Source organism: Ursus maritimus, unplaced genomic scaffold (genome assembly GCF_017311325.1).
Source record: "Ursus maritimus isolate PB19 unplaced genomic scaffold, ASM1731132v1 scaffold_11, whole genome shotgun sequence".
Classification (NCBI taxonomy): domain Eukaryota; kingdom Metazoa; phylum Chordata; class Mammalia; order Carnivora; family Ursidae; genus Ursus; species Ursus maritimus.
Genome location: NW_024423453.1, coordinates 54,963,033 through 55,035,121, shown reverse-complemented (window position 1 = coordinate 55,035,121; position 72,089 = coordinate 54,963,033). Strand labels below are relative to the sequence as shown.

The window sequence follows — 72,089 nt, the reverse complement described above, 5'->3', positions numbered from 1 at the left end:
TCCCCTCTCCTTCCTCTCTGCCCCCCACCCCACTTCTGTGCATACACACTCTCTTTCTCTAAAATAAATAAATAAATAAATATAATCTTTGAAAAAATATTAGGATTTTTTTTTGTGGCCCAGTATAACATGTTTTGGTGAATGTACCATCTTTTTTTTTTTTTTTTAAAGTATGCTCCATTCCAAGTGTGGTGCCCAATGTGGGGCTTGAACTCGTGACCCTGAGGTTAAGACTTGAGCTGAGATCAAGAGTCTGACTGAGCCATCCAGGTGCCCCACGTACCATGTATTCTTGAAAAGAGTATATATATTCTCCAGTTCTTGGATTATGTGTTCTGGAAGTGTCATTAAGTCAAATGGTTGATAGCTAACATTTTTTTTAAAGAATATGCTAATATTTGGTTTCATCATAAAGATTTAGAATGTAATATTTTGGGGCACCTAGTTAGCTCAGTCAGTAGAGCATGTGACTCTTGATCTTGTGGTTGTAAGTTCAAGCCTCATGTTGGGTGTAAAGATTATTTAAAAAAAATAAAAATCTTAAAAAAAAGAATGTAGTATTTTAGTTTTGTTATTTTAGAAATAATAGGTATGCATCAGCGTTTTTATATATATTGTATATAACACATGTATGTTATATACATTAACATATACAATTTTATTTGTTATGATGGATGTTTAAGGGCTCCCAGGAATAAGAGAAGGGAGGGGAAGTTTTATCAGTAGCCTTTTTGCTCTCTAGCCACCTATCCTTAAATTCTAGGAAGCAGTTTAGACTTTAAAACTCAATAGGAGTTTCATTTACAGCTCAGCAGAACAGCCAGTTCAACTGAGGTACTAGGCTTCTTGTTATTTGTTTTATGTTAAATATCCCCAATCAGGTAATATATATAGCTTTTTAAAATTACAAATTAAATGGATTCCAGTTTTAGCAAATCTCAATCAAAATACAGAATTTCTCCTATCCTACTCCCCAGAAGCAACTGTTATTTTATTCTTAAGAATTCTGGTGTAGGGGCACTTGGCTGGCTCAGTTGGGAAAGCATGCAAATCTTGATCTCGGGGTTGTGAGTTCAAGCCCCACATTGGGCATAGAGCTTACCTAAAAAAAAAAAAAAAAAAAAAAAAAAAAAAAGAAAAGAAATTCTGGGGTATATTTGTTCAATTTTTATTTATAGGGTTTTTTTTCAGTTGGTTTGTTTTAACAGTGTTTAAAGGTGTAAGCAATGTTCTCATTGATGCAGAAAAGTAAGGCTTCTGTAATTGACAATCTAGATTACTTCACTTAAAAATGGCAATTTTGATCTGCTGATTAAAGACATATTCTTTAAGGATGAGACACATTACCTGCAACATTACGTTTTATTTATTTATTGATAGTAATCCACATTAGCTTCCCAATTGTGATAAAATATATTCATCCCCTTGCTACTTTTATCCTCTTTTGAATTTGGACAGTGAATGAATTGGAAGGTAAGAAGTGAAATTGATGAGTACTCTAAGTAGTATGTCCCTGCTTAAATATAGAAGACACTTGATTTAAGTCCAAGTTTTGACCTCTGACATATACTTGTGAACTGATATTTAAGGATTGAAGCCTAGACCTTATCTAGAATTCAGAGCAAAACAGTTGGGCCTCATTTGGTTTGATCCTATATCCCTTTGTTCTTCAACTAACAAAATTAACAACCACTAAATGATGATTTCAAAATAAAATACTTATTTTCCGCACCATAGGAGACTCTGCATATTTTGATTTTCCTGAACTTTCAGTGAGAACTGCTTTAATTCTCCATCTTCAACACAATACTAACATTGGCGCTCAGAGTTTTTTAGATGCTTACCACTAGATTGGAAATTATTCTTGGGAAAGCATTATCCATGTTTTCTGGTAGTTTCAGAAGAAGGCCTGAATGATCAAAAGTCCTTTTCTAACTTCTTAATCATACATTCCTGGGGAATGGGAGTCTAGGTTGTGCTTTCATTGGGGCAAGAATCTGATATTCTCAGACTTTATGCGTATATTATACAAAGCATGGACAGAAACAAAACGTTTTTTAAGGAGTTAATTAACATTAATGATTCCTATTTTGTCTTTGTATTTAATTTTAATTCTCAAAATGACTTAATTCAATAATTTTCCATTTTTTTTATGGAACCTATTATAGGTAGGCTTAGAAAAGGAAATAAATTTAATAGTAGTAAATGGATTTTCACTCTTCTGCTTTGATATACTGCAACTTAAATACTGTGATACAAATAATTATTAATATAGCATATGTAAACCAATAAGAAAATAAAAATATGTATTTGCTTAATATATATACATATTCATAACAAAATATGGAAGAACTACTCATAACTATGCTTTCTCACTTCTGTAACTGGTTACATGATGATAGCTGGTATTTATGACTACCTTCTTCCACTACCTAATCCATGTTCCCTTTGCCCACAACAGGTGCTTCAGCTGGTCAAGAAATTTTGCCAGGTGGGAAGTATTAGTTTCCTAGGGCTACTATAACAAAATATCACAGACTTAGTGACTTAAATCAAGAGGAGTTTATTCTCTACAGTTCTGGAGGAAAAAGTCTGAAACCAAAGCACCTGCGGGTTTGGTTCCTTCTGAAGGCCCTGCAGTGAAAACCATTCTGTACCTTTCTCTTAGCTTCTAGTATTGCTAGCATTCTTGGCTTTCCTTGGTTTATAGATGCATCACTCCAGTCTTTGCCTCCATATTCACATGGTAGTTTTCCTCTCTCTGTGTGTTTCCTCTGTGTCTGTTTCCAAATTTCTCTCTCCTTAAAAGGACAATACTCATTGGATTAGGACCCACTCTAATCCAGATTGACCTCATCTTAACTTGATTATATGTGCAAAGACCCTATTTCAAAATAACATCATGTTCACAGGTACTGGGGGTTAGGGCTTAGCATGTCTTTTTGAAGAACACAAGTCAGTGTACAACATGGGGTAACCCAAACCTTTATCCGTGAAGGGCTTGGATTATTAGAAACCTGTCTTGAGTTATTACAGTTTTCCGCTGACTTTAATCACATGACATGGTAGCATTAAGAGATACTCTTAAGGGATCTCCTATATTCCAGACATGCTCTTTATTACTTCTGTTGTGTAGTAGCAGTCCAGTTTTTCCTTTGTAATCAGGATCAGTTGCAGCACCCAGCACAATAAATTTCTTCTTTGTCATTTGATTCAGAGGCATTAGGAACCCAAAGTGGCAGAATAGCAGTCTTAATTTCTAGGTCAATGGAATAATTGTGTCTTTCCTGGTAGAAATATTCGTCCCTTTGGATCTAAGACCTCTAGACAAACAGAACACAAGGCTGCCACAATAGGAAGCAGAAGTTTTGCTAGGGGATCACTAGGGGTAATAGTTAGTGGAGCTATTCTCTTTCCACTGCTTCAATTCTGAATTTGTAAATCTTCTTTATGGGAGATATGGGAGAATAGTACCATATATTGGATGCTGATTCAGAGCACATACAGCTTCCTGCAGAACCTTGCCCTAGACTTGCAAGGTATTGTTACCTAGTTGGTGCTGTAGCTGAAGTTTCAAAAGACCATGTAATCATTTTATTGAACCAACTGCCTCAGAATGATGGAGAACAGAGTAAGCCAATGAATTCCATGAGTATGGGTTTATTACTACACTTCATTTGCTTCAGAGTGATTTCCTTGATCAGAAGCAATGCTGTGTCAAATACCAGAATGGTGGATGAGGAATTCTGTAGGTCCAAGGTTGGTAATTTTGGGAAAAGCCTTATATGCAGGGAATGTAAATCTATATCCAGAGTGTCTATTCCAGTGAGTGCAGAGAATTTGCACTTCCATGATGGAAGCAGTGTAATCAGGGAACAGTGCCATATCAGAGACACAGTGTTGGTCTCTCCTCTTGGAAGATAGGGCATTTAGCAGTGTGTATAGCCAAGTGTCTGTGGTTAGTAGAAGTCCATGTTGCTGAGTTTATATATAACCTCCATCTCTGTCAGCATGGCTGCTTTGTTAATGAGCTCATTGGGCCATGACAGAAGTAGCAAAAGAAAGAGGCTGACTGAGATCCACAAAATGGGTCATTCTATCTACTTGATTTTTAAAATCCTCCTCTGCTGAGATCACCTATTGGTGAACATTCACATGAAACACAAATATCTTCATGTTTTTTCATTTGCAGAGGCCTGGCCAGATGCCTTTCCCACAGACCTCCAATTTTCTAATCATAGTCCTTTTAATTCCCTGGCTATTCAGCCAAAACCTTATTATAGATTTGTACCTCTGGCCATTTTTCTTTCTAAGCATAATGAACAACCAGGTGCACTGCTCAGAATTTTGCCAAATGGGAGAATTTCCCTTCACCACTATCCTTCAAGAATGTTTCAGAAAGGGGCTACAGCTGTTCACTTTCAGGTGGTGCCTGCTTATTGTGCAGGACCATTTCTAAACCAAACCTGATTTCTGTCTTCCTCTGCCAACTGGTTGTAGGGAATGTCCCATGTGGTGATTGTTGCAGGCCGGCAGGCAGAAGTAATTGTTACAGGAGTAGGGGCTTTTGTAGTGGCTATTTCAGCCACTTTTTAATGCATTTTACTTGTACCTTCAGGTTCTTTTGTAGCTTAATCTTGTATATACCGCTTCAATTTGATGGAGTGCTGCTGTGCATGCTCAAGTTTGTGGCTTTATGGGTCAGCTAGTTCATGATGGGAAACTCAAGTTGTATGGTAACTTGGTGGCTCATAGTTAAGTACTTAATCTTTAGTAAGATGTAGTAGCAAACCTTTCTTCCAAAATATTAAGGTTCTGTGCTGTGATTTACCGATAGGGACCTGCTGAAGGCTTTAAACGGTGTCTGTATCTCCCACTGACATTTCAAGTGCCATCAGATCTACTGGACCATATGGTCTCAGTGTTAGAGCAGCTTGCACAGCAGCTTGGACATGTTTCAGAGCCTTTTCTTATTCTGGACCCCAGTCAGCAGCTTTTCAGATCACCAGTGTAGCACACATAAATGAAGAGTATGTGACCTCCCAAATCCAAAGAAGCTCAGTAGGCATTGTGCCTCTTTGGGTTGTAGCAGGGGCTAGATGCTACAACTTACCTTTCGTCTTAGAAAGGACCACTTAATAGTCCCTGCATCTCTGGACACACAGAAATTTCACTGAGATGGAAAGTCCCTAGATTTTTGTTGGATTTGTCTTCCACTCTTGACATGCAAATGGCTTATCAATATGTCAAATAGTTTCTGCTTCTTACTCATTAGGTCCAATCTGCGTAATAGCATCAACATAATGGGCCAGTATGAAGTCTTGTAGAAGAGAAAGGTGATCAAATTGCCTAGAGAGTAAATTATGGCATAGACCTGGAGGGTTGATATACCCTGGAGGTAGGACAGTGAAGGAGTATTGCTGGCTTTGCCAGCTGAAAACAAACCGCTTTTGGTGGTCTTTATTAACAGGATTGAGAAAAAAAATCAGTTGCCAGATCAATAGGCTCATATAAGTTTCCAAAGGATGTATTAGTTTGTTTAAGTAGTGAAGCCCCATCTGGAACAGCAGCTACATTCAAAGTCACCATGCAGATAAACTTATAAGGCAATATCAGTCTTCAAAATCCATCTCTTTTCTCTATAGGCAAAAGAGTCAAGCTGAATGGGAATGTGATGAAAATCACCACCCTGTGCCTTTCAAGTCTTTGATGTTGGCACTCATCTCTGCAGTCCCTGTAGGAATGTGGTATTGTTTTTGGTTTACTATTTTTCTAAGTATGGGCATGTTTAGTGACTTCATAATAGCCTTCATTCCACAGGTCAGGGAACCAATGGAGGTTATTCTGCCAGTTGCTGAGTCTGTTCCAAGTTGCATCCTGAAACTGGTGAAACTTACGTAGATCAATTTAGAATGTAGTAGACTGCCCATCTCTTTTAGGAACACCATGATCAACTAGCTATGTCATAGGTTTCTGTGAGTAAGACTATTCAGATTACTGCTTTGACTCCACTGTCTTATTTCGGTACCCATGACTACCTTGTCTGTGGTGATTAGATGCTGCCAGTAAGTCCCTGCCACCCAGGATACAATTCTCCTCATTCCATTTAAGGATTCTAGTTCCAGAAAGCATTTTCCATTGTAATTTCTGACCTACAGAGAAAAATAACAGCAGCTATTCAAAATAGCTGGGGCTCCCCTCATAATTCTGTTTCTCTGGTGGGGTGAAAGTTGTGTCCTCTGCATCCTCATGGGAGGGTGAGCAGATCTTATGTGATAAATCAGCTCTAACATTCTAATATCTCGAAGTCTTTGGTTACCTAGAGTCAGTCATATGTGTGATTGGAGTTTCAGAAGCAGAAGATAGAGGCAGTATTAGGGTAAGCAATATTCAAAAAGATAATGACTGAAAGTTTTTTTGAATTAATGGAAGACATGAATATTTGAATTCAAGATGCTTAGTCTCACATTAAATACACACATACACACACACACACACACACACACACACACACACATAGTAAGACACATGACTGTGCAACTGCAGCAAAACATAAAGTTTTTCAAAGAATCAGAAAACAGTTACCTATAAAGGAATAAAAGTTAGACTGTTAGTTGACCCAACAGCAGCAATAGAAGCAAAAGATAATGAAGTAATGTCTTTTAAGTAATGAAACAAAGTAAAAGTCAGTTATTGGCAGATAGTGTACTCAGAAAAAGTCCAATTTGAGAAGATGAGATAATATAGATATTTTCACACACACACACAGTAACTGAGTTAATGAGCATCACCCCCTCATTAAAGGTATTTGTATAGGTTGTAATTCAGAGGGAAGTAAATGGTCCTAAGGGAATGTCAGAGATGTAGGAGAAAAGCAAATGGAAATTTTAGATGTGTTGATAGAAAGGTATTGTCCTGAATTTTAGGAATGAGGGAGGAGAAAGATTACAATTTTTCTTTATAATTTTGATAAGTATAAAAAATCATTAGTCCATTATCATATTCAGCATGTAAGCCATATAGGAAACATGAAACTAAAAATTCAAGGAGGCCCTGGATATTATTCCGTGATGGATGAAACAATTTGATTATTAATCTTTCCTATTTTGTCATTTTACTTTCTTGGAGGCCTGTGTATGGGTCAGTTTTGAGCAACTCTTTTGAAGTGTTGTTATTTCTTTACTGTGACATAGGAAATAATAAAAACAATAAGCATTTGGAAATGAAAAACCTATGTGTTTTTCTGTCTGTCTGTTGATCCATCTGCAACCATCTACATACCTACCTATCTGTATGGCTTTATTCTATTTCTTTATATTCTGCCTTGCTCCAAAATTTTTGGTGTAAGGAATACATCATTGGGAAGAGCTAATTTGGTGAACATGAATCAAATTCATCTAAAATATTGTGTTTCTGAGATTTGAAAATAACATAAAAAATTCTTGTAGGATAGTTGTGTATTTCCTCCCAATTTAATTTTATATTTGTTTTCAGAAATCTTCTTTGGAAAGATGCCTGATTTGGGTTTTATTCCATTGATGTCTGCTATAGTTAAGTTTATCAGAGACATGATGATTTGCCTTTTCTTAAGAGAGAGAGTTAACAAAGTGCCGAATTCAGTGCTGTAAACTCTAAACTTGTGGGATGAATGTATCATCAGAATGTGTATTATATCATATCTGGATATAGCAAATTAGATACAATAATGTGACTATAATATATAATATATTGAAGTGAATATAATATCTAATCAATATGACTTGAACAGTATCAGGTAAAAGTCTGTATAGTTTTAAACTTATAATAAAAAACTTTATATAAAAATATATTAAAAAACTTATAATAAAAAATAAAATAAAAAAACTATATATAGTTGGTTATACAAAAGGAATGTGGTGGACTTTGAACTGGCTTGCTCTCAGACCCCTTAGTGATGACTATGATAATGACTATGACTGTATTGTTTTCACGGTGAGTTGTGTGACCATATTAAAATTGAGCTTTAATGAATTGCCTTTTCAGCTCTTCAATGGACAGTGAAAAAGTAGTATATTACAAATAAAAATTATATTTTGAATGAGATTAGTATATATATATATATATATATATATATAATATATATAAAACAAGTACTTCAGAAAGTATACAGTCTGAAAAAAATCACACTGTATTGCCTAATGTGTATGTGCAAGTATGTATGCATGAAGATCTATCTATTATTTCAAATAGAGAGGTATTCATCTTATTAGGAAGTACACATACATGGTATTTCTACTAAAAATAACAGATGTTGTTATAAGCAGGAAAGATAATTTATGCTTTTAGGAGTCTGTCTATTCCCAGAAGTAAGTATGTTGATACAACCATAGCTTTCCTAGAGATTTCAGCTCTTTTCATGCTACACAGTTATCTAGTTGATTGGGTGCTGATAAATATCAGCATAGTTCTGCCCACAGAAACTCAGTAATGAGGAGGGACTTACACTGCAAAAAGAGAAGCCCATGAAGCCTTTAAAAATGGGCCTTTAGAAAATAGATTAGGGAATATTTTCTTTTTTGTTTATTCTTTATCTCCAACCCCATATTTATTCCCAACTTTCTCAGGACTGATACAACCTCTTTTCAGAAAAATCTAGAAATATATACAGTAAGTATGCCGATTAAATATATAAATACCTACTTATATAACTAGCTATCAAGATTTTGTAGGATATGTTTCCAAAATGGTTTGATTTGTGGTCATATAGATATAGGTACAGAAAAAAACACAACTCTAGTTCATTTGTTATCTTTTGTTTGTAAAAAGTGTTCATTAGGTCTAGAGTGAGTTTAATCTTGCTTGCTGGGATTTTCTGTGCCATTTGAATTTCTACATGGTGAAAGATAATTGCTAGTAGCTTCTCTTAGCTGTAAGCTCCTAAACCTTTGGCTGTGTCCGGGGTAGTGGTTTTTCTTTTTCGGAATACTGGTAGTCAGAATATTCTAGATCAGGGGTTGACAAACTTTTTCTAAGGGCAAGGTAGTTTTAGTATTTTGGCTTTGGAAGCCAAGAGACAAAATTGAGACCATGATATAAGTACTTACAGAACCATTTAAGATGTAACCATTTAAAAATGTATAAAACATGCTTAGCTGGGAAGCCAAAGAGGGGGAAAAAACTCCCCAAAATAAGTGTTTTTGAAATCTGACCTGTGGGTCTTCGTTTATTGATCTCTGTTCTAAATGGATAAATTATTTTGATTCTGCCCCTACCTGCCTCTTCTCCTGCCAAATGATAGAGGCAATGTCCATATATTATATTTTTTCCCTCATTAAATTTTGTTTTAATGGATCTCAAAATTCTGTGACAGATTTTTGGTCAAGTTGTTGCCATTAAAAAGTGCTGATTTTAAAAACTAATAAAACGGCCACAAACACACACACAAAAACCAAATGGTCCACAAAACATTCTCCTTTCCTTCTGAAAGATTTCACGATGCAGTGTTAACCGTTAACCAGTCTTTTACTATTAAACTTAAACGGCCAATTGACACAAATTGTTCTGAGACTGTTCTTCCACCACTCGTAAGCCTGGGATGGCAGGTATTGGGGATAATATTTAGCCTTCTGAGCTTTCTGGGCAGACTCGGTGACCTTGCCAGTTCTAGCTGCCTTCTTGTCCACTGCTTTGATGACACCCACAGCAACCGTCTGTCTCATATCATGAACAGCAAAACAGCCCAGAGGAAGATTGTCAGAGAAGCTGTCAACACACATAAGCTTGCCAGGAACCATATCAATGATGGCAGCATCACCAGATTTCAAGAACATGGGACCATCTTCCAGCTTTTTTTCAGAATGATGATCTGTCTTTTCCTTCAGCTCAGCAAACTTGCATGTCCTGGTATTCTTGGAGTGGGACTTTAGCAGAGCAGACCTCTCCCTTCCTTAGATTAAGAATTATTTTATAGCATGTTATAATCTGACTTCATTAGCAAAGGTAGACTAGGTTACTATTCTGGAGTTATAATAATAATGATATAATAATAATAAAAATAATAAAAATGCATGGGTGATTTGGTGTGGGGTAGTAAAGACATTATATCCATATATAGTAATGATTTTAAGTACTTTTTATATTTGAAGTCTTCCTAGTTCAGAAAAATCTAGAGACTCGCACATTCATGATTTTGTGAAAAAAATCAGACTTGTGAACAATTTTATAGGAAATTATTAGAATCAGTCTCTTCAAAAATTATTTTAACTCAAACTACCCAGTGAGAAGAGGATTCCAGTAGAGCTAACTGAAATATTACAGGTAGTTTCTATGTATTTTACCTAATTTTTTTACGTTGTTTTGCTTTCCTTAACCTAATGTATGTTTGTCTCCTTGGAGCTTTTTTCCTTGCTTTTCTTTCTTATGTTACTTAGAAATGAATTTTTATTTCACTTATTTGACATTAGAAATTCTAAGAAAATTATATGGAATTTAGTATTTTATCCTCTTTCTGATAATAAAAGATAGATTTATCTGATGAAGAATCTAAGGCATGAGAGCATTAGGAGCATGGATTTAGAAATGTTGAAGGACACCTGGGTGGTCAGTCTGCTAAGCGTCTGCCTTTGGCTCCGGTCATGATCCCAGGGTCCTGGGATACAGTCCCACATTGGGCTCCTTGCTCAGTGGGGAGCCTGCTTCTCCCTCTGCCTGCTGCTCCCCCTGCTTATTCTCTCTCTCTCCCTCTCTCTCTCTCTGACAAATAAATAAATAAAGATCTTTAAATTAAAAAAAAAATTGAAATGCAGAATTTTGGGGCACCTGGGTGGCTCAGTCGGTTAAGTGCCTGCCTTTGGCTCAGGTCATGATCTCAGGGTACTGGGATTGAGCCCCACATCAGGCTCCCTGCTCAGCAGAGAGTCTGCTTTCCCCTCTCCCTCTGCCTGCCACTTCCCTGCTTCTGCTCTGTCTCTTCCTCTGTCAAATAAATAAACAAAAAATCTAAAAAAGTTGATAAGAAATGTTGAATTTAAGTTAAAAGAAACATTTATTAGTTTATTTCAATGAAAGTTTTTTTTACATATAGTTGGTAAAAATTGGTCTAATAAACTCATCAGCTTTGTTATTTTGCATGAATTTTGAAAAGTGTCTAAACATTTATAAATTATGCCATTAATCTATTGGGGATTTGTTTGGATTGAAGATAAGAGCAGTTTCCTTTCTGTAAGGATGGATCTCCTCTATACCAATTTTCTTCCTTTTTAAGGGAATATTTTTTCTATCCTCTACCCAGGGCTATACTTGTGAACATACATAAATCCCTGTAATTAAAAAAATTTTGAAAAATATCATGTAAAAAAGGATCAGGTAATGTAACTATGTTTATAACTGAACAAATCGTTAATTTTGTGACATTGCTTGTGAGGATACCACTTGGCGATCATTCATTGACAGGATTTCATTAGGCTTCAGTACATCTTTCCTGGCCTCATGGTTGGGAATTAAAGAAAGATGTTTGTTTCATTAAAACTCCCTTTTGAGGTCGGCAATGCTAAATATTTTAGAGAGCACATACCAAACTGATGACTAAAAGCATTCATCACAGCTGCCTTACCAAATTTGAGTGGGTATAGAAATATTTTGGGGAATGAAAAATAAAGTCTTCAGAGAAAAATCCCCCAAATATGAAAATATTTTCCCTTCCTACCAATTTCAGGAAATTCTTAATGGAGAATTAGACTTTTCTTTTTCCTTACCAGACCTGAAACTAACAGATTAGACTGAGAGCAAAAAGACTCCAAGGAAATGCATGTCATTCAGAGGATTTTTGCAAAAGGTTTTCCAGATAACATAGGAAAGCCATCCACCAATTACCCTAAAAGGTTCTTGGCACTGCTATGAGGTCTGTCTCCTAGAACTGTTGCAGAGGTCCATCAGCCGTCTCCCCAGAACACCTGATTTTTTGGCTATAGAGGCTCTACCTCATCCCACAGGTCTCACCTCTTCCTGGCTGAGGGTGGCCAGATGGGACACTCTGGGGCAGAGTTCAGGCTTTTCTTTAAGCCCAAGGACCAGAGGGGAAACAATGTCAGAAGTCACCCCCATCTGCAGCCATCTGTAGAGGCCTTGCTTAGCTTTCCCCTACCCCCAAGGCTGGCTCCTGACACATGGTTTGAGGGCCCAGGCCACCACGCGTCCACTCCTTCTCATGTGAGGCACAGTGTGCACTGTGATTCAGGCAAAATGGGAATTAAATGTTAGATCCAACTTTTGGGGAGATGGGTTAAATTAAAACTCCGAGTATGTGGGTCCTCCATTGCCTATTGGGATCTTCTTTCTTTCATTCTTTCTTTCTCTCTCTCTCTCTTTCTTTCTTTCTTTCTCCCCCCCCCTCTGTCTCCTTCTCTTTTTCTTTTGGAATGTTGCGTGAAACCATTTTTTTTTTAAGTATTTAAATTCCAGTTAGTTAACCTACAATGCATTATCAGTTCCAGGTGTACAGTATAGTGATTCAGCATTCCATACATCACTTGGTGCTCATCACAAGTGCACTCCGTAATCCCCACCACCCACCTCCCTTCTAGTAACCATCAGTTTGTTCTCTGTAGTTAAGAGTCTGTTTCTTGTTTTTCCTCTTTCTCTTTTTTCCCCCTTTGCTTGTTTGTTTTGTTTCTTAAATTTCACATCTAGTGAGGGATTTCTGTTTCTTAAATAAGAAATTTTATCCCCCCTCTTTGTCTGGTTTCTGATTAGAGCCGTTGGTATTCAGTCTCCATCACCGGGAGATGAAGGGCTCAAAAAGCTTTCTTGGGGTGGGGGGAAGAGTGAATAAATTAATAAATAAATCCATAAGAAGTTTCCCTATGGTCAAGCTCATTGACATTTCTCTTCTTCATTTTATTATATTTAGTCCTTTGTCAATAATCTATACCACTCAGAAATCTAGAAAAATTTCTGTGAGAGACACTATTTACTTTAATAGTGAAGTTTAAGTAGGTCTGCATAGCACAAAGACTTCAGTTTTAAGAAAAGTGCATTGGAAATATACCAATTCAAGAATAGGGTGTTAGTCAAAATCATCAGTAAATACTTGAGAACTACTATTATCATTAATGAAATATCATCTTGGAATAATTCTACTTCTTTCATGTTATGTTCCTTTTCTTACTGAGCAGGATGCTGAACCTGACAAAATCATCAGAAAGGAAAAGAAAAAGGTCAATTTTCAAAGATCAGAAAGAATAACAATGGTATGATCTGCTATTTTCTGTTGAGAAGGAGTTAAAAGAAAATTTAAACTCTGGAATAAAGAACCTGGAAGATTTTTAAAAAATCATGTAAAAGTAACTCATTAAAATTCCAAGTTGAAATGGTAGGGTTCATTGCCTCCTTTAAAGCATCGGAGGGACATTGCTGAGGTAAAGATGTGATTCTATATTCTATGGGTAAAGAATAATGATAAAAAACATTAATGACTCAGTATAGCTTAGAGAATACAGTCAATACATAATTTTGTATGGTGACAGATGGTAAGTGCACTTTCTGTGGTGAGCATTTTATAATGTATATAAATGTCAAATCACTATATTATACACCTGTAAACCAATATAATATTATAGGTCAACTATGCTTCAGTTAAAAATTAAAAGACTTCTGGGGAAGATGGCGGAGTAGGAGGACCCTAAGCTCATTTTGCTTCATGGATACAACTAGAACACACCCACACCAATGTAAATAACCCAGAAAATGACCTGGAGAACAGCCTTTCCACAGCTAAATTTAGAAAACAGTCCACATCGAAGAGGATAGGGGATGATGGAGGTGTGGTCAGGAGACAAACTGATGTGCAGGACTTTTGGCAGAAGGGAAGGATACTGTGGGCACAGAGAGAAGAGAGGAGCAGATCCCATACCAGGCATCCCAGACATGGGGAACTCACACTGGGAAGACAGATCTCTATTAACATTTGGGTTTAGAACCAAAAGGCCTTGATTTTGTAAGTTCTTACAATCAGCAAGGCTTAACAGCTGAAATTTTAAAATTCAGAGGGCTCAACTATGGGAGAGCTGGAGGGAGAGAGGAAACAGTCTCTATCCTTGAAGAGATAGCACAACAAACAGCCCCACTGAGATACAGCATAGAAGCAGCAGTTTGAAAAACACCTAGGGTGTATGGATAGAGATTTGTTTACTAATCTGAGAGCTGTGCTGGAGAGGCAGGGATCTTTGGGAGACTTTCCTAATAACAAAAGAGCTGGAAGGCACCATTTCCTTTACCTGCCTACCAGCCTACATACGTGGACACCTGCGGGAACCAGTGTAGCAGGAACACTCTCCACCTAGCTTGTCCACAGCATGCTCCACCTCTGCACACTTCTGTGGATCTGCCACCTCCACCCCAGCTGGCCTTGGCAGTTTTCCTGGGCAGCTGCAGCTCCTCTTCTGTAGTGGACCTTGTTGGCTTTTGTGCTTAGCCCCCATATTCTCCTCCAGACTCACCCCATCCATTGGCAGGAGTTTTCTAAAGCTGTTGCAGGTCCCCTCCTGCAGCAGACCAATGCAAACCTTGCTAACAATGCGTGCCTGCCCCTGTGTTCTCTTGCAGACCTGCCTTCGGTGGAAGTCAATCCAAAGTGGCAACATGAGCCTAGCAGTGTATTAGCAGCTCAGCAGGCCAGTACCAGTCCACAGTAACTCCTGTCCTGGGGAGAGGGTAAGATAACCACACATACCAGTCAGCTCCAGCAGTGGGCTGGGGGCAGACATCTGGTCTGACTGCAGGCCCTGTCCACCAATGAAAGCTTCTACGAGGACAACACAGGGAGAGCACCCTGCAGTTCACTGCTCCTGCAGCCCTGCAGCTCTTGCAAATGCCTGGTTTGACTCAACTCAAGCCCAAGGCAGCCCCAGATTGGCCCACTAACAGCACAGGGACCAAACCCTGCCACAGCAGGCAAAGAGAGCCATTGCAGATAACTGGGCTGAAGGCAAATGTGGCAAATATGGTTTAGTCACAACAATCGGGTGCACGCAATACTCATAGGAGATGCTCATGAAGTACCATGTTCTGATGAACAGGGAACATTGCACTACAAGACCTCTTCTTCATAAGGCCACTTCTTTTAAGAGCAGGAGGTGAGCTAACTTTCCTAACATGGAAACAGACACAGAGAGCTAATCAAAATGAAAAGACAGAAGACTATGTCTCAAATGAAAGACAGGACAAATCACAGCAAGAGAGCTAAATGAAATGGAGATAAATACTATGCCTGGTAGAGAATTTACAGTAATGGTCATAAAGATACTGGACTTGAGAAAAGAGTGGAAGACTTCAGTGAGATACTCAACAAAGAGAACTCATGAAAAAGAACCAGTTAGAGATGAAGAACTGAATAACTAAAATTAAAAATACTCTAGAGGGAATAAATAGTAGACTAGAGGAAGAAGAAGAAGAATGGGTCAGTGAGGACAGGGTATTAGAAAACATCAATCTGAAAGGGGAGAGAAAAACAGAATAATTAAAAATGGAAGTAGATAAGGGAACTCAACAACACCATCAAGTGTAATAACATTCACATTATAGGGATCCCAGAAGGAGGAGAGAAGGGGAGGGGGCAGAAAACGTATTTGAAGATATAATAGCTGAAAATTTCCTGAATCTGAGGAAGAAAACAGAAATCCAGATCCAGGAGGCACAGAGAGTACCCACCAAAAACCCCAAGGAGGTCTACACCAAGACACATAGTAATTAAAATGGCAAAAGGTAATATTAAGGGAGAATTTTAAATGCAGAAAGAGAAAAGAAAACAGTTACATATAAGGGGGAACTCCAGAAGGTGATCAGTGGATTTTTCAGCAGAAACTTTGTAGGCCAGAAGAGAGTGGCATGATATATTTGAAGTGCTGAAAGGAAAAAAAAAAACCTGCACCCAAGAATATTCTATTTAGCAAGGCTATCATTCAGAATAGAAGGGATAAAGCTAAAGGAGTTCGTGATCAGCCTTACAAGAAATGTTGAAGGGGCTGTTTGAGTGGAAAGGAAATACCATAAGAAGGAGTAAGAAAAGTAGGAAGCACAGAAGCAGTAAGTATGTCTATAAAAATCAGTCAAGGAATTCATAAAATAAAAGATTGTAAATTGTGACACCATGTACCTAAAACATGGTGGGAGGAGAATAGTAAAAATTTAATGCTTTTAGAGTGGGTTCAAGCATAAGTGACCATCAACTTAATATAGACCTCTATATGCATAAAATGTCAAATATAAACATAATAGTAACCACAATTCAAAAACCAGTAATAGATATGCCAAAAAAAAAAAAAATCCAAGTATATCATTTAAAGAAAGCCAGCAAAGTGAGAGAAGAGAGCAAGAGAAGAAAGGAACAGATAAGAACCACAGAAACAACCATAAAACAAGTAAAAAAGGCAAGAAGTACATATCAGTAATTACTTTGAATGTAAATGGACTAAACAATCAGGACCACAGGGTGATGGAATAGAAAAAAGCAAGACTCATCTATGTGCTGCCTACAAGAGACTCATTTTAGACTTAAAGACACATACAGATTGAAAGTGAAAGGATGGGAAAGCATTTATTATGCAAATGAAAGTGCATAGAAAGTGGGGGTAGCAATACTTGTATCAGACAAAATAGACTTTAAAACAAAGCGACAAGGGCATTATACAATCATAAAGGGAATGATCTAACAAGAAAATAATAATGATTGTAAATATTTATGCACCCACCATGGGAGCACCCAAATACACAAAGCAGCTAATAACAAACAGAGGAATTAATTGAAAGAATTACAAGAACAGTAGGGGACTTTTAACATCCCATTTACATCAATGGACAGATCATCTGAACAGGTAATCAAGAAGGAAACAGTGGCTTTGAATGACACATTGGACCACGTGGATCTAACAGGTATGTTTGGAACATTCCATCCTAAAACAGCAGAAAACACATTCTTTTCAAGTACACATGGAACATTCTCCAAAAGAGATCACATTTTAGGCTACAAAGCAAGTCTCAAGAAATTCAAAAAGATCTACCTCATACCATGTTTTTTTTCTGATCACAATGCTATGAAACTAGAAATCAATCACAAGAAAAAATCTGGGAAGAACACAAACACATGGAGGTTACATAACGTGCTACTAAACAATTAATGGGCTAGCCAAGAAATCAAAGAGGAAATTAAAAAATACGTGGAGACAAATGAAAATGAGAACACAATGGACCAAAATCTTTGGGATGCAGCAAAAGTGGTTCTTAAGAGGGAAATTTATAGCAATACAGGCCTACCTTAAGAAGCAAGAAAAATCTCTAATAAACAACCTAACCTTACACATACAGGAGCTAGAAAAAGAAGAACAAAGAACAAAACTAGTAGAAGGAAGGGAATAATGAAGATTAGAGCAGAAATAAAGAGAAACTAAAAAAACACAACAAATCAAGGAAACAGGAACTTTCTCTGAAAAGATCAACAAAATTGATAAACATTTAGCCAGATTCATGAGAGAGAGAGATAGAGAGGACTCAAATACAAAATCAGAAATGAAAGAGGAGAAATAACAATTGACACCACAGAAATACAAAGGATATGAGAGAATATTATGACAAATTGTATGCCAACAAATTGGACAACCTAGAAGAAATGGAAAAATTCCTAGAAACATGTAACTTCCCAAAACCGATCAGGAAGAAATAGAAAATTTGAACAGACCAATTACCATCAATGAATTTGAATTAGTAATCAAAAAATTCAGAACAAGTAGAAGTCCAGGACCAGACAGCTTCACAGGTGAATTCTATCAAATACTTGGAAAAAAGTTAATGTCTATTTTTCTCAAACTATTCCAGAAACTAGAAGGGGAAGGAAAGTTTCCAAATTCATTCCATGAAGCCAGCATTACCCTGAAACCAAAAGCAGATAAAGACACTACAGAAAAAGGGATGCACAGGCCAGTATCTCTGATGAATATAGATGCAAAGATCTTCAACAGAATATTAGCAAACTGAATCCAACGATAGATTAAAAAAATAATTCACTGTGAATAGGTGGGCTTTATTCTTGGGATGCAAGGGTATTCAGTATTCACAAACCAATTAACATGATCCATCACATCAACAAGAGAAAGGATAAACACCATATGATCATTTCAATAGATGGGGAAAAAGCATTTGACAAAGTGCAACATCAAATCATGATAAAAACCCTCACCAAAGTAGGTTTAGAGGGAATATACCTCAACATAATAAAGACCAAATATGAAAAACCCATAGCTAACATCATACTCAGTGGTGAAAAACTGAGAACTTTTCCCCTAAGATAGGAATAAGACAAGGATGTCCACTTTCACCTCTTTTATTCAACATAGTACTGGAAATCTTAGCCACAGCAATCAGACAAGAAAAAGAAATAAAATGCAGGGTGCCTGGGTGGCTCAATTGGTTAAGTGTCTGCCTTCAGCTCAGGTCATGATCCCAGGGTCCTGGAATTGAGCCCTTCATTGAGCTGCTTGCTCAGCAGGGAGCCTGCTTCTCCCTCTCTCTCTGCCTGCCACACCCCTGCTTGTGCTCTCTCTCTTTCTCAAATAAATAAATAAATAAATAAATAAATAAATAAAAATCTTTTAAAAAATGCATCCAAATTGGTAAGGAAGAAGTGAAATTTTGACTATTTGCAGATTACCTGATCTATATATAGAAAACCCTAAAGACTCTGCCAAAAAAATAGTGGAACTGATGAATGAATTCAGTAAGGTCACAGGATTCAAAATCAATGTACAGAAATGTGTTGCATTTCTATACACTAATAATGAAGTAGCAGAAAGAGAAATTAACAGTTCCATTTACAGTTGCACCAAAAATAATAAAATAAGTAGGAATAAACTTAAGGAGATGAAGGAACATATCATGTGAAAACTATAAAACAGTGATGAAAGAAATTGAAGATTCCATAAGCAAATGGAAAGGTATTCCATGCTTCTCGATTGGGAATACAAATGTTAAAATATCCATACTACCCAAAGCACTCTACAGATTTAATGCAATCGATATCAAAATACCAACAGCATTTTTCACAGAACTAGAACAGAGTTGCATGGAACCACAAAAGACCCCAAATAGTCAAAGCAATCTTGAAAACGAACAAAACTGGAGGTATCCCAGTCTCCTATTTCAAATTGGCACAAAAATAGCACAGAATAATGGAACAGAATAGAGAGCCCAGAAATAATGCCATGATTATATGGCCAATTGATCTTTGACAAAGTAAAAATGACTATGCAATGGGAAGAAGACAGTGTCTTCAACAAATGGTTTTGGGAAAACTGGACAGCTATATGCAAAAGAATGAAATTGGACCACTTTTTTACACCATATACAAAAATAAACTGAAAATAATTAAAGACATAAATGGAAGATTTGAATCTATAAAAATCCTAGGAGAGAGCATAGGCAGTATTTTCTCTGACTTTGGCTGTAGCAGTTTTTTTCTAGATACATCTCCTGAGGCAAGGGAAACAAAAGCAAAAATAAACTGAGACTACATCAAAATAAAAAGCTTCTGCATAACAAAGGAAATAAACTAAAAGACAAGCTACTGAATGGGAGAAGGTATTTGCAAATGGCATATCCGATAAAAGGTTAGTATCCAAAATATGTAAGGAACTTATAAAAGTCAACACCCCTAAATCCCAAATAATCCAATTGAGAAATGGGCAGAAGACATGACTGGGCATTTTTCCAAAGAAGACACAAAAGACCAACAGACACATGAAAAGATGCTCAACATCACTCATTGTCAGGGAAATGCAAATCAAAACTATAATGGGATATCACCTCATACCTGTTAGAATGGCTAAAATCAAAAACACAAGAAAAGTGTTGGTGAGGATGTGAAGAAAAGGGAACACTCATGCACTGTTGGTGGGAGTGTGAATTGGTGCAGTCACTGTGGAAAACAGTACGGACGTTTCTCAAAAAATTAGAATTACCATATGATTCAGGTATCCCATTAGTGGGTTTTTACTCAAGGAAAACAAAAACATTAATCTGAAAAGATCTGTGCACCCTATGTTTACTGCAGCATTATTTATAATAGCCAAATTATGGGAGCAACCCAAGTGTCCATAGATGAATGGATAAAGAAGATGTAGTATATACACAATGGAATATTACTCAGCCATAAAAAGAATGAGATCTTACCATTTGCAACAACATGGTTGGATGTAGAGGGTATAACGCTAAGTGAAATAGAGAAAGACAAATACCGTATGATTTCAATCATGTAGAATTTAAGTAACAAAGGAACAAAGAAAAAACAGACAAAATGAAAAACAGACTCTTAAATAGAGAGAACACATTGATGGTTACCAGAGGAGAGGTACATAGGTGGAAGGGTGAAATAGGTGAAGGAGATTAAGAGTACATTTACTGTGATGAGTACTGACCAATGCAGAGAATTGTTGAATCACTATATCGTGCACCTGAAAATAATATAACACCATAAGTTAATTATATTGAAATTAAAATTTAAATAAGATAAAATCACAAAACAAAATGCAAAGTCTGACTCCCAAAGGGAAAAGTTTTTAAAAATGACAAGTATATTTACTGAATGCAAGGTTATGTTAAAACCTTCACATTATCTGATTTTATTCTTGGTACTAACCTCTAAGATATTATTATCCCTGTTTTGCAGATGAGAAGTAGAATTCACAGAGGTTAAGGGGGGGGTCTCAACAGGAAAAAAATGGCACATTCAAAAAGAAATTGAAGAAAGTGTGAGAAAAGGAGTCTTTCAAAGTCATGGACAGAATTCAGGGGATCATCAAAGCAGGTGAGGTGCAGCAATGGCAACAGGGTGCATTAATGAATGGAAGTCATGACCACCGGGGAGATGTGAAATTTGCTGTTGAGAGGTGATTCTCCATGTATTTCTTATTGTTCTGCATGCCTTGAGAGCAAAAGCACCGACAGCTTTTGTTCTAAATTATGATTTTAAAAATGCTGTACAGTGAACAGCCTTGGGGAATAGAAGCTTTGTCTTCTAGAGTAAAGACCAGGTTTGTTTACTCTCCAGTGTAATAAAGATAATGTCTTCCTTCAGGGCAAAGGGGCAGGTTTTCCTGCAGCCCATTATAAAAGACTTGAGTTTTTTTTTTTTTTAAAGATTTTTATTTATTTATTCGACAGGATAGAGACAGCCAGCTAGAGAGGGAACACAAGCAGGGGGAGTGGGAGAGGAAGAAGCAGGCTCATAGTGGAGGAGCCTGATGTGGGGCTCGATCCCATAATGCCAGGATCACGCCCTGAGCTGAAGGCAGACGCTTAACCACTGTGCCACCCAGGCGCCCCGAGACTTGTTTTTTAAGTTGAAGTTTCCTTAGTTGTGACATAAACCCACTCTGTGTACAGCGTGTACCTGGATCCTGTATCTCCCTTGTGGAGCATGGTCCCAGGGAATTAACACACATGGTGTTTATGCTATTCTAGTTATAGTGTGAATAATAAAGTCCTTTGTTTCTCACCTGAGCATCTCATGTTTTTTTCCAGCATCCATGAAGCTAAGTCAGAGTAAATGGTTAGCTTGCAGATAGGATGAGATCTCAGCCCTTTTATGGTTCTTGACAGGAATAAAGAAAGGGAGTGGTTTTCAGAATACTTTGAGAGCTATCGCTGCTGGGCAGTAGATGTCCAATAGCAACCATTTACAAACTATGGTCTAGCAGAGAAAGAATTAGGTAGAAATGGGTCCTGCCTGCTTAGCCTTCTAAGTGCTCCTTAAAGTTTCTGTGGCTCCCCATGATTACTTTGTCAATGTCTCCAATGAGTAGTAGAGTCATTTTGTGAAATATATATGAGAAGTGTTATGTGCATACTATTTTCAGGTATTATTTACTCATGTGACTCAGATAGTCTGTGCTTTTATTCTTTATTTTCCTGAAGATTGAACATGAAAGTGACAGCTAAGGGAAAAATTAGAGAAAAGTGGGACTGAATAGAGATGTAATTTTTTTTTAAACATTTTTTTAAAGATTTTTTATTTATTTATTTGACAGAGATAGAGACAGCCAGCGAGAGAGGGAACACAAGCAGGGGGAGTGGGAGAGGAAGAAGCAGGCCCATAGCGGAGGAGCCTGATGTGGGGCTCGATCCCACAACGCCGGGATCACGCCCTGAGCCGAAGGCAGACGCTTAACCGCTGTGCCACCCAGGCGCCCCTAGAGATGTAATTTTGATACTAGATGAAATTACCACATGTCATTACATTTCCAAACTGACAATTCTACTTAATCATCCTGTCTTGAGTAGTTCCTACTCAGATTCCTTTTGCAAGGATGCATGTAGGGCCACATGACTCTTCTTGGTATTCACCCTCCTATCTCATTATTTTGTTACCCAACAAAGCCAGTCCCTCAGCCCATATGTACCATGCTCATTTCCATCTTTAAGCCTTAACTTATGTATTTTTACTTATCCATAATGTTATATCAGGAATTGCCATTGACTGCTACTAACAAAGAGATGACAATGGCTTTAAAAAGAGATTTTTTTTCTCTGTTAAGGAAGTCCGGAGATAGGGAGTTTATTGCTGCTGTGGCTACTCTTTTGTACCATGAGGGACATAGCTCCTCTATCATGCTCCACTGTATCTGGTGTGTGGCTTATATTCTTAAGGTTATTTCATTGGCTGCTGATGCTCCAGCCATCATGGTCATATTAAGAAGAGGAAAAAAAGGTAAATATATACCATTTCAGTTGTATTTCCTCCCTTTAAGGAGGATTCTTAGAAATTCCACCAACTTCTGCTTATGTCTCAATGGCCAAACTTGTTACAAAGCCATGCATACCCACAGGGTTGTTAGTAAATACAGGCTCTTAGTTGGGCACATTGCACTGTCCTTTAATACAGGCAGTGATAAGGAAGAATGGGCTAATGGATATGGAGGTGGCAATTATCAATCTCCTCTACATATACCTTCTTCCTTGTCTTAATTTAAATTCTCTTTATCCTCCAAATTCAGTTTATGGTCCATCTTTTCATGAAGGCTTCTCAACTCCAGTTGTGTAACCCTAATGCATCTATCTCCTGTTGGACTCTGAATTATAAATTTATTTCGTAATTGTCCAGGTCAAGAGCATTCTTTGTTTCACCCACCAGACTGAAAGTCCCTGGACGTAGGAACTGTTTTAAATGCCTTTGTACCTTCTTAAAGCATACATCTACCTTCTGCATAAGCAGATGTTCAGGAATATTTGTTGAATAAAGAGGGCATTATAACAGCCCTGACCTTATATTAAATGCTTAGTAGTTGGATAGAAATAAAGAGGATGGGAACATGAAAGTTCGTATAGAATGATTGGGATGTGGTGAGTTTCTATCTTAGCCCTCCATGATTCAGAATTTCTGCTGATTGTTTCATAAATGCAAATACCATATATGGCCAAGAATAGACCTTGGAAAATGTTGCTTCTGTTTTGATCAGATAACTAAAGTCATAGGATTTTTTCTATGCGTGTAGAAAAGAAGATAGGCATATTATGTTATCTTCTTGTAGAAACTTGTTCAGAGCTGAGTGTAAGTGATTCTTATTTCTGCTATGAATTACAGAGTTTGTTCCTTTTTTTTTTGCCTACATTTACAAAGCTATTTCAGAGTTATTTAAGATGATGGGGAAGTGTAGATAGATGGAATATTAATTTTACTTAATCATTAGCTTTTTTTTTTTTAAGTAGGCTTCCTGCTAGGCCTGAACTCACCACCCTGAGATCAAGACCTGAGCTGAGATCAAGATTTGGATGCTTAATGGGCTGACCCACCTGCACCCCAAGTTCGTTTGTTTGTTTTTTAATGCTCTATAACCTCTGATAAAGGCAAGCAAAATTGAATTTAATTAGATTAAGTTAATTGGTTGACTAGATTATTGACATGTGATAAAGCAATTATTTCTGATGCTCTTTATAACAATTTATTGTTTCTTTAACAAGGCAAAATTTCAAAAGGTTAACTGTAGCTGTTCAAATGGCAAAAAGGATCTATTAGCTCCTGGAGAAATACCCAGAGATTTTAGAAGAGGAAGATAATCAATTTATAGCCAAAGCCTTAAGAATTTAGGTTTTAATGGTTTGGCAGACCTTTAGTTCCAACCCTGAGGGTAAATGTAATGTCTCATTACTTTAAAATTTTTTTTTTTAAAGATTTTATTTATTTACTTGACAGAGAGAGACAGCCAGCGAGAGAGGGAACACAAGCAGGGGGAGTGGGAGAGGAAGAAGCAGGCTCCTAGCAGAGAAGCCTGATGTGGGGCTCGATCCCAGAATGCCGGGATCACGCACTGAGCTGAAGGCAGATGCTTAGTGACTGCACCACCCAGGCGCCCCTCATTACTTTTAATTTTTAATCAATTTTAATGTAGTAGAAAAATTAATTGGTGTTAATGAAGTGTCTCAGGTAGAGTTATCAACTGAACATATTTACTGATTCTAATAATATAACAGATTTGAGACTATTTATTGGTAACCTAGTTACCAAAATTTGAAGTATATTAGAATTAGAAAATTGCTATGGACACTTTCTGGAAGCACAGATTAAATATCAAATGATTTCCAGATGACACTTTGAAGCTTCTTAGTAACAATATCTGGCACCATATCTATAAATTGTAGTGAGAGCTAAGAATAGTCTTTAATAGGCTACTAGCCTCCAAATCCAGGATGTACTTTGTTTTCAACATTAATATCTGCCTTTTTATTTATCCCAAAATGATGTTTTAGGTGATAAAACTCATCTTGCTTAAATATTACACTGTTTAACAGCATGGCAAAAATGCCTTATGCTTGGATGTGCTCAGTAAATATTTATTAAATGTTTTTTCAATTTTATGTTTAAGGTGATTTCAGATAAAACTCTATATTAAAATCATAGCATATAACAAGAGATGATAAGAAAAAGAATAAATGTTGAAGTGAAAATGGACCAGCTTAGTTTCCACTATGATACATGGGCCATTACTTGATATGAGATGAGAGAAAAGACCCAGATTCTAAGATCCAGGATTTTATTTCTGACTTGTGACAAGTAATGGCAACAATCATTATATTTTTCAAATTAATTTGGTTTTGCAGCTTCTTTTTGCTGAATCTTTACATGTTGTATTTACATAAAATTTTTAATTTTGCATAATGTCATTTGAAACTGTTTCATCAAAAAGGTCAACTACAAGCTTGTGGAATGTGACCTTTCTTTTTCTTTTCTTTTTTTTTTCTAAAGATTTTATTTATTTATTTGAGAGAAAGTGAGTGAGAGAGAGCATGAGCTGGGGAGGGATGGGCAGTGGGAGAGGGAGAAGCAGACTCCCCACTGAGCAGGGAGTCTGATGTGGGGTTCAATCCCAAGACCCTGGGATCATGACTGAGCCGAAGGCAGACGCTTAACTGACTGAGCTACCCAGATGCCTCGTTGACTTTTCATCTGATATATAAATCATCACTGCCTCCCTCAGATTTGATGGAGCCCTGATACAATTCCAGATCAAGCTGGTGTCCTATCCCCACATTCACTTCCCCCTGCTCACATGTGCCTGTCATCTCTGCTGAAAAAGCCTACCATGAAAGCTGTTTGTAACCGAGATCACTAATGCATGCTTTGAGCCAGTCAACCAGGTGGTGAAATGTGACTCTCGCCATGGTAAATACATGGCTTGCTGCCTGTTGTACTGTCGCGATGTGGTTCCCAAAGATGTCAGTGCTGCCATTGCTACCATCAAAACCAAGTACAGCATTCAGTTTATGGACTGGTACCCCACTGGCTTCAAAGTTGGCATTAATTACCAGCCTCCCACTGTGGTATCTGGTGGAGACCTGGCCAAAGTGCAGCGAGCTGGGTGCATGCTGAACACCACCTCAGCCATTGCTGAGGCCTGGGCTCACCTGGACCATAAGTTTGACCTGTATATCCCAGGTGTGCCTTTTTTCACTTGTATGTGGGTAAGGGAATGGAGGAAGAGTTTTCTGAGACCTGGGAGGACATGGCTATCCTTGAGAAGGACTATGAGGAGGTTGGTGTGGATTCTGTTGAAGAGCACGAAGAAGGAGAGGAGTAGTAATTACTATTTCTTTCAGCCTTGCAGCATGTCACACTCAGAACTTGAGTTTTAACACTAGCTAACAGACATTAAAGCTTTCTGGTTAGATTGTCTTCATCACACATGAGTGGGGAGAGGGGCAAAGGGAGAAGGTTAGAGAGAGAGAATCCTCAAGCAGACTCCCAGCTGAGTGTGGAGCTTGACGTGGGGCTTGATCCCAGGACCCTGAGATCATGACCGAGGCATGAGCCAAATCAAGAGTTGGCCACTTAAATCACTGAGCCACCCAGTCACCCCTAGATTGTCTTCACTTTTAACTGTGATCATGTCTTACTTTTCCATGTGTACGTGTAAGATTTTTCCATAATTTTCTCAAAGTAAAGGCTTTAAGGAAAAAAAAAAACCAACTGTGGGTACTTTGATTGAGTCACATAGACATCTTTGAGTTGCATTAGCCTGGAGGAGCTTCCAAATATTGCCTATGATAACAGAAAAACTTGTATGTCAGTGTATATATGTACAGGGAAATTTGGTGGTCTAAACTAGGAGTTCATATCTAGGTTCCAAAAACACTGTCTATCACTGGATAAGAAAGACAATTCTGATTGTGCATTCTTTGCTCTTTGATTGCTAGTAATACAAACAATCACCATCCAATTTAGGCATTTTTTTGAAAGTTAACTTTTTCTAAAGTGATCAGTAAATTTTGTCTGGGATTTTTGTAGAAGAGTTGTGGGAAAATGGGCCAAAACATTTAAACTGAAGAGAAAGATGTATAGAATCCATAGACAGTTGTATTCTGGACTCCCACTATCTTAGTTGTTCTTAAACAAATCTATTTAAAATTGAAAAATATTAACAGGTGAGAATAAAATATATCTATGTAGGAAGTCAGAACCTGATTTGCTGTTTTTCCAAAAGCAGGAGAGTAATAATATTCTTCATTATTCCTACATAAATTATAATTCTTCTAATCAGTTCACTGTAGCATGTCTCTGGAAGGGGACCTGAGCAAAGAGTGTGGATAGGTAGGTATGTTTTCCCATCTCCTGCCTATTGTACAGCAGGCACATAGTATTAAGATTCTTTGACTAGTCATCATCATTTTGATGTGATACAAGCATGGGTCCTAGTGGTGAATGTCTGTGAGACATTCTCGCATGTCCTGAAAGGTAGTAGATGGTTTTCACCTGTGTCCAAAGAATGTAACTAGAGAATGATGAATCATTGACTTTTTTCCTTCTTGGCCTTTTTATTTTCATCATCAGGAGAAGATATATTGATATCTAGCTAAATGTGAAGCTAGTCTGATGAGGCATTACTAACTTCTTAGAATTCAATTTTATAAAACTTTTTCTGTACTTATGAAATACCAAATAATTAGAAAACTAAAAAGGATGTTTCACTCAGCCTTACTTTCCATTTTGCAGAAAGAAAATCTTCCCTCCAGGCCAAAATGTAAAACAAAATTTCTTTTCTGAAGTAATGACTTCAGTCAGTAATCAGGCATTCTCGTGAATCATTCCTCTGAATGTTTACCATACCTAATCTTGAGAGATTCAAAGTTCTGGATGTAGCATAATGCTCTTCACTCTCTTGACAAAAGATGGTGCTCTGAATCCTGCAGTGAGCTCCCTGATGTTGTGGGTAGTAATGAGTCAGCAGTGATTGCTGCCCAAGGTCTTTAGGCAAAACCTATGCTTCCTACTACTGCATGGAGAAAGTGCTGAAAGAGAGCAATGAAGGGATGGTTGTGTTTGTTGCATCAGAAAAGGTAGTGCTCAAATGACTTGAATTTTCTTTCATTCTTGAATCCTTTAAAAACAATTCACATGGCCATGTGGTAGATTTAGTTCACTTTACTTTTTAAGTTGCATTTTCTCCTTTCAGTTTCAAAGGCTATAATATCACTTTCCTTAGAACTAGGAATAAGAAAAAGTCCTTCAGATTTTGATGTCTGCTCTCAGATTAGGTTTTATGCTTAGATTCAAAGAAGCATCTGCCTTTACTGACTCACACCTTCTCTTTATGCTTGATCGTGTGGGAAGTTTTTTCTGATGTGTGGGGACCTTTTCCTGGATTTTCCTTTGGATGAAGCTGTGTTTATGTCGGCTGTTCACTAAATGTTATCACTTAAGCCTGTTTATTTAGTCAAGTAACTCAAATATAGCTATTTAATACTGAGGGATAGAAAGGGGTTAAACTTTCTAGGCTCATCGAACAATACACTGGCAGACCAAGTCTATTGTCCTTTGAGGTTTTTATGTCTGTTCTCTCTTAAGTGACTAATGGGTCTTTTTTCTTGTCAGTCAGACCCTTGGTTAAGTGGCAGCACTGTTGAGAATCATTTTACCAAAATGTTAACCATGTGGCAGAGCTCTATGTGGTATTTTCACAATAGATTGCCATTATAACACCCTAAACTGTCAGGTGTGACATATTAATGAATTTATAATTAAATTATATAATAGTACTTATATATATCTCTTTTACTGGGAATCTACAGAGTCACAAATCCTTCTGGAAATAATTTCATTAAATTTATAAGAAATGTAATTGTTAAAGGGAAAAGTTAAGGTTGTTCTACTCTAAGGAGTGAGAACTAGGATCAATATTCCCTAAGGACACTTACATTATGACTTGAAATTTCAAGTGATAGGTTATTATATTGCATCCTAATTTGTAAAGGGATTCAAGTAGATTTAACAAACCCAAAACATTATAAAATAACTACCCAAGTTCTTTTTTCCATTCAAAATTCTTGTTCTTATAAATAATATTTAAGAATATTCATAGTGTTGCATGGTGCACTGGGTGTTATACGCAACTAATGAATCATCGGACTTTACATCAAAAACCAGGGATGTACTGTATGGTGACTAACATAATATAATAAAAAAATATTATAAAAAAAGAATACTCATAATAAACTTGTCTTAAAAATATCTGTGTTTCTGTTGTTAGGTAAATCATAGAGTTTTTTTTCCCCTTACTGAACTTACAGGTAAACAATTAAGACTAAGCAAAATGTAAAGCAACCATTATAGAGCATAAGCTTTTCCAGTTTCATTAATCTAAATGCTCATCAATAGAAGGACTTAAATTACAAATATCGAAGATATACTGTGATCTGAATGAAACTTCCCTCAACAGCAATATTCTATCTTAATTATCAGTAAGTACATATAGTGGGACATAAACTTGTAGTTTTTAGTTTCTTATTACTGTGCCTGACAAAATAAATGCCCAGTAAAGTTAGCTACATTAATTGTTCATATTTTTAGGTACTTATTATGGTGCCTGCACGCTTTGAAATTCTGCTTCTTACTCTTCATTGCTAAAAATGGGTGAAAACAATTAGATATGATGAGATAGGTTCAGGGTTATGTCTCTGTGTTGATGTCCTAGTGTTCATATGGCCAGTAATTTCTAATTTGAAAAATGTGGGGCTCTATGATTTTGACTATCTAGTAACTATCTGGTATAACACTAACTGTCGTGTGGTGTCATCCAGTGTACCAACAGAAAACAGATTGCATATTCAAATTGCATACTATTTAGAGAAGTGTTTTTATAGAGGCTGTTTACAAAGGTTTATGTGAGGAAAACCATGAGGGAAATGTGGTAATCTAGAAATAGTACCAGCCCCTCACTGTTACTATTATCTGTAGGAATAAAGAGAGGAGGAAGCAGTATGGAACTCAGAAAGAGAGAGGGTTTGTAAATAAATATGGCCTCTTTGGGAAGAGCTATGACCTTTATGGGGGAACATAACAGCCAAGGTTGACTTCCTAGGGAGGGAGACAATAGAATAAAGACCTTGACCTATTTTATGTCCTTCCCATTTCTTGCCTGGGCTTTCCAGTGGCCAAACCCAATAGAAGCCAAAGAGTGAGTGAGGTCAGTTGAGCCAATGCCCAAAATTAGACTCCTTGGTCAGAGAGCAAAATGGAGAGTGGTGTAGATCTGGTGGGACATAGCAATATTATTACCAACATGAATTGAAGGAGATGAAATAGAATGCAAGAATTTCTTTGTTCAAACAATTTCAACTTTAAAGAGAACAAGATGACAAACCTATAGTTAGTCTACCTTTTCTTTGTGTGAAATTAGGAGCAGGCTAACATGCTGTTGTTCTGCTTTTTTAACCCGTAAATCCTCTATTTATTTTTTATTCACTGGGCTGTGTTATGTCTTGGTGACCTTGAACATTCCCATTCTAAATGGAAACAAAACAAGACAAAACCCTTGATCTTCACAATCTGGAAGCTTGAATTGTGGTCTCGTTTTAAAATGCATAAGCACAATTATGTTAAAACTTGGGCAACTCTGCAAGTTTCATTTTTTAATTGGATTGTTTTTTCATTTTTGGTATTGAGCTATTTAAAGTCTTCATGTATTTTGGGTATTAACCCCTTACTGGATATATCATTTGAAAATATCTTCTTCCATTCAGTAGGTTACCTTTTTGTTTTGTTGATGATTTCCTTTGCTAAAGCTTTTTATTTTGGTAGAGTCCCAGGAGTTTATTTTTGCTTTTGTTTTCCTTGCCTTAGGAGACATATCCAGACAAATGTTGCTATGACTGATGTTCAAGAGGCACTAGTCAAGATATGGAAACAATCTAAATGTCCATCATTAGATGAATGGATAAAGATGTGGTATAGATATCTATAGATATCAATATCAAGATATAGATATTGATATAGATATCTATATCAAGATATAGATATTGATATAGATATCTATATCAATATATAGATATCTATATCTATCCAATAAAATGTTACTCAGCCATAAAAAAAAAATGAGATCTTGCCATTTGCGACAACATGGATGGACCTAGAGGGTATTATGCTAAGTGAAATAAGTCAGACAGAGAAAGATAAATACCTTATGATTTTACTTATATGTGGAATCTAAAAAACAAGCAAAACAAATAAAACAAAACAAAACAGAAACAGATTCATAAATACAGAGAACAAACTGGTGGTTGCCAGAGGGGAGAGGGGGTAGGAAGATGGGTGAAATAATGGAGTGGGATTAAGAGATACAAACTTCCACTTATAAAATTAGGTCATGGGGATGAAAAGTACAGCATAGAGAATATAGTCAGTAATATTTTAATAATGTCATATGGTGACAGATGAAAACTGTACTTATTGTGGTGAACATTGTGTGTACTGTATAGAATTATCAAACCATGTACACAGGAAACTAATATTGTATGTCAACTATACTTCAATAATAAACATTTTTTAAAAAGAAAAAAACTTGGGTAACTCATTTTTTATGATTTATACATGTGTAAACTTGCCTACAGGAAGGCTTTGCAAATTAATGTCTATTTTAGAAAGTTCAGAGAAATTGCTACCTGATAAAAAAAATAAAAGGTTAACATTTGGTAAAGTGGTGTATTACCTAACCAGATCAAAGTCAGAAAGGATAAAAAAATATACTGGCCTATTTATTTATTTATTTATTTATTTATTTATTTATTTGTCTCTGGTAGTAAATACTTCCAATTGAGAGTCCCAAGTGTCTTAATTTATTTTGTGTCAAATTTTGAGCCTCTTCTCTAAGTCTTAATTTGTATTATTTGGTGAAAAGTAATTGATCCACTCAACAAATATGAATTGGGTGCCTGCTGTTTGTTAGGCATTCTGCTTTTTCCTTGGTATACCAGTAATGACCTTCTGATTTAGGGAAAGAGTAAACCAGGAAACACACCAATGAAAATGTAAGTAGACATTGTGATGAGAACTATGAAGAAGATTAGTCTGTGTGACCATAATAACGGCAGAATGAGAGGTAAGGACGGTGTGGTGTGGGTGCTCAGGAAAGGTGTTTCTGAGGGAGTGACCATCATCTGAGCTTTGTAGGATAAGTAGGAATGGTCAGGAAGAGAGATGGGTGAGGATTTAAGTGGAGGGAGAGTAGTATATGGGAAGGCCCTGAGGTGGGACAGGTATATTCAAGGAATGGAAACAAGGTCAGTATGTCCAGAGCAGAATGAACAAGAGAACAGAGTAGGCTGAAGTGAACTTGGAGACGTGGGCAGGGGCCAGATCATGCAGGGTGATACAATTCGAGTTAAGTGGTTTACAGTTTGCTCTAAGTGCTTAAAAAGACATTGCAGAACTTTAATTAGTGACATGGCCTGATTTGACTTAGGGTAAAAATCCTCTATGACTACAATATGAAGTGTATAGAGAAAGAGTGGAACCAAAGAAAACAATCGGGAGGCTATTGTAGAAATCCAGGTGGTGGTAGATTGAATGCCAATAGGAATGGAGAGGAAGACATGGCTTCAAAATTGGCTTCAGAATTGGAATTTATATGAATTAATGGCATATTAGTTGTGGAGATTGAAGAAGAGTTAAGTATCAGTGGTCTGTATTGCCTGAATCACCATTCACTTTATTTAGGCTTGATCAACTATATGAAACTGCATGACTATTTTATGCTTCTGTGTTTTTTCCATTTACTATTTGCAAATCAGCTTTTCAACTGATAGATTTTTTTTTTCTTTACTAGGTTCATAATTCTTGCCAGAGAGATTGGAGGAAAATTTGGGGAGCATTTCTTTATCATGATCCAGTGTTCCTTTGTTTTTTTCAGCTACCATAAGAAACACTAAGCTTCTCACTAAGTAAGTGTAGGTTTCATTTTGGACAGAATAGTTATTATATATTGAATGAATTGTATACTACCTACATGGTCTGAAGTGTTTAAGGTTATTTCTATAACATTTATATCTTTCAGGTAAATTTGCCTTATCTTTGAAACTTCAGAGACTATAACTTCTCTAAATTTTTTTTTGAACATATATTTCTTGGAAGACAGAAGAAAGACCTCTTCCCCAAAAGAAAATCAAGGTCTCCCACAGCCAGGTAGGAAACCGTGTAGGAAAATATCCAAAAATTCTCAAGTGTCATCTGAAGTGATACTGTTTTCATTTTTCTTTGTCCTTATCCAAGAAGTAAAGCCACAGGAAATAACTGGATACAGCCATTGACCTTGAGGTTTCTTAACATTGTTCCACCCCCTAGATGGTCATCATAAGAACAACAAAGCCATATTATTTGGATATCGAGTATTGTTTTGTACCAGACTTGGCTTTTCAACAACCACGATAATAGCAACAATGACAACAAACACTTACATAGTGTTTCCTATATGGCAGATATATTAATTCCCTTAATTCTTAACAACCTTATGAAGAAGGTACTGTTATTGTCCTCCATTTTAAAATGAAGAAATGAGGCATAGAGAGGTTAAGGGACTTGCCCAGAATCCATGGCTATGAAGTGATGGTGCTAGGATTCAAACTCCTACAGTTTAAATCCTAAACCCATGTGCTTAAGGATAAATTTTTAGACCTGAGGAATTATTTTTGCTTAAAATATCTAAATTATTGGTAACTGGCTCCAATTTTTGCTTACATAATCTGCATATTTATTATTTAAGGTGGCTATAATCAGTATAACAGTATTGGAAACAGGCAGATAAAATTATGAAAAAAAATTCATTTCTGAAATAAAGTCTGACCTATGTCTCAGATTTCTTAGACTACTTGCACATAAATCAGTCATGAAGTTAGACTTGGTAAGCTTAATATAGAAGAAGTATAGAGGTTTTTATATTTTCCTTTAAAGTTATCTATATTCCAATCATCATGTATCCATTAATTTGGATATTCTTTCTCTTCAGTACTCTATAAAGAGAGAGACAATGATTTAGAGAAGCACCTGTGTTCTGTAAAACATGATGTTTATTTTGATCGTTTTCACTTAATGTGCTGCACTAAATATTTTAAGGATAAAGCCATATTTGCCTATTAGAGGAATTTAATTAATGTATATCACAACTGAAAAGTGGTTCAATTAATCTTCATAGAATTCAGCGTATTTTTTTTTCTGCAAGTACACAAAATTTCCATTTTATTGTAGTTTTCTAGCACACTAGCTCAAATACATTTCTCTACCAACTACTCCAGCATAACTCCTCTGGAATTATTTCAGTCATCCTTAACATGTGACTCTGCCAAATACTTTGAATCTAAAATAAACATATAAAATTTTAATTATTAATTTTTAGATGAATGGGGTAAGAAAGGCATCAGGTGATGGTTGGGGCTGTTAATTTCCAACAAGCAACTCTGTTGAAGTGTTTCTTCTGATACAGTAGTTATAAATTAGAATTTTCAAAAAACAAGGGCAGAACAAAAAGTACAATAAAACTTCTGCAGCTTAAGCCTCCCATAGCCCTAAACCTCTGAGAGAAGCAAGGCAAAGCACCTTTCCTGCAATTTAAGTGGGTTTCCAGTATTTTCATGTAGTTGAGCGTTCAGAGATAGACACTCACGACATATCATTAAATATCATCTTGGCTCTGGTTGTATTAATTATGCCGGAATTGATACCCATCCAAGTCCAAAGGTGGAAGAACACATAAACTGGTATGGTAATGGGCAGGAGCAGACTGTAAAAGCACAGGCTGGTTGTGCTAGTGCAGTCCTGTGGAAGAAATTTTTCTTCCACAGTCCTGCTAGAGAGACCAACGGAATAAGGACAGTCAACGTAGGAAGAGACAGAAACATTGTTCTCCCCCACTTATTACCTGCCACTCTGACTTTTAAAAAGGTACGTGGTATTAAGAAAATTTAGTTGTGTTGCTGTTTTTAATTATGATCTAGTGCTGCTCCATTTCTTCTTCTTATTTTGATGTGTCATCCTAGCTGCCTGCGGTAGCATATTAGGAATCCCATCAATAATTGGATAGGCTATTCCCAGCTCTTCATTAATCAATTCATTTGTCGATGCTTCATATCTGAGCGGCATCTTGGAGAGCGGGCACACCAGGAACTCGAGCAGCGCCAGGTCGAAGGCGCGGGGCGGGTCCCCGGTCCTCTCGCTCTTGTCCGCGGGCCGCCGTGACCCCGACGCGTGCAGGCACCTCCGGGCGACCGCGAAAGGCGGTACGCGTGGACCCCGCAGCGCTGAGGCGAGCCAGCAGCATGCTCCACTCGGCAAGGTCCGGCAGGCCGCAACCGCACCGCACGGAGCCTTCGGCCCGCCTGGGCGGCTTCAGCGAATCCCCGCGCAGCCAGCGCCGCCGCCTGCCAGACCCCGCCCCCGGTGCTGCGGAAACGCCTTTTTTTTTTTTTTTTTTTTTTTTACAACAGATAATCTTAACCTTGGGTCAATGGACATGAAGATGGCAATCATTCATGCTAAGCATGGATGCTAAACATTCATGCGAGATTGTAATTCTCCCTAACAATCTTAAGTGTATACTTTTTTGTAGATTGCATTAGAATCTCAATGTTATCTGTGACGTTCAAAGTTTAGTAACTACCACTAGAGAGAAAGTAATGGAGAATTCTAATTTGGGTTCTTTGATTAGCTAATTATTATGTTTTTCCTAGACATTTGTCTTTACCTATCTTGCTTGTTCCTTGCACCTGTTTCTGTCTTCAGCTTCTCTGTGACTAACAGTGCAGCTACAACTGTATGGGCACCCCTTGTTCATGTCAGAAACTGATCACTATCAAATGGTCTAAATAAGGAAGAGACACCTCTTACTAACATGAAAATCTTGACATAACTTTTTTTCATGCTTGATTGATAAGCTGGAAGCTTTAAGACATCCTAGTTGGGACACCTCTCAAAGGTACAAAGACGATAGCCAATGGCTGGTCTTTTCATTATGCTATGTTCAAGATTCTACTGTTCCATTCATCTTCCTAAAATATAGTTCTCATCCTCTCCCTCTTCTATTCAAAAGCTTTCAATGTGTTTTTATTGGAAACAAGTACATTTCATACTTCTTAGCTTGGCATTCAAGGTCTTCTCTAGTCTAGGTTCACTTTCCTCACCTGGAAGACCTCATGGTATATATTGTACTTAGAATGCTTCACCCCAGATTCTAAACTATAGATTTACTGATCTTATTCATCTTTCATGTCTCTGCTAATGAGGGAACTTATTCAGAAGTCTTTCTATGATCTCTCTTTCTGGAAGTAATCCTTTCTCTTGATATATAACTCACCTGTATTTTAAAAAACAACACCAAGGATGGTCAGCCTGCTGTTACAATTTTTTGTTTTTTCCATATCTTTTTTTAAAAAAATTAGATTCCAGACTTTCTGATGAAGAATTTTGTGCTTTTTCACCTCTGGATTATCTTACAGCTAGCTCATAGTGCCTTAGATCTAGAAGCTGCTCAGCATGTATTTGTGGAATAACAATGACCAATATATGTTGAGCATTTAACTCTGTGGACAGTACTTGCTAAGAATTTATATTGCTCTTTTTATTTTCATAACATCTTGGTAATAAATGTACTATGATTATCCTCAATTTATAGACGAGGAAAGAGAGGGAGAGAGAGGTTACATAGCCTAAGAACTCATGGTTAGTAATTGTCTGGCTCAGATATAAATTCAGATGGTTTGATTTCAAGGCTTAAAGATTTTAGCAGTAGCGTTTCACTGAAACATTTGTAGATTGAATGCCTGAGTGAGTGGCTGAATGGAAATGACTTCATAGACTCAAGCTGTGATAATCAAGGGAATGTAAAACCTAGCTGAAGTGATTCTATCTCATGGAAGTTTTCAAGTAGAATTTTATTATGTAACTTTTCATGTGCTTACACTGACTCAAACTAAATGCTATAATACACATTCTTGCCCTTCATGCCTCTCTCCATACCTGACTCCAAACCTAGAGAATAGATACAGGATGAAGAGACATAGTTTTTAAAACTTTCTAATCATTTTCTGACATTTTCAACATAGAATTCCCAGTCACTTTCTAACTGCATAGTATTTTATAATTTTTTTTTTTTATGGTTTACTATGCTTAGGGAGGTTCCAGACAGGTTATATTTTTGTTGTTGTTGCTGTTGTTGTAAACCAGGATTCTTGCCCAACATGGGGCTTGAACTCACAACTTTGAGATCAAGAGTCATAAGCTCTACTAATTGAGCCAGCCAGCTGCCCCCTAGAGAGGTTATCTTTAACCAGCTGTGAGTACAGTGGCTAGGAGTACTTGGCAAGAATATCATTTTGGGTTACATGCCTTCCTGTATTCTCAGTAGCTATTAATGGAGTAACTGGAAAGCAACATAACCACTACAGTGTCCTCTGACCCTGTATGACTTCTGCAAGGCTGTACTTCTTTTTTTTTTATAATAATTTTTTATTATGTTATGTCAGTCACCATACAGTACATCCATAGTTTTTTATGTAAAGTTCCATGATTCATTACTTGCGTATAACACCCAGTGCACCATGCAATACGTGCCCTCTTTAATACCCATCACCGGCCTATGCCACCTATCCCATTCCTCCACCCCCCTCCCCTCTGAAGCCCTCAGTTTGTTTCCCAGAGTCCATAGTCTCTGATGGTTCATTCCCCCTTCTGTTTACCCCCCCTTTCTTCTTCCCTTTCTTCTCCTACCGATCTTCTTACTTCTTATGTTCCATAAATGAGTGAAACCATATGATAATTGTCTTTCTCTGCTTGACTTATTTCGCTTAGCATTACCTCCTCCAGTCCCGTGCAAGGCTGTACTTCTTAAATCTTCTTAAATCTTCATGCATATCTGGGGATAGATATAAAGACTTAGGCCTTTTAAAGTTTTTAGACAACTATGGTTAAGTTTCTGAGCTGTGCATTTACATTAGACTTTTTTTGTGCTCCAAGGGTAGCAATAATAACAGCAAGCTGATCTATCCAATAGAGCAATTTCTTTCTGTTCTAGTATAGCATACATCAGATGAAATTGAAATGGCTCAATCATGACAGGAAGGAGATTAGGTTGAGGCAACAAGAGAAGAATTAAAGGGAGCTCTCTAACCTTGGTCCTCTGTTACTCTTCCGTGGAGATGATTTCTCGTGGAGATGACTTGAATAGGATCAGTGAGCTATCTTCATCTGGCTGTGGTGAGGGATGGCATTAAGTCCATACATTGCTCGTTCCTGGGCAAAAAGAAGAGCTGAATGGTCTTCACTGTGATGCTTCTTGGCTCCCTGAAAGTTTGTTAGCACCAGGTGGTCCTAGAAAGAACTCCTGTCAGTCTCTTTCCACTGAGATCAGGGAATTGTTTACCAGCGCCTATAGCTTTTGACTCATTATCTTATTTTTGGAAAGTAAAACGAGAGCACTGTGTATAAAGCAATTGTGTTTATGAATGAAGATGTAGTAGAAATTAGTGATCTTTTATATACCATTGTTCTGTATCACCTTATATATCATCTAGTTTGGTTTAAAGTATAACAGCTAATAAACAGAGAACAACTGTGTTGGATACTCTTTTAGTGATAGTGTTGATAAACTGAAAAAGAGGATCTATGAGTTGATAACCAGTCACCTTTACAAATGGGATACCAAAAGCATTAAAGAGATTTGGGAAGGGGGGAGTTTTTATTTTTTAAAACTGACTTAATGTTATTTAATGCTCTATGTATGTGTCATGTTAAATCCTCTCATGTACTTCTATGTTACATGTGCCACAGTTTGGGAATAACTTTTATATCTGTCAGTTAGCAAAGATTTATTGAGTAATAACTATGTGAAAACTGTGTGGGAAAATCAGAGTTAGAAGACATGATTGCTGCCTTCAAAGAGCTTACCCTCTAGCTCGGAATATGTGGCACGCACATGGGAGAAGATGTCTCACAGTCTAAGGTTGTCCGTGATAAGTAGCACACGCACCCCTAGCACAGTGCTCAACCCTGGCACAGAAACAGGAAATGAAAGGCATAATAACAGTAATATTTGTGCAATACTGAGTGAGGACACATCAACACATTACTTTGGCCCTACTACAGAATTGAATTTAGTGCCCTTTTCTTTGGCTTTTGTTCATGCATGGATAGAGAGAAACAGATGAAAAAGAGCCCTAGGAAAATCGTCACACTGTCCATGTAAGGATTTGGCCAGAGGCTTTATTCGTCATATTCACATAGTGCTTTTTTGAGTCCACCGAGAGGTTCTTATGTGGTTTTAGTACTGAAATAACTGTTTATCTCATAGACCTTGTGAAATGTGTGTGTTAACTGATGAGGTTTTCTTTCCGCATGTGGCTGCTAGGAATCTTTGAGTACAATTTGTGGCCTGTTTTATGTTCTTTTTCTTGTTTTTATTTTCCTTTTACCATATTTTGATTTATTTTATCTTGTGTTATCTTCACCCATATAAAGTACCTTAATTCTTGGAGTAGTGCAGGGTGTGAATAAATTAAAGAAAATACCAAGTGAAAAAAACAGAAGTTGTAGCAAAAGAAAACAATATTTCTAATGTCATAGTTTTCTGTTTATGCTATTTCAATTAAATAAAGAAACTTCTCGTTTTGATTCTGAAAAAATTTGTGCTTAGGTATGAAATTTGGAAGCTAATCTGGATTACAGTACAAGCTACAGCTATTTCTTTACCCACTCCCTGCGCAACTTAAAGCAAGTTTACCTCTGAGGTTTCATTCTCTCATCTATAAAATGTAGATGAAAATGCCAACTTCACAGGTTGTTCTAAATATTAACTGCGGTAAAATACAAGTGCTTAACAAAGTGCAGCACAGCATTGGCACATAATCAGAACTAAATAATGAGTTGATACTCGTATTGCTATAATAAATTGTTACTTGCTCTCCAAATATGCCCCTCAAGTTTTTACAATAGATATAAGTTAAAAATGAGTTCAGGGCATGCATCTAGTTAAATGGTGATTTTGATTGGATAAGGTCAAGGTAGATTTTTAAGAGGAAAGATATTTGCATTTATAGATGTTGGTTGAAACCAAATGGAATTTTACCTTAATTTCACAAATGAATAAAGTAAATGCGGATTTCTGTGAATGAATATTAACCTACAAAACTATGATGCAGTCATTTTACCAAGCAGTTTAATTGTTTAAATAAAAAAAGATGTTTCTGGGGTGGCTGGGTGCCTCAGTGGGTTGAGCGTCTGCCTTTGGCTCAGGTCATGATCCTGAAGTCCTGGGATTGAGCCCACATCGGGCTCTCTGCTCAACGGGGAATCTGTTTCTCCCTCTCCTTCTGACTCTTTCCCCTGCTTGTGCTCTCTCTGTCTCTCTCCCTCAAATGAATTTAAAAAAAAGAGAGAGATCTTTCTGACAAATATTTTGCCTGTAGGTGACCCTTGATGAGCTCCTGGAGGATTTTAAGGCTTCTCTACATGTGTATAACTGAAAAGTGTTAGAGGACTTTCCTTCCTTCCTACTAATTGCTTCCAAGTTGGCGAACGTGAGAAATGAATATCGACTTCCTTTGTCAAGAATCAGTAAGCAAAATTTAGTTCCAATTTGGAATAATTTAAAAAATAAATATCCTTGCTTTAGAGAGTCTCTGAATTTTGGATGCTTCAAAACTGGTAGAAGGAGCTCATTACAGAATAGTTCTATTACCTTGACCCATTCCTCAGACCCATTGCAGAGTGTGACAATGCCTTCTGTTTTCCAAAGAAAAGAACTTTATGATTACCAAACATTAACTCTGCAGTGGAAGAGGAAAATAAGTCATTCATGAACCATTTTGATTGAATGTTGCTTATATATTAAGGCTTGAAAATTAGATCAGAAAATGTGGCAGATGAAGGAGAAAATGGACGCTATTAAAATAGATATTATTCCTGTCACTTTTTAAATTTTTTCCTGATAAGGTAGCTTATGGATACAAATATAGACTCTGGAAGCAGAGTACAAGGTCCAAATCCTATCTCTGCTACTCGTTGGCTGTGATATCTTCTGCTAGTTACTGAACCTTTCATGTTTCAATTTCGTTTTCAGTGAGATGAAAGGGAATAATATTACTTACCTTACAGGGTCATTGGAAGATTGAGTGTATTAGTGTTTGTAAAGTTCTTAAAACAGCGCATGGCGCATGGTAAACACTATATAAGTCTAAGGTGTAACACTGTAGAACCCTATAAAAGTCTATTTTATCCAGTAGAGTAGCCACTCTTATAGTAGTCACTATTTAAATTTCATTACAAGTAAAAAAAAGAAATTCTTCCGTGGCACTGGCCACACTTTAAGTGCTCAAAAGCTGTATGTGGCTAGTGATTTCTACTTTGGACATAGCACAGTAGAACATTTTTGCAGGAAGTTCTATTAGTGTAGATATCACTGCCTGCTTCTATTATTATTTTTCTTTTCTAGAAATTTTAGATCAGGAACCTTCTAGGGGAAAATAAATGTAGAGAAGAAGCTAGAATAGTGTAAATAGTTGAGTCATGGAAATGATTCATGGATTCCCCTATGTCTTAATACATTCTTAATTGGAGTAAAGGACAAAGGTGAGCCTTGTACCTCCCTAAGAGTTACGGTATAAGAAACAGCATAACAAAAGCAAGCAATAATGTGGAGCAAAGAGAACATGACAGAGAAAAAATGATGACTGTCATCCACTGTGGCATGCCCTAGATTAAATTTAACAGGGTTAACATTTTGATTCTAAGATCAAGTGTGACTCAACCCAATATGGAGAGACTTAATAGGTTAAAGATGTGAAGACTCCCAATTGTGCCTCATTTAATGAACTGCAAAGAAGGAAGACTGGTCCTTTCACTGTTCATCTCTCAGTGATTTGCCTCAGCCTGACACTGTCAACCATGTAAGTAGAGAATGCATCTTATGGATAAAACATGTTTATGAGAGAATGGAGTTCCTCTGCTGTTTAGCCTCCGTAAGACCTCAACCCCCAAACATGGCACATGTCCAGGCATATCAGTAGCAGTGTCCATGAGAATGATGCCCTGGAAGCCAGTATGATTTCATTCTCTTTTCATTCATGTTGGCTTGAGGGACCCTGCTCCTTTGTAGAAAATTTCCAGACACCTCCTTTTCTCTCATTTTTGAACATTCCAGGTTTGCTGTGGGAAGAGCAAAAGGAATTAGTTTACATTTCTTGTATATTGATCATAGACCTCATAGTGCTGCCACCACTCAAGTCCCCATGAGTCCTCTGAACAGCAGTCTGTAAGGTAGAGTACAAATCATTAGAACCTCTGAGAGGTTCTGGATAAAATGTTAGGGTGTCAGAAGGGTTTGGGATTAGTTTGACCTGTGAGCAATAAATTCCATTTTGATAATATCTAATAATATAGATTGACACTTGTGCTCTCATTTTATTCCTAGGGCACATAGTCGTACCTCATATGTAAAATAGTGCTGCTCAAGTGTTTTTGCTTATGTAACATCTAAAACAATATTTGTTTATTTTTGAAGTGGCTTAAAACAACAAATTTATTGTCTGACAGTTCTGGAAACTAGAAGTCCAAAATCAAGATGTGAGTATGGCGATACTCTCTCTGACAGCTTCCTCTTCTAGCGTCTAGTGTTTTCTGGCGGTCCTTGGTATTCCTTGGCTTGTAGAAACATCACTCCAGGTACATGGTTCTCTGTTACTGTGTGTTTTCACATTGTTTTTTCTCTGTGCATGTCTGTGTTTGCAAGATGTTCTCGCTCTTACAAATGTGCCAGTCATAGTGGATTAAAGGCTCACCCTACTAGAGTATGACATCATTTTAACTAATCTTCAATGACCCTATTTCCAGATAGGGTCACTTTCTGACATACTGGGGATTAGGACTTCAATGTATTTTGGAGAGGGGGGAACACAACCCGTAACAACAATAAGCATCTTCTTAAAACTATTTTTACAGCTTTTGCACACAGTTGTTTAATTTGATAATATAACTTATTCATCACACTTGAATCCAAAATTGAAATTGTCTATTTCTTTTTTTAAATTGAAGTATAGTTGACACACAATGTTACATTAGTTTCAGGAGTATAATATAGTGATTTGACAAGTCTATATGTTATGCTATGCTGACCCCAAGTATAGCTATCATGTGTCACCATATGCTATTATACCATTGACTATATTCCCTACGCTGTACCTTTTATCCCTGTTACTTATTCATTACATAATTGTAAGCCTGTATCTCCCCCTCCCCTTCACCAGTTTTGCCCATCCGTAAAACTTTCCTCCCTCAGGCAACCATTGGTTTGTTCCCTGTATTTATGGGTCCATTTCTGCTTTTTGTTTGTTGTTTTGTTTTTTAGATTTCACATATAATTGAAATCGTATGGTATTTGTCTTTCTCTGTCTGACTTATTTCTTTTTTTTATTAATAATTTTTATTTTGTTAATATTAGTCACCATACAGTACATCCCCAGTTTTTGATGCAATGTTCCATGATTCATTATTTGCATATAACACCCAGTGCACCACGCAATATGTGCCCTCCTTACTACCCATCACTGGCCTATCCCAATCCCCCACCCCCCACCCCTCTGAAGTCCTCTGTTTGTTTCCCGGAGTCCATAGTCTCTCATGGTTCATTCCCCCTTCTGTTTACCCCCCCTCATTGTTCCCTTCCTTCTCCTACCGATCTTCCTATTATTTCACTTAGCATAATACTCTCTAGGTTTATCCATGTTGCACAAAGAGCAAGATCTCAACCTTTTTTTATGGCTGACTAATATTCTTATATGTATATAGATATATACCACATCTTTATTCTTATGGACACTTGTATTGCTTCCATATTTTGGTAATTTTAAATAATGCTACAATAAATATAGGGTTACATATATCTTTTCAAAGTAGTGTTTCTGTTTTCTTTGGGCAGATATGCGGTAATGGAATTACTAGATCTTATGGTATTTCTGTTTTTAATTCTTTGAAGAACCTCCATAGTATTTTCCACAGTGGCTGCACCAGTTTGCATTCTTATCAACAGTGCATGGGGATACCTTTTTCTCTGCATCATTGCCAACACTTGTTATTTCTTGTCTTTTTTATTCTAGCCATTTTGACAGGTGTAAGGTGATAGCACGTTGTTATTTCAGTTTGCGTTTTCTTGATCTTTAGTGATGTTGAACATCTTTTCATGTGTTTTTTGTCCATTTGTATGTCTTCTTTGGAAAAATGTTTATTCAGTTTCTTTGCCCGTTTTTTAATCAGTTGGCTTCTTTGGTGTTGAGTTGTATGAGTTCTTTATATATTTTGGATATTAACACCTTATCAGATAATGTCATTTGTAAATATATTGTATTCAGTATGTTACTTTATTGTTTTGTTGATGATTTCCTTCACTGTGCAAAAGTTTTTATTTTGGTGTATTTTTGCTTTTGTTTCGCTTGCTTGAGGAGATATATTTAGAAAAAATATTGCTAAGGCTAATGTCAAAGAAGCTACTACATATGTTTTCTTCTAGGAATTTCATGGTTTCAGGTCTTACATTTAGATATTCTGGTTTTAGTTCATTTTTATGTATGGTGTTAAAAGGTGGTCCAGTTTCATTCTTCTGTATAGCTTTCCACTTTTCCCAGCACCATTTATTGAAGAGACTATCTTTTCCCCATCCTGTATTTTTGCCTCCTTTACTGTCATAGATTAATTGACTGTATAAATGTGGGTTTGTTTCTGGGCCATTTTGTTCCATTGATCTGTGTGTCTGTTTCTGTGCCAGTACCATACTCTTTTGATTATTACAGCTTTGTAGTATAGTTTGAAATCTGAGATTGTTATAACTCCAACTGTGTTCTTTCTCAAGACTGCTAGTGCTGTTTGGGGTCTTTTGTGGTTCCATAGAAATTTTTGTATTATTTGTTTCATTGCTGTGAAAAATGTTGTTGGTATTTTGATAGGGATTGCATTGAATCTGTAGATCGCTTTGTGTAGTGTGGCTATTTTAATAATACTAATTCTTCCAGTCCATGAGCCTGGTGTATTTTTCCATTTGTTTGTGTCATCTTCAATCTCTTTCATCGGTGCTTTATAGTTTTCAGAATATGAGTCTTTGACTTCCTTGGTTAAGTTTATTCCTAGGTATTTCATTCTTTTTGGTGTAATTATAGATGGAATTGTTTTCTTAATTTCTCTTTCTGCTACTTAGTGATTAGGGCATAGAAACAAAACCAATTTCTCTATATTAATTTTGTATCCTGCAACTGCAACTTCAGTAGAATTCATTTATTACATCTAATAGAGTTTTTAAAAAGATTTTACTTATTTATTTGAGAAAGAGAGAGAGAATGAGCACAAGCAGGGGAGAGGAAGAGGGAGAAGCAGACTCCCCCCTAAGCAGGGAGCCTGACGCAGGGCTCGATTCCAGGACCTTGGGATCATGACCTGAGCCAAAGGCAGACACTTAACTGACTGAGCCACCCAGGCACCAAGAGTGATGATTTTAACTTTTCCTTTCCAATTTGGATGTCTTTTTCTCATTTTCTTGTTCGATTGCTGTGGCTAGGACTTCAGTACTACGTTGACTAAAATGGTGAGAGTGGACATTCTTGTCTTGTTCCTGATCTTAGAGAAAGATCAGGAACAGTTTTTCACCATTGGGTATGATGTTACCTGTGAGTTTTCCATAGATGGCCTTTATTTTATTGAGGTATGTTCCTTCTAAACCCACTTTTTTTTTTTTATCATGGATTGATATTGAATTTTGTCAAATGCTTTTTCTGTATCTATTGAGATGACCATATGATTTTTACCCTTCGTTTTATTAATATGGTTTATCATGTTGATTGATTTGTGAGTAATGAACAGTCCTTGTATCCCTGGAAAAAATTCCGTCTGACTGGTGAATGATCCTTTTAATGTATTGTTGAATGCAGTTTGGTGATATTTTGTTGAGGAATTTACACCTATGTTCAACAGGGATATTAGTCTGTAGTTTTCTTTTTTAGTAGTGTCTTTGGCTTTGGTAACAGGGTAATGCTGGCCTCATGGACTATGTTTGGAAGCTTTCCTTTCTCTTCTAGTTTTTGAAATACTTTGAGGAGAATAGGTCTTAACTCTTCTTTAAGTGTTTAATAGAATTCACTGTGAATCTATCTAGTTTTGGATTTTCATTTGTTGGGATTTTTTGATTACTGATTCAGTTTCATTACTAGTAATTTGTTCAGATTTTCTGTTCAGTTTTGGAAGATTGTATGTTTCTAGGAATTTATGCATTTCTTATAGGTTGTCCAATTTCTTGGCATATAACTTTTCATAGTATTCTCTTATAATTCTTTATATTTCTGTGATTAGTTGTTGCTTTTCCTCTTTCATTTCAGATTTGATTTATTTCTTTAAGAGTCTGACTAAAGGTTTATCAATTTTGTTTATCTTTTCAAAGAAACATTTCTTGGTTTCATTGATCTTTTCTATTTTGTTTTAGACTCTATTTCATTTACATCTACTCTGATCCTTATTATTTCCTTTCTTCTAGTAACCTTGGGTTTTGTTCTTCTTTTTCTAGTTCATTTAGGTGTAAGGTTAGATTGTTTATTTGAGATTTTTGTTTCTTGAGGTAGACCTGTATTGCTACACATTTCCCTCTTAGAACTGCATTCATTGTGTCCCAAAGATTTTGGACTGTTGTGTTTTCATTTGTGTTTGTCTCTATGAATTTTTTGATTTACTCTTTGATTTCTTCATTGACCCATTGGCTGTTTAGTAGTATGTTGTTTAGCCTCCATGTGTTTGTGACTTATCCAGCTTTTTTCTTGTGATTCATTTCTAATTTCAAACTATTGTGGTCAGAAAAGATGTGTGATATGATTTCCATAATCTTAAATATTGAGACTTGTTTTGTGGGCCGACATGTGATCTATCCTAGAGAATGTTCCAGGTACGCCTGAAGAGGATGTGTATCTGTTTTTTTTTTTTTAATGTTCTGTATATATCTATTATGTCCATGTAGTCTAATATTTCATTCAAAGACAGTTTTTTAATTGATTTTATGCCTGGATGATCTATGCATTGAAGTAAGTTGGATGTTAAAGTACCCTACTATTGTTGTATTACCATCAATTTCTCTCTTTATGTCTGTTAATATTTGCTTTATGTAATTAGGTGTGTAATATTTATAATTGGTTTATCCTTTTGTTGGGTTGTTATTATATAATGCCCTTCTTTGTTTCTTATTAGTTTTTGTTTTAGTTGATTTTTGTCTGATATAGGTATTGCTACCCTAGCTTTTTTTAATTTCTTCCCTTTCCATGGAATATCTTTCCATTTTTTAACTTTTAGTCTGATTGTGTCTTTAGGTCTGAAGTGAGTTTCTTGTAGGCAAGATACAGATGGTCTTGCTTTTTATCCATTTGTCCATCCTGTATCTTTTGATTAGAGCTTTGGACTATTTACATTTAAAATAATTATGGATAGGTATGTACTTACTGCCATTTTGTTCTTGTTTTTTGGCTGTTTTGGTAATTCTCTATTCCTTTCTTCTTCCCTTTCTCTCTTTCCTTGTGATGGAAGATTTTCTGTAGTGTTATGCTTGCTTTCTATTTTTTGTGTATCTATATAGGTTTTGGTTTTGTGATTACTGTGAGGTTCATCCTGAATATATATCAGTCTGTATTGAGTTGATGGTGACTTAAGTCTGAACACATTCTAAAAGAACTTCCTTTTACTCCTCTCTGTTTTTTTATGTATATGTTGTCATATTTTACATCTTTTTGTTTATAATTTTCTTACATCTAATTATGCTCTTTTCCACTTAAAGGCCATGTAAAATTTCTTGTGAGTCTGGTTTAGTGGTGATGAACTTTTTTAACTTTGTCTGGGAAACTCTTTATCTCTTCTTCAATTCTAAATGATAACCTTGCTGTGTAGAATATTTGTGGTTTTAGATTTTTTTCTTTTCAGCTCTTTAGCTATATCATGCTACTTGCTTCTGTCCTATAGGTTCTGCTGACAAATCAGCTGACAGCTTATGGGGTTTCTCCTACACTTAACTTTTAGCTTCTCTGTTGCTGCTTTAGAAATTTGTCTCTTTATCTTTAACCTTTGACATTTTAATTATTGTGTGTCCTGACATGGATCTCCTTGGGTTTATCTTGGTTGGAGCTCTTTGTACGTCCTGAACCTGGATATCTGTTTCCTTCCCCAGGTTAGGGAAGTTTTCAGCTATTATTTCTTCAAATAAGTTTTCTGCTCCTTTCTCTCTTTTCTTTCTGGGACCCCTATAATGTGAATGTTTGCTTGATGTTGTCCAAGACATCTCTTAACTTATCCTCAATTCTTAAAATTCCCCTTTTTTTTTTTCCCCTGTTCAGCTTGGGTGCTTTCCATTACCCTGTCTTCCGGATCACTGATTTGTTCTGCATCAACTGGTGTTTAGTCCCTCTAGTGTATTTTTCATTGCAATTGTATTCTTCTACTCTGAATGGTTTGTTTTTATTTTATTTTTTTAATATTTCTGTTGAAGTTCTCATTTAACTTTTCCACTCTTCTCTCCTTTCCAGTGAGTATCTTTATGATCATTACTTTAAACTCTTTATTAGGCATATTGCTTATCTCTGTTTTGTTTTGTTCTTTTTCTGAGGTTTTGTCTTGTTCTTTGTTCTTTCATTTGTAGCGTATTCCTCTGTCTTTGCAGTTTGCTTGACTTTTTGTGTTGTTTGTATGAATTACGTGGAAGAGCTACTTTTTCTAAACTGAAAGGAATGGTCTTGTGTATGGTTGTTCCCTGTGTAGACTGTGTGTGCCTGGTGACCTAGGCTGGCTGGCTAGAGCTGTGGCTGGCATGTGTTGGATGTTCCAGGACACTTCCTGCTGGGGTTGCCCTTGTAGGATGGCTATAGCTGAAGTTGTCTTGGGCTGGTGTGGTCCCAGGGCTCTCTGTGCAGAAAGCACCCTAGCAGGACCTGTGAAGCCGAAATGGGTGTGGAATGGGACATTCTTGGTTGCTTACACAGGGTGCCTTGGTGGAGCATCCAAAACTGAGGTGGCCATGGGTCAGGGGTTCCCAGGGTGCTCCATGCAGGGAGCATCCTTGTGGGCTGGCTGTAGCTGAATCAGGCATGAGCCAGGAGGTCCCAGAGCTCTGTGTGCTAGGGGTATCCTAGCAAGTTACCTGATGCTGATGTGGTTTAGGCCTGAAATATTCCAAGGCACTTTGTGCCTATGTCACCTTGGTATGACGGCTGGAGCTATAATGAATGCTAACCAAGGATGTCCTGGTATGTGCTGTGCCGGAGCTGTCTTGATGTGACATCTGGGGTTAATATGGGACATGGGACTTGCTGAGGTGCTAGGCTGGCTGCAGCACCCAGATACTTCTCTTGTTCATGCTATCAAGGTGGAGGGGAAATGAACTGTGGTGTTCGCCAGCCCCTCTGACCTAGAGAGAGTTCCAACAGCTCTACTGCTGTTGGGTGGAGTTCTAGGGTTGGCTGTCTTATATGCTCATTGCTTTTTTTAACTTCAGCTTTTTTTTTTTTTTCCTGTGTCCCAGAGCAGACAGATCTGCTCATGGTCCTTCGGTATTAATCCTCCCACTGAAGTTCACAACAATAGGAGTGGGGGTTCCCTTCATTATCATGTCTCCATCTCTCTTGCCATACTCCATATGGTCACTCTATCTTTTGTTGATCAGCCCTCAGTTCTTTAGGAGAAATTCCTTTATAAGTAGGTGTAGATTTGGTATGTTCATGGAGGACATGAGTTCAGGATCTTCCTTTAGCACCATCTTAGACTAGAACTCTAAGTAAATTCAACTTTTTTGAGAACCTTTATTTTGAGGTCCTTGCTTGTGAAAATATGTTTGTGGCTTTCTTTGGCCTGAGTTGAGTCAGAGCCTTTGGAAAACTCTCTACAGAGAGTGAGAGTCTTAGGATGGCCCTGCTTTGCCCATCAGGGGTATTTCTCCTTAGTAGATTCCTGAGTGGCTCATAGTTTACAAAGCTACCACCACCTCTTTGAGCAGCCTGAGAAGCTCCAAAGGCTTTAAACATATTTCAGGAGTTGGAATAGGGAGAATAACTTATTTTAGTCAGTCTTCTTTTTATCAGCCATTAAATTATTAAGGTATGTCTATGTCTGTGTAAGGCACTCTTCCAAACACTTCAGTATCATGGGAGAAACTATCTTATAGGCAATCATGTGGTACGTGCTATAATTGAGTACCACACAAAGTACTATGTTAACACAAATAACTTTATGGCTAATACTTAGAATCAGAGAAAGTATTATAGAAGAAGTAATTTTCCGACCAGGTCTTAAAGAATAAGTAAGAATGTATTAAAGAGATTAAAAATGGGGTGGTAGGAGAGCATTACAAGCACAATATGATAACAAAAAGGATAACAAAACCAAATCACAATTGCTTTCAGTGCTTGAATAATGTCAGGTGGCCAAGAGAGCCATTTTTCTCTGTCTCCATTCTTGTTCACTTCAGCTTCCTAGTCCTAAGATATATGGATAGGGACCCAAATTTCTTGCATTTAATTGGTGACTGTGTTTCAAACAATGGGCACAGTGCTAGGAAATCCAAACGATGACTCCAGGGATATGTATGCAGAGAAAAAAAAGGAGTTGAATAATTTCTGCTACAGCCTAGAATTCTGTGGTGCGCCAAATGTATAGTGCAAGTTTAGAGGAAGTAAACTTGGGAACTGCATGAAGGGGAATCGCTATATTTTCTTAACAGATATGATGTATTCTGTAATGGTTTTACAAGGTAAATGTACATCTTATTATGATTTCATGTGTTTTCTTTACATATTTACATTGGATGGCTTTCTGGGTAATCGATTCTGCTAATCTCCTTATAATGAATGTCAATCAAAATGCAGGGTTTTTATTATTATTTTTTATTGTATAGTGATTACTTGAGTGAACTATGTGAAGATTAACACGACACTGTGCTCTTAACATTTAAATAGTCAAAATTTTCTGTGAAAAACTTCAACATACCTAAACTGAAATGTGTCAAATCACTTGGAATAACATTGTGGGTATTTTCAAGTCCAATTATGTGGTTTTCATCCCTTTGCTATAAAGATATATTTGAATGTATGCAATGAAATGGAAAAATGCTTCATTTTGGAGTTGAACAGAATTGAATTCAAATATTATCTCGGCCATCTAGCTGAAAGATGTTGGCTAAGTTATGTAATATAACTTAGTTTCCTTTTTGGCAAAATAGGAGTAAAAATGCAAACCTTTAGTTGTTTTGAGGATTAAATGATATAATGTATGAAAAATGATTGGGATAGAGTAGTGACTCAGTAAATGGTAATGTTACATTTAGCAGAGTTTTATTTTTAATGTCCAGAAGAATTTAGTTTCACAATGTTAAGTTTTGAGTATGTTTCTCTTTTTTTTTTTTTTTTTTTTTTTTAAAGATTTTATTTATTCATTCGACAGAGATAGAGACAGCCAGCGAGAGAGGGAACACAAGCAGGGGGAGTGGGAGAGGAAGAAGCAGGCTCATACCAGAGGAGCCTGATGTGGGGCTCGATCCCATAATGCAGGGATCACGCCCTGAGCCGAAGGCAGACGCTTAACCGCTGTGCCACCCAGGCGCCCCTTGAGTATGTTTCTAACCTATTAAATTTTTTCATTAATGATCCATAAATCACAAAAGACCCATGTCAATTCTGAATAATAATTTAGTTATGTAAGAAGACTTCTGAGATTATAAGAAAGCCACTGCTATGGACAAAGTGTGTTCACTTAAATTTTATATGTTTAAATCTTAACTTCCAGTATGAGGTTATTAGGAGGTAGGGTCTTGGGAGGCAATTAGATAATGAGAGTGATGTCCTCAGAATGGGACTAGTACCCTTAGAATAAGAGACACAGAAGCTCACTCTCTTCTCTCTGTTCTTTATCATGTGAAATTACAATAAGAAGAGAGACGCCTGTAAATCAGGAAGCAGGCCTTCACCAGAACCTAACCAGCTAATCTTGGACTTCACCAGAACCTAATCACCCTGATCTTGGACTTCCTAGCCTTCCAAATCATGAGAAATAAGTATTTGTTGTTTAAGTCACCCAGTCTGTGGTATTCAGTTATAGTAGCCTGAACTGAACAGCTGCTTAGCGTAGTTATAAACTCCTTTCCTACTGAAAGCAGAACATGTGGATTCAACTGTTTCTCTAGTAGCTACGACAGATTTTTTTGGGGGGTCTCTACGTTTATTTGTTCTGATAATAAACAAAAGTGTACTTTTCTACATCCTGGCAGTGAAAGATTTGTATGTGACGGAGAAAAGATTTTCACCTTGTGAGGCAGTGTCATAATTAAAAAATAAACCAAAAGAAGAAGAAGGAAGAGGAGGAGGAGGAAGAGGAGGAGAAATAGGGGGAGGGGGAGGAGAAGGAGGAAGAGCAAGAGGAAGAACTTATAACCATAGCAAAAACAGATGAACATTTAAATACTACTAAGGCTGTGACAAGTGAATACAGGACCCCAAAGGAGAAGAAATCTCTCCAATGAGCCCAATAAGCAGTTGATTTATAAATTAGGAAATATGATTCTTAAAGCTATAAAAAACAGTTTTAAGATACTTTTTTTAAAAAAGATTTTATTAATTTATTTGACAGAGGGAGACAGCCAGAGAGGGAGGGAACACAAGCAGGGGGAGCGGGAAAGGAAGAAGCAGGCTCCCAGCAGAGGAGCCCGATGCGGGGCTCGATCCCAGAACGCCAGGATCACGCCCTGAGCTGAAGGTAGACACTTAAAGACTGAGCCACCCAGGCGCCCCAGTTTTAAGTTACTTTTAACTAGCAAACCTCAAATGAATTTTTTATGTAAATGAGGTTATTGGTATAAGTTCTGTGATGCTTTAAGAAAATAATTAACTTATAACTTGATATTGTACATTGTGTAATAAGTGTCTGGATACTCATAAATAGATAAAGAATGCTTAATTTATTTACTTTTGGGCTCTTTGTGTTAAATTTGTCAGCTAATTTGTACACATCTAGGTATTTGGCTTTCATTATGATCTGTCTGTACCTTAGCCTTAAGCCACAGACTACAAAATACGTTTTAGACCCAGACCTTCAACACAGAACATTTCTTTCTCTGGGAGAAAGACATAACCTCTCCTATGATCCAGTATGTCTTACCAAGAAAACACCTATAGTATGAGATTACTTACAGATATATTACATAGGCTTAGAGAAACACCAATGTTTCCCTCTGTTTAGAGATGGAAAAACTGATATTTCTAAACCTTACTTGTAATTGGTTTATATTAGGCGTGTGCCAAAATTTGGTGTGATTATTCTTTGGGCTAATCTTATTTCCTTCTGAGATTTGATTTCTCTAAAGAGTTAGAGCCCAAAGATGTGTTAAAATGAATGACATGGTATATTCAGTAAAGTTCTAAAATATCTATAAATTGTTTTTCTACAAAGATGCTACATAAATTTTAAAAAGAAATAAGTAGAATGAAGTAAAGGGAGCTTTGCTAAAGCTAATGATCAGATAAATAATTCCACCAACTTAAGTCTGACCTAATATATTGCCTAAAATATTTTTGGCATTTACAAATTCTGAAATTAAGAGTTTAAATGACAATAATCCATATTGGTTTTTTTTCTTCTGTTGCTTATAGTATTATAATCAGTATTTATAGACAGCCTTTAAATGAAACATCCAGTGCAATTTTAATGATGATTTGTTTCGTCAAAATAAAAATCTTTAAAGAAAAGGGTGCCTGGATGGCTCTGTCAATTGAGCACCCAACTCTAGGTTTTGGCTCAGGTCATGATCAGGGTCATGGGCTGGAGCCCCTCTTTGGGCTCTGCACTCAGCTTGGAGTCTACTTGAGGATTCTCTGCCTCTCCATCCCCCTCTGTCCCTCCCCCATGCATGCTCTCTCTTTCTCTCTCTCAGATAAATAAGTCTTTAAAAAATAAATTAAGAGGAGACCTGAACAGACAACACAGAAAAGAAAAGATATCCAAATGACAAGAAAGCATATGAAAAGATGCTCAGCATCATAGGACATGAAAAAATTGAAAATTAAAACAATAATGAGATATGACTAAACACATTGGAATGGCTCAAATCCTGAGCACTAAGAATGTCAAATGCTGGCAGATATGTGGAGCAAAAGGAACTCTCATTCTTTTCTAGTGGAAATGCAAAATGGTATATCCACTTTGGAAGACAGTCTGCAGTTTCCTTTTTTTCCCCCTAGATTTTATTTATATTTATTTATTATTTATTTTTGGAGATTGAACATGAGCGGGGGCGGGGAGGTGAAGGGAGAGGGAGAGTGAGAATCTCAAGCAGACTCCATGTTGAGTGTGGAGCTCAACCTGAGGCTCAATCTCATGATCCCGATATCATGACCTGAGCCAAAATCAAGAGTCTGATGCTTAGCCAACTGAGCCACCCAGTTTGGCAGTTTCTTATAAAACTAAAAATACTCTTAGCAAAAGATTCCACCATCACACTCCTTCATATTTGCCCAAAGGAGTTGAAAACTTATATACACATAAAAACCTGCACATGGATATTTATAGCAGCTTGTTCATTGTTGTCAAAACTTGGAAACAACCAAAATGTCCTTCCTTCAGTAGATGAATGGATAAATAAACTGTGGTATATCTAGACAATTGAATATTCTTAGCACTAAAATGAAATGAGCTATGTAGCCATGACAAGACAAGGAGGTAACTTAAATGCATATTACTGAGTGAAAGAAGATAATCAGAGTAGGAGCAAACTGTTTGATCCCAACTACATGACATTCTGGAAAAGGCAAAACTGTGGAGACAATAGAAGAATCATTTATTGCCAGAGGTTAGAGGGGAGGAAAGGAGGAATGAGCAGAGCACAGGGGATTTTTAGTGCAATGAAATACTCTATGATACTATAGGGGTAGGTAAGTATCATTATACATTTGTTTAAGTTAATAAAACATGTTAATACTAAGAGTGAACCATAATGTAAATTATGGACTTTGGGTGATAATGATGTGTCAGTGTAAGCTTATTGATTGTAACAAATATACTCTGGTGTGGAAATTTTGAAAGTAGGAGAGGGTGTGTGTATATGGTGACCAGACTATATGTGAAATCTCTGTCCCTTCTGCTCAATTTTTCTGTGAATCTAAAACTGCTCTAAAAATTAAAGCAAAAAAAAAAAAAAAAACCAAAACAAAACAGGGACAGTAGTTTTAGAAAAACAGACACATGGAAACTATAGGGATTTCTGTTTTTGTTTTTGTTTTAATCCTGTACCCAAAATGGACTTAATATTTTACCATTTTAGTTTTTAACTTCTTAGTTCCGGCCTTTGGTTGAGAGACAAAGCCTTTTTTTCAGAAGCCTGAGCCAATGTTGACTTTTTTTGGAAGAATAATAGAGGGTACAGGATCTGTTTCAAAGAGGGGGACTCTTCTTAACCTTTTTCCAGGCCTCTCCTTGGGAGGATATAATTGGCAGTAATTGTGTCCGATCATAATTACATTTCTTCATTTGAGGTAAGTTCAATGGCAGGCCCCTTTCTGTTTTGTTTCGTTTTTATTTTGCTTTCATTTTTTAAGTAGGAACCTTAAAGAGCAATCTAACACAGGGAAATTTCACAGGGAACTCACAGCATTGTATATTCCATTTATTTTAATAATGTAAAAGTTCTCTCTTAAGTTCCTTCTCTGGGATTTTTTGGACACAGAAATACCAAACTGGATAATATTTCTTTGATGGAAGAAGCTGTGAAATGAAAGGCTCTCAGCTCTGGATCAGAAAAGTAGAGTTGGTTGGTTGGCACAAAGAAGAAAAATAGTAAAACAAATCCTTCATAGAGAGAGTATTGACAGCATTTGAGTCTAGTTCTTTCCTTAATTCACGAGTATATATTGAGCACCTCCTATGCAACAGACATTGATCTAGAATCTGGGCATAAATAAGTAACATATAGGAAAAAACTCCTTACTTTTAAGGAGTTTGTATTCTAATGGGGTAAGCAGATAATAAACAAGCAAACACACGGGAGAAGAGAAAAGTCATGCAATCATTTGGGGAAAAAAAATTCCAGGCATAAGTAGCAGGAGTTCAGTAGCCCTGAGGAAAATATGAACTTGCATTCAAGATACAGAAAGAAGGCCAGCATAGCTGCAGCATAGCAAACAAAGAATATAGTAAGAATAAATGTGGAGGGGTAGGAAGACCATAGAATGTAGGACTTGTAAGTTGTAGAATCTAAATATTAAAGAAAACCATTGGAATATTTTGGCCAGTATATAGAAATAATCTGATTTGCATTGATAAAAGATGGTTCTGGTGACTATGGAAATAGGCAAAAAGTGGGGATAAGAAGGAAGGCATACTCCTGCGATAGTCATGGGGCTTAGATTAGGTTGGATGCAATTGGAAGGGTTCAGTATTTAGTCATCAGTATTTAGCTTAAATATGGATGCCTTTTCAGATAATTGGCCAAATTTAAGTAAAACTGAAAGAATTTGCTGATAGGTCATACAAGGGGTATGAGTTTAAGAGGGGAAACAAAGATGACCTGTAGGATTTTGCCTCATGATGAGGTAGGTACTATTTAGTAAAATAGAGAAGAGCAGATATGGGGATATGGAAGGATGAAGAGTTCTGTTTTGGAACTATTTAGTTTGAGAAGTCTATTAAGTGTTCAAATGAACATATCTTGAACTCAGAGATTGGAGCTTGAGGCAAAAATATGGGAGTAATTAAATAATATGTAAAGCCACAGGAATGGGTTAGACCACCATGAGTGAGTATAAATAGAAGAGAGATGAGACTTGGTTCGGTCCAACACTGTAAAGTCAGAAATCAGTGGAGGAGCTGGAAATAGTGGCTAAGGAATGGCCAGTGAGGTAGGAGAAAAATGAGGAGAGGGTGATGTCTAAGTTAAGTGAAGAAAGTGTTTCAAAAGGAGGGAATAATCAACCATGTACACCTTCTAGTAGGATGAGGATGGATTTAACAAGTGGAGGTTTTTTCCCTTGATAAGCAGTTTAATAAGAATGATCAAGATAGAAGTGTGATGAAGTTAAGGAGAGACTGGAAGCAAGGGAGTAGAGAAGGCAAATAAAGACAACTTTCAGCTTCTACATAAAAGGAAACAGAGAACTAACATAACATAATAAAAAAATTTAAAAAAAGAATTAAAAAAAGCAATTAGAGATATGGAGTGATAGAGTCTGTCTTAGTTGTTTGGACTACTGTAACAAAGTACGATAGATTGGGTGGCTTATAAACAACAGAAATTTATTTCTCACAGTTCTGGAGGCTTAAAGTCCTAGATCTGGTTGTCAGCATGCTTGGGTTCTGGTGAGAGCTCTCTTCTGGGTTACAGACTGACAACATCTTACATCCTCAAATAGCGGAGAGCAGAGTGGAGAAGCAAGCTCTCTCTTTACTCTTATAAGGACACTAATCCTATTCATGAGAGCTCCCCCTTCATGACCTCATTTGATTCTAATTAGATCCCAAGGGCCCTACCTCCTAATACCAGTCACAACATATGAATTTGGGGGGGACACATTTGATCCATAACAGGGTCATTTATGAGATTAAGTGAATATTTTTTTAATGGCAGAATTAATAGCATGCTTGAATGCTGTTAATTTATTAGTTACCTATTAGATTAGAGGGAGAAATCAATGAAGCACAGGGTGTTAATTTGCTATGGCTGCTATAACAACTCACCCCAAGTTTGGTGGCTTAAAACAGCAGAATGTTTTCTATAGTTCTGGAGGCCAGTTGTCTGAAATGAGTAACGCTGAGCCCAAATCAGAGTGCCAGCAAGCTCTGCTGTCTCTGAACTCTAGGGGCAAGTGTTTCCTTGCATGTTCCAGCTTTTTAGTTGCTTTCCTTGCATTCCTTGGCTCATAGCCCCTGTTTCCATCTTCAGAGCCAGCAGTGTAACATCTTCAAATCTTTCTCTGTTTCTGTGGTCACATCACCTTCTTCTGACGTCAAATCTTTCTTTCCTTCCCTCTTATAAGGATACTCTGATTGTATTTAGGGTTCATCTAGATAATCCAGGATAATTTCTTTGTATCAAGAGTTTAATGCAATTACATCTGGGAGGTCACTTTTGCATATAAGACAGCATCACAGGGGTGCCTGGGTGGCTCAGCTGTTAAGCATCTACCTTCGGCTCTGGTTGTGATCCCAGGGTCCTGGGATCGAGCCCCACATCAGGCTCCCTGCTCAGTGGGAAGCCAGCTTCTCTCTCTCACACCCCCTTGCTTGTGTTCCCTCTCTTGCTGTCTCTCTCTGTCAAATAAATAAATAAAATCTTAAAAAAAAAAAAGACAGCATCACAGTTTCTAGGGATTAAGACATGGACACATTTAGGGCTCATTATTCAATCTGTCACAACAGGAGAGAGGGGATGATTCCAGGAACAATGTCCCTGGCCATTGAGAGAGTTTATGTATGGATAGGAATGAGAATATTTTACTCTTTGTAACAGTGGCTTAGGTACTGGTGCTGATAGTCCAATATATTTGCAAGTGGGAAGATGGTACTGTTTGCTCTTGAACCCCAGATAAATTCCAGACCCTGGATTCTGTGAGACACTGCAGAATCTTAATAACAGATTTTCCTTTTATGTCTAACTTACTTTGAGCAGGGCTTCTGTCATTTGCAATCAAGAGATCCCTGTTTAATTTATAAGGTAGTTATTTAAATTTGTATTTGATATCAACATTTTTCAGTAAAATTTTCTACAGAGATCTTTTTCAGATTTTCCAAAAAACAATTGATTGTTTTGATTTCCTAGGAAATGTGGATAATATATTAGCTGGTTGGCCAAATAACTCCCTCAGTTCTTGTCTATAATTGCCAATAATTTGATGAGTAGTCCTTAATTTTATCATTCTGGATAAGTCAGCTGAACAGTAGAACTCTTCCTTTAATTTCTTGGGCTATTTTCTCAAACTCTTGGTCATAGCCACAAAGATAAAATTATGGGAAGGGATATTATCATATAATTGGTTTTGATTTCTTTGCAAAAATGATTGAATGGATTTTTAATGGTTTTATGTTGGTGGAAATTTGTCTTTTATAAGTAATTTATAAAATTATACTAGTAGGCAATTAGCCAATTTTAGCAAATGTCAAAAAATAATATGAGCCTGGAATCATTCCTATTGGCCTCATATACCTCATAACCTCATAGCTGTTAAGTCACCAGCTTCTAAACTTCTAAACTGTTCTTAAACAATTAAAAGTACAATGGGTAATTTCAAATAGAAAAAGTGACACAAGAAATGCTCTTATAATTTACTGTTGTATGCATATAAATTTTACTCAAGTGGCAGATTATCTTAAAATGGTAATTCAGTAGCTACTTAAAAATAGCTACCCATTTTACCCACATCTACATAAAAATGATCATACAATGATGATGAATATTATGGACATAGTCTATAACAAGGAGATGAAATAGGAATCCTAGAGGCATGGGGCTTAAACCATTTTGCTACATTGAGTTCAGTGCCTGCACATCAAGAGCACTCAAATAATGTTTGTTGAAAGAAACAATGATTGGATGAGTAGGTAAACCCAACTTGCATATTTTTTACAGGAAACTATTTACTCTTTATTTATTTCCATTTTTTTAAAGATTTTATTTATTTATTTGACAGAGAGAGACAATGAGAGAGGGAATACAAGTAAGGGGAATGTGAGAGGGAGAAGCAGGCCCCCCGCCAAGCAGAGAGTTCTATGCGGGGCTCGATCCCAGGACTCTGGGATCACGACCTGAGCCGAAGGCAGACGCCTAATGGCTGAGCCACCCAGGCGCCCCACTATTTACTCTTTAAATTTGGGCTTCCTAAGATCCTATCTTGAATAAAAAGGGTCAAGATAAAAAAGCTGAAAGAATTCTCTAATTGAGGTAGTTCAGTTTATAAGAACTCATCTTTCCATTTTATTTCATCTATTAACAGTATCTTGAATGGGATTATAAATACTTATAAATAACATAAATTTAAGATTACTGTGGTCAATGATTTCTTTATATTGCTAATAAATCTGAGGCCATAAGCCAGCAGAGGGTGTCAGAATAAAATATATTCTGCCAGGTAAGACCTGTTCATGATAATGACAGGCCTTCCTGTAGTTGTAAAAATGTTCCACAACCAATATATCATCCATTCTGTAGCATCTCCTTGTAATGTAGTCTAATATTTTAATGTCTCAAGTAGCAAATATAGGCAATAAAAACAAAAAGCACTTCTGTCCTGACATCTCGTAGCAGAAGCATATCTAAGAGGCAGAAATATACAGGCATACCTCATTTTATTGCATTTCACTTTATTGTACTTCCAAGACACTGCATCTTTTACAAGTTGAAGGGTTATGGCAACCTTGGATTATGCCAGTCTATTGGTGCCATTTTTCCAATAGCACCCTGTGTCACATTTTGGTAATTCTTTGCAATATTTCAAGCTTTTTCATTATTATTATTATATTTGTCATGGTGATCTGTGCCCAGTTATCTTTGGTGTTACTATTATAATTGTTTTGGGGCACAATGCAACCTTCTTATATAAGATGGCAAACTTGGGAAGTGTGCATTCTGTCCCACTGATCAGCCATTCCCCTGTCTCTCTCTTTCTCTCTCTCTCTGGTTTTCCCTTTCTCTGTGACACAACAATATCACAATTAGGCCAATTAATAACCTTACAATGGTCTTTAGGTGTTTAAATGAAAGGAAAAGTCATGTCTCTCACATTAAAACAAAAACTAGAAACAATTAAGCTTAGTGAGAAAGGCATGTTCAAAGCCAAGATAGGCTCAAAGCTAGGTTTCTTCAACAATCCAAATTGTGAATGCAAAGAAAAAAATTCTTGAAGGAAATTAAAAGTGCTACTTCAGTGAACACACAAATGATAAAGTGAAACAGCTTTATTGTTGACATGGAGGAAATTTTAGTGGTCTGGATAGAAGATCAAATCAGCCACTTTATTTATTTATATTATTTTTTTAAAAAAGATTTATTTATTTATTTGTCAGAAGGAGAGAGAGTGAGAGCGAGCAAACACAGGCAGGGAGAGCAGCAGGCAGAGGGAGAAGCAGGCTCCAGGCTGAGCAAGGAGCCCGATGCAGGACTTCATCCCAGGACCCTAGGATCATGACCTGAGCCAAAGGCAGACACAACCAACTGAGCCACCCAGGAGTCCTACAATATTTATTTACTAAAGCCAAAGCCTAATCCTGAACAAGATCCTGACTCTCTTCAATTCCGTGAAGGCTGGGAGAGGTGAGGAGGCTGCAGAAGAAAAGCTGGAAGCTAGCAGAGGTTGGTTCATGAGGTTTAAAGAAAGAAGCCATCTCCATAACATAAAAGCACAAGGTGAAGCAGCAAATGCTGATGTAGAAGATGGAGCTAGTTATTCAGAAAATCTAGCTCAGATAAATAACGAAGGTGGCTACCCTGAAAAACAGATTTTCAATGTAGATGAAATAGCCTTTTGTTGGAAGAAGATGCCGTCTAGGACTTTCCTAGCTAGAGAGGAGAAATCAACACTGACTTCAAAGCTTCAAAGGCTAGGCTCATTCTGTTGTTAGGGGCTAATGTAGCTGATGACTTTAAGTTGAAGCCAATGCTCATTGACCATTTCAAAATGGCCCTTAAGGATTATACTAAATTATACTAGAACTACTCTACTTATGCTCTATAAATGGAATAACAAGGACTGGATGATAGTACATCTGTTGCCAGCATGGTTCACTGAATATTTTAATCCCACTGTTGAGACCTAATATTCAGAAAAAAGATTGCTTTCAAAATATGACTGCTCATTGATAATGTACCTGGTCACCCAAGAGCTCTGATGGAGATGGACAGTGAGATTAATGTTGTTGTAATGCCTGCTCACACAACATTCATTCTACAGTTATGGATCAATGAGTCCTTTCGACTTTCAAGTCTTATTACTTAAGAATTACATTTGGTAAGGTGATAGCTGCCATAGACAGTGATTCCTTTGATGGATCTGGGCAAAGTAAATTGAAAACCTTCTGAAAAGGATTCACCATTTTAGATGCCATTAAGAATATTTATGATTAATGGAAAAGAGGTCAAAATGTCAACATTCACAGGAATTTGGAAGAAGTTGATTCCAACTCGTATGGATGATTTTGAGGGTTTAAAGACTTCAATGGAGGAAGTAACTGCAGATGTGATGGAAAAAGCAAGAGAACTAGAATTAGAAGTGGAGCCTAAAGATGTGGCTAAATTGCAGCAGTCTCATGATAAAACTTGAACAGATGAGGAGTTGCTTATTATGGATGAACAAAGAAAGTAGTTTCGTGAGAAGGAATCTACTCCTGGTGCAGATGCTGTGAAGATTGTTGAAATGACAACAAAGAATTTATAATATTTCATAAACTTAGTTCATAAAGCAGCAGCAAGGTTTGAGAGGGCTGACCCAAATTTTGGAAGAAATCATTTGTGAAAGGAAGAATCAATTGATGCAGGAAACTTCATTGTTGTTGTTGTTGTTGTTTTTTAAAGAAATTGCCATAGCTACCTCAGCCTTCAGTAGCCACCACTCCGATTAGTCAGCAGCCATCAACACTAGGCAAGACCCTCCACCGGCAAAAATATTACAACTCACTGAAAGCTGAGAGGATGGTTAGCGGTTTTGTTTTTTTCTTTTAACAATAAGGTATTTTAAAAATAAAGCATATACTTTTTTTTAGACATTATGCTCTCGCATACTTAATAGACTACAGCATAGTGTAAACATAACTTTTTTATGTACTAGGAAAACAAAAAAACTATTTGACTCACTTTATTGCAATATTCACTTTATTGTAGTGGTCTGGAACTGAACCTGCAGTGGCTCCAAGGTATTCGTGTGTTAAAAAACTCTGTGTTATGTTAACTTAGAATTGAATTACAGAGGCTTTCTTTATTTAAATGATACTTCATACTCACATTTGATTGAATTTCTTATGTAAAGGAGTTTCTTTGTTAGCTCGGCTGGTTGAACACATGATTTTCCCTCCTAAACCCCCCACATATAGTAATACTAACCTATAAGGATAAAGTTGGGAGTAGGAGATGGTAGAAGATTCCAGAAACCATCAAAATTGTTGGAAATGATAAACAGGTGAAGCAATGGTCTAATTAAATTAGAGAGCAGAAAATCAATCAACTGATCAATGAATCAATCAGAGAGCAGAGAAGGAAAAAACTTAAAGCGCTGTGGAAAGAGATGCTGATGAGAAGCAAATGAATTGTCTACAGAGCCCCAGAGAAATCCAGAAATTGAAGGCACCAGGCACTTTGTAAGTACTTTTAATTGGCAAACTATGGATATATGTGGGAATGAGATAGGAACTGAAAACAGGATTGAAAGAATGCCTGGGGACAGGTAGAGTCTACCTTCCCATCCCCACTTTTGTCCAGAAAAACTAAACCAGAAAGGCTTCCACCTGCCAATACAAACCCAGAAGACAGCAGATGAATCACTAGAGTATGTCTGGGGGAATTGGATTGCAGAGGGGGAAATAAGAGCTTCAACCGTACCTGTAGTTTTATTTCTTCAAACAAGATATGATGTATATATATATAAATGTTAACATTTGAAAAATCATGGTGATGTTGTGTTGGGGAATGGACCATCAGGATTAACTAGGTAAATGGTGAATAATACCATGTGTACAATATATTATTTTCAAATAAAATTAATTGCTAATTTTTTCTTAGCAGAATTATAACAAAATAAATCCATATCATGTCATAATAAATCATATCAATGTTTTTAAATGTTTTGTTGAATTAATAGTACTTGTTCAGTGTCCCGCCACTTTTCCCCCCCAGACTAAACTGCATCAGGAAATAACTTTAGGATATCCCATGTAAACTTTACAATCCCATCCCAGTGTGTGCTGAGGAAATGTGTGCCCATTTTAATATTTTCTTCAATAAAATAATACTCTTTTCTTTTTGTTGCTGTGGACTATTTGCAAATGAATGTAAAAGTTCCCCATCCTCTAAAATGTATAAAAAAGTATAAGTTCCCCCTTCTGTCTCCCAGGAAGTCTAGTCAAGTCTTTTAAGTTTAGAATCCTTTTATCCCAGAGGGAAATTCACATCTTTTTATACTTCTCAATCATAAGAATAAAAAAGTTGCAAATGCAGGTATAACCCTTACCTCCCCAAAGTGACATTGATTTGAAACAAACATGTTGGATTGTAGGGAGATGGGGGGGCGGGGGCTCGTGTTTCTAGGGTAAGATGCTGGTTCCAGCCTGGGAGAGAGTTGGGTTCTCAGAACCTAGAAGGACAGAGTGATGGTAGGCTTTGTGATTGGCCATGATACTCATGCAGGGTAGGAAAAGCACCCATTCATAGCAGGGTCTGAGTGAAGACACTTGGGCACTGAGCATTAAGCATCATGGCCTCAGGGGCTGCAGTGACAGGTTGGATGCCTTTACTTTTTAACAGCCATGGGGGCTGGAGCAATAAATCTCACAATGAGTCTCAGTGGTGAGGACGCTGGACTAACCAGAGGGAGGCCTATCCCACATTTCCTTGGAATACCAAATTCCTAAATCCTGGTGTAATGCCATGGAAGGGAGAAATCCAGAAGAAGGAGGAGAAGGGGAGGAAGGAAGAGGAGAAGGAGGAGAGGAGAAAAGGAAGAAAAAGCTTATGCTTCTGAGAGAGCTCTTGGAGCTGGACATTCTTTCATTCAAAAAGATAAGGAAAATGTGACATGTCTTTCATCTATCCGTAATGGAGAAAAACATACTTGTTATAAAAATATTATAAGAATATGAAATGCAAAAGTTCTAATTGGAAAATTTACACAGAGTAGTTCGGCTAAAACTCTTAAGGTGAAATAGTGCATGGAAAGTAATAAGGTTTTGTAATAGAATGTTTTTAGAATGTTTTCTTGACCCAGTTTTGAGGTCCTGTCTAGAGGCTAGTTTGTTACCCATCTTGAGCAGTCCTTTAAGTCTACATCCCCAACCGCCTCTGTTATAGGGCTCCCACACTCCAGACTCCTATATACCCACCCTAATCACCCTAGAACCAGGTACCAGACAACCAGGAACTGTCTTTGTGCCTCAGAGCCCACTAATTTGAAATTATTCAAATCAGCCAATCCTAAGGCTGCTTACCCTGCCTCACCAATTCCTTCCCATGGAAAGCACAGTAAAGATGTCACATCTTTTTTATCCATTCATCTATTTATGTACACTTGGGTTGCTTCCATATCTTCCATATCTTGGCTATTGTAAAAAATGCTTCAGTCAATATAGGAATGCATATATCTCTCTGAATTGGCGTTTTGTCTCCTTTGGATAAATACGCAGAAGTGGAATTGCTGGATTGTATGGTATTTCTATTTTTTATTTTTTGAGGAACCTCCATAGTGTTTTCCATAGTGGCTGTGTCAATGTACATTCCACAGTAGTGTATGGGGGTTCCCTTTTCTCCACATCCTTGCCAACACTTGTTATTTTTTGTCTTTTTGATAATAGCTAATCTGACAGGTGTGAAATGATATCTCATGGTGGTTTTGATATACATTTCCCTGATTAGTAATGTTGAGCATCTTTTTATCTGTCTGTTGGCCGTCTCTGTATCTTCTTCGGAAAACTGTCTATTCAAGTCCTTCACTCATTTTTAAATCAGATTTTTTTTTAAAGATTTTATTTATTTATTTGACAGAGAGAGACAGCCAGCGAGAGAGGGAACACAAGCAGCCAGCGAGAGAGGAACACAAGGGAACAAGAGACAGCCAGCGAGAGAGGGAGTGGGAGAGGAAGAAGCAGGTTCCTAGCGGAGAAGCCTGATGTGGGGCTTGATCCCAGAATTCTGGGATCATGCCCTGAGCCTAAGGCAGACGCTTAACGACTGCGCCACCCAGGTGCCCCTAAATCAGATTTTTTTTTTTGATATTAAGTTGTGTAAGTCAGTTATACCTCAGTAAAAAATAAATTAAAAAAATTCTTGTCCACAGTTCTCCCTCCTCTTCTACCTCTTAACTGGTGCTTCCTTTGAGTGGCCCTGCACAGTATGCTTTACCCTGGGATGTGTGAATAGCAAAACTGTCAAGCTCTTTCTGGTCTCTCTTTCTTGATCTGAATTTGGTCTCACCACATCTCACTGAAGGTGGTATGGTTGAAGCACGTTTCCCATGCACTTTCACATTACCACCAGAACCCACTTCCATGTGCATTGGAGGTTGGGAAATGGGATCAGTGGCCTTTTTGGTGGGCCCCAGTACAGTTTCCAAATGATTACTTCTTATAAAAAGGCCTGCTTTGGGGTGCCTGGGTGGCTCAGTTGGTTAAGCGGCTGCCTTTGGCTTAGGTCATTATCTTGGGGTCCTGGACCAAGCCCCTTATTGGGCTCCCTGCCCAGTGGGGTGTTGCTTCTCCCTCTCCCCACCCCCCAACCCTATGCTCTCTCTCTCAAATAAATAAATAAAATCTTAAAAAAAACACAACCTTGCTCTTTTGAAGCTCTTGTCTTTTGAGTTGATCATCATCCAGCTCTATCTTACTTAATTAAGGTTTCGGATCCAGTTGGGCTCTTGATTCTTTTCCTCACACTAAGACCAACATTATCTTGGGTGACATCAGTACCCATTTGTCTGTTTATTCCACACCCTTGGCATATTGCCTCATATTTATTGTTTGGCCTGCTTATATCTGCTGATATTTACCTCTATTCATCTTCAGCCCCTTGGTTCTGTAGCCACACTTGGTTGTGCTTCGTTTCTAAAATCCTAAATCAAAATGTGTATTTGTGTCTTGCTGGATAACAAATTACTCTAAAACTTAGAAGCTTAAAGCAATTCACATGAACTTAGTATGTTTTTCTAGAGCATTAAAAATGACCTTCATTGATTTTAAACCCCGGAAAGAAAGTGTTCTCTACTCTATGCCAGTTTTTTTTTTCTGTAGAATTGCAAATCTTTAGATCCTTTTCTGAATAGATTAGCTTCTGCACACTTCAGGTGTGCCCACTTTAAAAAGTTCATCTCCTTTGATTCATCCCATCCTACTCTATTTTGAGGAACTATATGATATCATGTTTATCCCAACATTATTTATAATAGCAAAAATGGGTAACAACCTAAATCTCTAATTTAATGGAATAGTTAAATAAACTCATGGAATTTTAGTCATAGAAGGTGGTATTTATGAAATGTTTACATTAGCATAGAAAAAACTCATAGAATATTAATGGAAAGAAGAAGAAAATCATCTGTACTTACAATATGAACACATTATTAAAAAATGGAGACTTTTTATGGCTGGAGATTTTAATGTTTTAAATGAGTTGATACAAAGAGAAACAAAGGCTTGACTGGATGAGGCATTTTGATTTTTTTTCTTCACGAGAGGAGAAAGGCAAATCTACCAGAATAATTGGCTATTTAAAAATGGCTTTCAAACTTATCTGATCTAAATAAAAACTGATAGCCTTCATTTTCTCTTAAAATTTGCATTGTACATGCCTCATAGATACTTAGAAAGGAAATAGCAAACTTGCAAGTGGAATCGTCACTGACAGACAACTAGGGGCAGCTGTATAACAATTTCTGGAGCTGTTTACCAAAGAAAGTCTACTGAGGAAGGGTGTGGCTGTCAATCCTTGGGAAAACAGAAAGGAAGGAAAAATATGGTAAAGGAGGAAATCAGCTGTTGGACCAAAGATGGAATTAAATATTTAAAAAATTACAATCATTGAAGACAGTTGCTCTGCCACACAAAATCCTCAGGTCTGCTCATTGTCTACTTCTGTTGAACTAACAATTTGCTCAGCACTATTTTGGGAAAGAATTTCTACAGAGCTGGCATATCTTTAGCCGCCAATGTTTCCTCTGAGAATCAACTTATCAACAGGTGTTGAAAAAGCCTATGGCAGAAATATCACAGACCCAGTAAGCTCATTTTAATTTCATACCTGCATCTCTGATTTTGTTGGAATGTTTTGTTTCTGCAGGGTAAAGAGGCAAATAAATTATTGTTGACATGGTTACATTCCATAGGTATACATATGAATTTATTAATACCATATGTTTATTTATGATTTTTAAATTTAATATTGACAGTATGATCACACAATTCAAACCTAAACAAATTTAGTAGAGCATGAATTCTCTTTGTAATGAAAGATGCTGGCATTATGATTTTAAGAAAGCATGCAAAAATCTTGACTTAAAAAATCTATTATATCTGGAAAAATAATATTGAAATTCCTTACAAAGCCACATGTCAGGTAAGCTTCAGAAAGAACAATAACATCATTATCAGAGAAAAAATTAAAAGCAAAACAATATAGTATTAAACTGCTATACTCTTGACAAATAATTTTCAGGAATTTAAGCATAAGACATAATTATATGTGACATAATGAATGAAGGAATGATCGTCCTCACTGCTTCTCCATTTAACAGCCTAGTTTGTCATGTTCCTAAACTTGAAAAGAAGGAATGGCTCCTAACAATGGATTACCACAGCGTTAGTGAGGTCCACAGCATTAAGGTCCACCTCATTAAGGCCCTCATACCCAATACTTAGTATTGTTAAAATTACTGCCTCCATCCAATCAGCAGCCACTAAATAATTTGGCATTATAGAAATAGTTAATTATGGTCTGTTCAGTGCCTATTTCAAAAGCATCTCAGTCACAATACACCTCTACCAGGGTACCCATGGGGTATTTCAGCAGCCTGGCTGTTGCACACAGTCTTTGAAGGCAAAATCTTAACTATGTCCAGCTATGAGGAGATTAATTTATTCATTTGAAATACTTATTCAGGACATACAAATACTAACAATGTGGCTTACAAAAAAGGGGATGAGCCATTGCTCCACACATAGTGCAAGGTCCTGCCTCCCAGATGAAATTCTTGAAAATTATTTTGTGAATTTTGAGGGCTGCTCTATCTCAGGCAATGTCATGACCCAGCTATTGTCCCACGTAGCACCCACAATATCAATACAAGTCTAACAACTTTTAGTTTTTTGGGGGTCTGGAGGCAGCATATTCTGCATTTATTTATTTTTTAAATTTCACCAATAGTTTAACTTGCAAGTCAGTCAACCTTAAATGGGGTCCCCTCCAACAAAATGTTATGAAATCTGTCTAAATTGAAATCATGAGGCACCCTCATAAGTGTCAGAGACACCCTACTGTAGATGCTTTAATAACCTCCTCTCATGACTCCCAGAGTTTTTGGACCACCTATGATGTACATAAGTTGCCCACGGACCTCTGATACAAAATACTGCCCCTCCTCAGCTCTGTACTATGCACTATTAAAGTGGCATTTACTGAGCACACACCGGGATCTCCTGGAAGTAGAGAATTTTATAGACCCTGAGCATATGACCTTATGTACTCAATTGCCCATTGTGCTTTGGGTCATGGAAGCAATACCTCACAAACTTGGAATTGCAACCAAGGCTTCCTTGCAATAGGATGGAGCCAAACATGGGCTCTCTGGCACATTTCACTTGTACAAGTCCTCCTTATCTCTTTTCCTCAGTCTCTTGCCAGATGCCATTGTGTTGGAGGAGGTCACCCTTCTCCCAGACACTCTGACTACCTGGAGAACAAAATTGAGTGAACAGAATTGGGAATTTGCAGGTCTTATAGATGGACTCCACTACTGTATGTGATGGAGCTCAGTGGAATGCTGCCGCTTTCCCATCTTTTAACCAAGTTGTCCCTGCTAAAGGAGAAGACCCGAGAGTCAACATAATTGGCCAAACTTTAGATAGTTATCTCATCATGGATGCCTAGAGCAATAATTGGCCCCATCTATATATTTTTGCATGCTCTCAGGTGGTCTTAGAGTTTCTCCCTTTGATAGAGAACTCTGGAAATCTCTTGCTTCACAGATACACAAAATATAAATTAATGTAACAGGTATCTCTGAATATACTAAAGCCACAATACAACACCTCAATAGAACATTCATTATACATTTGGAGTTCCAGACATTACTGACAGTGACTGAAGACTCATTTCACTTCTTAGAAAGCACAGTGCTGGGCTCTTTAAAAAAAACATTCAGTGGAACTTCTACCTTCCTTTTATGCCCTTTCCAGTCGATTTAATTCATTTAATTCAGAAGTCCAATGAACTCTTCAAAGAGCTCTTATTTAATTACACAGTAGCAAATGGATTTCCCAGTGGGGTCCATTGCCATAGGCATTTATTAAACTAAATTCTTACCTCCTGGGGGCATGCACTTCCTCCATTAGTGCCACACAGATTCCTCAGCTGCGTTTGTTGGCCATCAAGAGGGGCACCTCTAAAATTTATGTTTTCAATGATCACCTGTCCATTTGGTTTTCTCCCTCATGGTCAGGTACCTACTTTGCTTCCTATGGAGGCATTTCTCCTCTTCCTTAAAGTCTCAGTCATCGACCACAGCATAAATTGATGTCAAGGCATTTTATTGTAAGACCTAAATTTTCATGTGCTGTTGTAAGGAAGCAAAAATTCTCCTCTACCCTCTTTGGGTCTCTGGCTGGGCCTAAGAATTAAACTGACGTAAGGCAGATTAACAGGAGAAAGGCATACAAATCTTACTGAATTTTTCCATGTACATGGAAACCTTCACAAGAGAGTAGAGACCCAAAGAAGTGACTAGAGCAGGAAGCTTTTATACCTTTTAGACAAACAAACAATAAATATGTCAAGAATTGACAAGGTGTTTGGGCTATGGGTAATAAATGGTGAAAAAGTAACAAGGTTAATTTATACAGCCTTTCTGGCCCTAAATTTCTTTTGTCTGGTGATAAGGATATCTTCTTTCTTCCTGGTACTAGGAGATGGGGCAAGTACCTTTCACAGGGGATTTATCTCCTGCTTTCAGGGAAGAAGGGTGTGGGGGGAGGTCAGAGTGATCTTGCTTCTACTGTGCTCTCAACTCTTTCAGCTAACATATTCAGTATGCCAAAGCGCCGTATCTTTGGGTGTCATGTCCTGAACCTCATCACTATATTGACTTCTTTGTACCTCCAAGGGCTCCATGAGTTCCTCTACCGGGGCATATCTCCTCTCTTGCGGCCATATCTGGTGAGAAGGGCTCCCTACTTTGCTAGTTCCTCTATCAGCCAGAATAGCTGCATTTACCTAACAGTTTCACTTCCTTGTCAGCCACAAAATTATTTTATTTTATTTGTTCTTTTTTTAAGATTTATTTATTAGAGAGAGAGAGTGAGCATGGAGGGGCAGAGGGAGAGGAAGAGAGAGAGTCTCAAGCAGACTCTACACTCAGCATAGAACCTGATGCGGGGCTTGATTTCAAGACCCTCAGATCATGACCTGAGCCAAAATCAAGAGTCAGATGCTTAACCGACCGAGCCACTCAGAGGCCCCAGCCACCAAATTATTTAACAGAGGGACAGACTAGGGTCAGGAAGGAAATAGGCTGTTATAGTTACCCAGATGAGAAATGGTGTTGCTTACTCTAGCCTATGGAAAATGAGAGAAAGAAGAGCTCTCAGATTCTTTAAGTGTTAGCAGAGTTCCAGTTCACTAAGATTTGAGGAAGGTAAAGATGCGGCAATGATGCCCAGGCTTCTCACTTGAACAGTTGTTGGGTGATAATTTCACCAATTCTGATAGAGAAGGTAGGAAGAGAAATAGATTTGAAGAAGAATGCTGTAAACTAAAAGAAAAGAGGCTCTTTGGAAACGAGAGATTGGTTAAAAATCTTCCAAGTATTTCAGAGAGAGAGAGAAGTAATGGATCATGGACTAAACAAGCATTGTTATGTTTAGATTTGTCAATGACTGGATCATCATTGGTGATCTTTGACAGAGCAATTTCAGGGCACATCTGGACTAAAATGGCCTGAGGATTTGGAAGAGGGTGAAGAAGTATAGACCACTAAAGTGTAGATCACTACAGGGTACTGTGCCAAAAAGAGAAGGTGTGAAATACAGCAGGAGATGATTTTTGTTAGTATTTTAAATAGACCTGAGTCTATTAGTGGAATGAACAGTACATTTTAGTTGACTGGGTGAAGTTGTGGGTACATCGGTCTGAAGAAAACTGGACTGAGATGCTTAAGGAGGGAACTGAATCCAGATCGTAGAGGGTTAGTTACATTGGGTATGAGTGGTGCCTGGTGTGTTGGTCTCAGACTCCAAGCTGGGATGGTATATGGAGTTATCCTAAGGTTGAGAGGGAATTGAAAAAAGAGATATGTCATCAGAAAGAACTTGAGGGGCGCCTGGGTAGCACAGC

At 37.2% G+C, this 72,089-nt stretch overlaps 1 protein-coding gene and 1 pseudogene across 1 annotated transcript; one reads left to right on the top strand and one right to left on the bottom strand.

Annotated features, from left to right (window-relative positions):
- The first annotated feature begins 25,473 nt into the window (after window positions 1-25,473).
- Window positions 25,474-26,093, top strand: LOC103658161 (annotated as a pseudogene).
- Window positions 26,094-34,762: 8,669 nt separating this feature from the next.
- LOC121101653 (protein preY, mitochondrial-like) lies at window positions 34,763-37,683 on the bottom strand. Its single transcript, XM_040625575.1, has 2 exons — window positions 37,628-37,683; window positions 34,763-35,162 (listed from the first exon to the last, which is right to left on the bottom strand). The coding sequence occupies exons 1-2, from the start codon at window positions 37,681-37,683 to the stop codon at window positions 34,763-34,765; spliced, it is 456 nt and encodes a 151-aa protein (XP_040481509.1).
- Window positions 37,684-72,089: the final 34,406 nt, after the last annotated feature.

Coding starts and splice junctions, on each gene's coding strand:
- LOC121101653 (XM_040625575.1), bottom strand. CDS start 37,683: ATGCATGAAGATTTAAGAAGATTTAAGAAGTACAGCCTTGCACGGGAC. Junction 35,163..37,627: donor CTTGCACGGGACTGGAGGAG/GTAATGCTAAGC, acceptor GATTCGCTGAAG/CCGCCCAGGCGGGCCGAAGG.